This window comes from Mauremys reevesii, linkage group 5 (genome assembly GCF_016161935.1).
Source record: "Mauremys reevesii isolate NIE-2019 linkage group 5, ASM1616193v1, whole genome shotgun sequence".
Classification (NCBI taxonomy): Eukaryota; Metazoa; Chordata; order Testudines; family Geoemydidae; genus Mauremys; species Mauremys reevesii.
In genome coordinates this window covers 136,915,931-136,975,096 of record NC_052627.1, presented here as the reverse complement: position 1 = coordinate 136,975,096, position 59,166 = coordinate 136,915,931, and the positions used below count along the sequence as shown (strand labels likewise).

Sequence of the window (59,166 nt, the reverse complement as noted above, 5' to 3'; positions counted from 1 at the left end):
GACCCAGAGGGCACCACCACCTCCACTGGCTCTGGCTGAATCCCAGACACCACCTGGGATGTCAGACATTGTCAAACCCCTTCCTCTCATCTCCCAGGGGTGTTTTCCTGTTTTCCTTCTGTCTAATCAGGGTTTGGCTTAGCCGGCCAAGACTGGATGTTGCTACGTTGCTGTGAGCCTGTGACCAGAAAGGCAGTAAAAGCAGTTCCCTAACTAGCCTGATACTGATACAGGGCTCGCAGTGGCTGCTGAGACCACGGGCTGGGCCTGGTTGTGCAGGCAGTGAGCTCGCCAGTGAGTCAGCACCAGAGCCAGAAGCCGTGTTGTGTCTCGGCTGTTTTCTCCTTGGGGGCGTATTTGTCTTGTAGCAAATCGGTTTCGTCTTTAAGAACCACCACACCAGTGACCACTCCAGCGCATCTCAACGGACATCCTCTCTGCTCCCCAACGGAGGGGCAGCATCGTCTTTGGCCCCACCTAGGAGACCCTCAGACAAGGGGCTGAGGTCTCTATACGCCCCATCCCGAACCTTGTTTAAAACTTCAGTGCCAAGATCCCTTGGGCCCATTTATTCCCACTTAAAACAACAGGTCTCCGCTCCCTCCCTCTCTCCTTCGGCTGGGCCCCGCCTCCCCTTTTGCAGCACGGGAAGAGTGTGGGTGTGATTCCCTCACACCTGCTGGTGACCCCCATGTTAAGAACAGCTGCTCCGGGTTGAAGACGGCAGCTTGGTTCTTCTAGCACAGCACAAGGGCGAAAGCAGACCTGCTCTCCCCGCGGCTTTAACTCCATTCCCACCTCCAAAGCATTTCCCCCGCCCCCGGCTGCAGAAGAGTATAATCGTTTATTTTGATTTCCATCACATAGCATATTTCTCTGAAACACAGGCTAGAGGCCTCACTAGTGCCACAGATCCAGCCATAGTGCCTGGCTCTTACACCTGGGGGAGGTTACATGTAATATATAAAAATAAAAATTTGGGTTTACAAAAAAAAAAATACTTATTGAAAGGAGCCGTTGTCACCGGTCACCATTGTTTTCTCCCTAGGCATACGCCCTGCCAGTAACCTACAGATCAACTGGTATCAACTCCCTCTTCTTCTGCCCCGATGGAGTCTGTCTGTAGTCACTTGGGCTGAGCGGGGCCAGGAAAGAGGTTCCTGACCTTTAACTCCTGGGTAGGGACTAGCCGGCCAGTAGAATATTCATTAGCCAACTAAGGCAGCTCCCAGCTGCCAAACGAGCCAGCGAAGCTCGTCAGCTGGGGCCGGTGGTGTGGCGAAGTGGGAATTTTTGTAATATCTTTAGGAAGCCCCAGCGTGCCTCAGTTTCCCCTGTATGCTGCATTGTTACCTAGTTGGGGGGGGGGGCAGGTCTGTTTGCTCTTGGCAGAGGACACGGATGTGAATGGCTCCTAGCTGTCTGGGGCCTTAGGGGTATCAGTGGATTATCTGAGAAGACAATGGCAAATCCAGTCCCCGGGACTTTGAGACCTAGCAGCCAAGGACCATGGAGGGCCCACCCCTCGGCAGGAAGCCAGGCAGTGTGTGCCCAGCTGGGGAGGAGTGCAGGGGGGTAACGGGCGCCTGAACGGGGACAAGGCGAGCTCAGAGGGACAGGGCTCCGGGCTCTGAACTGACTAGGATGGAGTGTGCTAGAACGTTCGTTTCCTTACGCTAACCCAGGACGTCTTCTGCAGTGTTCCAGTCACCTAACAAACCCCACTGCACCCCCTGTTCTGCGAGTGTCCCTGCGTCGCTCCCTAAGATCAGACAAGTCCCCCTGGGGCCCCATCTCAGTGGGACTCGCTGAGCGGAGCTCACGGGGTGAAGAAGGGATGCTGCAGGCCCGGAGGTCCAGCCTAAGGAGGCGGTGAAGCATGGCTCACCCTGGAGGAAGAACAAGACCCCTTGGGGGTCTGGCACTGAAGGGTTCCTCCTGGACACTGTTCCAAAGCTGGGGGCAGAGCTCCGATCCTGCAGCTCTGTGCCCGGTGGCAAGCCCCAGTGGGGTACAGAAGTGCAGAGGCGAGCGCAGGTGAGCTGGGTGCACTCCTGGACTGAGCGTGACCCCACAGAACTGCCAGGGCAGGGCGCTCCCACGGGTTTCAGTCCCTGGAGGAGCGAGTGCCACTTGCTGCACTGCATGCAGAGCTCACCAGGAGAACAGCAGCCAGGGAGCTCTCTGAACTTCACGCCAGTAAACGGTCCTGGCAACGGAGTCTGCATCATGGAGACAGAGCCAGTTCATCACGTCGCCTCCTGCTGGCCACCAGGCTGCATTTGCTGCCAGCTGGGCTCTGTGTTTGCTTGGCCGAGACACACACGTGTGCCTGGGTGCTGGGCTGACGTTCTGCTGAAGATCCTGCTAAGGCTCCCTCTTGAGAGGCCTTTGAGACCCGAACCCGTGCCAGGGGGAACTTCCCCAAGATAAAACAAGCCAAGAACAAATCCTGTTTCTGTGTGAGAGGAAGAAGGGTTTGCAGCCGGAGGAGGCCTTCTCTCGTAGCGTTCTTCCTACAGGAGCAGAGGGCCTGTGACTCCGGGAACGCACAGGGTCCTTCTCCCTATTCAAGGAGGCTGCTGGCAACATTGCCCAGCTCGAGTGCAGTAGCTACGGGCGTAGAGCTCATGGAAACTTGGTTAGGGGCTGGATAACTCAACGATTCCCTGTTCTGTTCATTCCCTCTGAAGCACCTGGCACTGGAAGGCAGGATCCTGGGCTAGATGGACCAGTGGTCTGACCCAGTCTGGCCGTTATGTTCTTAGGGTCACCGCTGCCTTGGCGTGTCCCCGGAGGACAGATTTTCTGCATCACCCTGCTGTGGCGGAGGGTAGCCCTGTGACACAGCAATGCCCCAAGGTGAATTCAGGACTCCTCCGATGGCGCGGGTCTGGGGCAGGGACATGAAAAGCATGGCTGGAACCCTGACGCGACCCCTGCCAAAGTCCTAGTGAGGACCATGGGTTCCCCAGGGCTTGATTTAGGTTTGTGAGTCCATGAACCATTGTTCCCTGGCAGCGTAAAGCTCCTCCAAGTCCAGTATCGCTGCTGCTGAGGATGCGAAGTGACTGCGTCTCGTGGTGTGAAACCCGCATGGACGTGAGCACCGAGGCATGTGGTGTCAGGGGAGAGGGGCAGATGCCTGTAGAAGACCCCATGCCCCTGCAGCCTCTGAGCTCTCCCTTCCTTTGGGGCTCAATTGGAAAGGAAGTCGATGGCAGCCCTGACCGTCTTGGAGGTCCTGACGTCCATAGCTGCCACCTTGAGCTCCGTGTCCCCGAACTGCATGCTGGCCCGGATCTCCCGCCGCCGGCTCTTGGGGGAGCTTGGTTCGTCCACGTCATCCAGCTCCAGGCTGATGGTGCCGCACTTCCTCACCCCCGGGTCGGTGATGTAGACCACGTCGTCCGTGGCGCAGCAGTAGATGTTGATGATGATCTTCCGCTGCCCCACCCTGGCCGGGCAGTAGCTCCTCTGCACCACCTCGCCTAGGGCCACCGACTGGTCCACGGAGACAAACTTCTCAAAGATGTCTGTGCACCAGTTCTTCCCCTCCTTCACCAGCAGCTTCTCCTTGGGGTGCTTCCCCTCCACAAATTTGTTGAGTACCCCCACGCCGTAGGTCAGGGGCGAGCGCCTGACCCTGACAATGGTGGGGTCGAGGCCGAAGAGCACCGCCCCTTTGAGGATGGTCAGCCCGACGTCCTGGGGGATGATGACGCGACACAGGCTGCCGAAGGCCGCTTGGACGGCGTGCTGGAGCATCGCTGACTCGGCGAAGCCCCCTACCAGGAAGAGGAACTTGATGCCTTTGACGTCTGGCTTCTTCAGGAGGTCGTCTGGAAAAGAGGGTGAAACAGTGAACCTGGCCCTGCTGCCGCCTGGGTTTGGGTAGGCGGCCAGCGGCCATAACGTCTCATTAACCCCTGGGAAGAGCAGGGGAGCGGCCTGTGGGGGGAGAGTGACTCAAAAGGAGCGGATCCAATAGGATTTAGCTGGGGATAGTCCCAGTGAATCCATGGGGTGGGGGTCATGACCCAACCGGAAGCTACTCAGTGGGGGAGGGGGCGCTGGCTGGGTTGAAGGGAAGGACGGACTAGGGCCCTCTCCTGGGACCCAGGAGTCCAGGGTGCGATTCCCTGCTCTGACTCATAGGCCAGAAGGGACCACGGTGCACGCCGAGTTTGACCTCCTACGTAACCCCGGCCCCAGTCCTGCCCTGAATTAACGCCGGTTTGAACCGGAGCCCGTCAGTCAGAAAATCGCCCTGGCTGCAGTTAAAAATTGCCCCAAAGAAGAATCAACCACAAGCCTTGGGAAATTGTCCTGCAGGCAAGACGTTGGGCGGGTCCCTGTCTCTCTGTGCCTCAGTTTCTCCTCTGATCAGTGGGGATAAGAGCTCTGCCCTCCAGCCAAACCCATTAACGATGGTGAAGCTCTGAGTCTGTGCCCCTGGGGGCTGGATAAGCAGCTAGGCAAAGACCCAGCAAATTTAGGCAGGAATTTGCAATGAGTAGACGTCTGTGAAGCTGAGGCTCCCGTGCATGTTAGATCAGGTCCCTGGGAGGGCACAAACGCTAGTGCAATTTTGGGCTGCAGAAGTATAAGAAACAGCCAGCCTGGGTCAGACCAATGGTCCATCCAGCCCAGTCTCCTGTCTGCCAACAGTGGCCACTGCCAGGTGCTTCAGGGAATGAACAGAACAGGGCAATTAGTGAGTGATTCATCCCCTGCTGGCCAGTCCCAGCTTCTGGCAGCCTGAGTTTAGGGACACCCAGAACACGGGTTGCGTCCCTGCGCATCCTGGCTAATAGCCGTAGATGGACCTGTCCTCCAGGAACTTACCTAGTTACACTTTTGGCCTTCACAACATCCCCTGGCAGGGAGTTCCCCAGGTTGACTGTGTGTTGTGTGAAGAAATACTGCCTTTGGTTTGTTTCAAACCTGCTGCCTGGTAATGGCAGTAGGTGACCCCTAGTTCTTGTGTTATGAGAAGGAGTAAACAACACGTCCTTCTACGCTTTCTCCACCCCAGTCACGATTTTATACACCTCAGTCATATCCCCCCTTAGTCGTCTCTTTCCCAAGCCGAACGGTCCCCGTCTTATTAATCTCTCCTCATCTGGAAGCTCTTCCATGCCCCGAATCACATGTGTGCCCTTCCCGGTATAATTCTAGCAACGCTTAGCTGAGATGGGGTGATGGCACCGGCACGCAGCAGGTGTGGGCGGCCCGTGGGTTTAGCTGGGGAGCAGTTACCGGAGAGGGGCATTAGGATCTTTTCTATCTGATTAGCTGTCCCTTTCCTAATGACTCCCAACGTTCAGTTCGCTTTTCTGGCTGCCGCTGGCCAGCGAGTGGATGTTTGTGACCCAACCCTGCTGGCTCCACGAGCTCTCTCTGGAGTGGTAACCGCTCACCGGGAGCCCAGCCCTGTGTAGGGCTAGTTGGGGTTATGGGTTCCAGCGCGTCACTTTGCACTTGTCACCACTGAAAATGGTGGCACAGGGAGAGGAAAGTCCCTGTCCCGCGGTCCTGCAGCGATGGCAGGAGGAGCCCGGCCTGGTCCCTGCGTTGTCAGATACTGACGCAGTGGGGGCCAGTCAGAGATGAGCAGCGGAAACGCTCAGGGCCTGGGAGGGATCCATGGGGGAGTTTGAGCTGTAGAAGTGGTGGAGGTGGGGAACAGACCAGGTGAGTGGTAGTGGGGCACAGTCTGCCTCCCCCTGCAGTGCTGCACTGTCTCAGCAGCTCACAGACATCAGCAAATTTCACCTCAGCCCTGTGAGGTAGGTATATCACCAGCCTGTTTTATAGGTGGGGAAACTGAGGCACGGAGAGCCAAGTGAGTGGCCAAAGGTCACCCAGGGAGGCTCTGGCAGTGTTGGGATCTGAGCCCTGGTCTCCTGAGTCCCAGCTCAGCCCCTGAACGCCGGAGCCCAAATTTCCTTCCGCGGTCGCTGCTGAGAAGAAACTAAGAGAGGAGAAGCCCAGTGAGGCTCTGGCAGGGCTATTCAGCCAATCTCTGTCAGCAAGGGGGGGCTCCTTTCTCCCCAGGCTGGATCAGGCCCCACGGTAAGGGAAGTAGCAGGGCTGGGGCTCGGCCTGGGGCCGGGGAGCCACCAGGGTCCCTTCGCTCGGCCCTACCGATGTGCCGGATGATCTGGCTGACGGTCGGCTGGAAGAGGTCGTTCATGGCCTCCGGCGACATTCGCAGCATCCCCTGCGAGGACCACTTCACAACGTTCACACTGGGGGCACAAGAGCGGAGGGCAGTGACTCTCCTGGGGTCCCACACGCAGGGCCAGCCGGTGCCCAGCCCCCTCTCACGCCTGCCGCAGAGAGCAGTGGGAAGGGGGCTGTGTCCTGCGCCCTTCCCCCATCACCTTCCCCCCGCCGTGGGCAGCAAGATCAGACCATGTATTCTGCCCCCAAAAGCCCCCGTGCGGCCCATCAGCTTAATGCTGCTTGGCCCTGCCTCGGTGCACCTCCCCCTCCACCCTGGCCTCCCCCTGCCACTGCCAGCCTCCGCACCCTCTCTCTTGAGCTGGCCAGCTCTGGGCCGCCTGCCCCTGGGCCACACCTGGCCACAGCCTCTGCCTCAGGCCCGACCCCTCGCCAGCTCCTGCCCTTGTGCCTACAAGCAGCCAGGTGGGGGAGGCCAAGGAAGGTCTCCACACCCCTTCCCAACGCCCCACCACTCTGAGTAACTTCCTAGACACCGAGCCCCCAGGCTGGACCCAGAGGCATGGCCCTCTGTCGTTAAAGGGAAGGGAATGACCCCATCAGCAGGTACCAGTAGTAGGCTGTTGTCTTCCATGTGAACTAGCCACTAGAGGGGGCTGTGACACGTCATCTCACCCAGAGCTCCTGGCCCACCTCCCCCCACAGCCCGGGGGATGCGTACCAGGCACATGGCAGCCCCGGCCAGCCCCCCGAGTCACCTGCTCCGCTTGAGCGCCGTCTCCACGTTCTGGCCCCGGTGCCGGCGGTAGAAGTCGATGAAGGAGAAGGGCAGCGAGACGTTGAGGGGGTTGGAGCGGAAGGGCGCTGCCGCCCTCTTGCGGGCCTCGAAGGCGATGGTCAGGTCCACCCAGGCGGCCGGCCGCTTGGCCTTGAAGGTGGCGATGAAATCCTCCCCGAAGATCTGGCCCAGCAGCGTCTCGAAGGCCAGGTCCACCCCCACCGCCCCATAGGGGCCGCCTGCAATGCACAGCCACTGCGGAGTTATGGGGTGTGGGCAGAGCCCCCCTGGCTCTGCCCAGGGCAGGGACAGGCCCCCGGGAGTGATGGACACCCTGCTGGGAGGGGTTGGGGCTCCCCAGAGGGGGAGATGGCGGCTGAGCTTGTCTCCCCCCACCCTGAGCTCTGCTGGTGCCCCACAATCCTGACTCGCAGCCCCCACCCCCACCCGCTAGCTCAGCCCTGGGCACCCTCCCCCCTGAGCTCTGCTGGTGCCGAGCTCTGCTGGTGCCCCACAATCCTGACTCGCAGCCCCCACCCCCACCCGCTAGCTCAGCCCTGGGCACCCTCCCCCCTGAGCTCTGCTGGTGCCCCTCAACCCTGACTCGCAGCCCCCCACCCTATTATCTCAGCCCTGGGCTCTCCCCACAGGTGGGCCGGGGCCCCTCAATCCTGCCCCACAACCCCCTGCTAGCGCAGCCCTGCCCGGGCCCCTCCATCCCAACCCACAGCTCCCCACCCTGCGATTGCAGTCCTAGGGTACCCCATGCCCCAGCGCTGCTGGAACCCACAGAGCTGCCCTGCTGGCCCAGCCCTGGGCCCCCCTTGGAGCCAGGCGGCTAAGGAGCCAGACGTGGTACCTGGGGCCACCCCAGACACACAGGACCTCCACGCAGATGGGGTGGGCTCCCGGCGGGCCCCACATTCACCCAGCTCGGGGGACGCCATGGGCTGTGGGGGGGACAGCCTCAGCACCCGTCCTGGGGAAGGTGAATGGAAAACACTCCGCAAGGGGACGTCCCCCCATAGCGCAGCATCTGGGGCTGGTTTCTGTGGGAGGAGGACCTGCCCCCTGGTGAGCCAGGCTGACGAATGCTCTGCGTGTCCAGCTGGCTGGTGGTTACGTGCTGCCCCCATCGTGGCGGGAGCCGAGCCCCTTCGCCCCAGCCCTCTGCGAAGACTAACCAATTCATGAGCCTCTGCCCCCACACGCTCAGTATTATCACTCCCCATCACACACGGGGAAACTGAGGCACAGAGCAGCACCTAGCCACTGCCGTCAGAAAGCAGGGCTGGGGGCTAGACCCAGGCACTCCCCAGGCCGCATGCACAGCCTGCTGGACGCTGCCTCTCGGGGAGCCTAGCAGCCAGGGCTTCCTTTGTAATGACGGTGGTGCCGGAGGTCAGCCCTGGCGGCAGCCTCCTGGCGCGAGGTGCTGGAAATGAGCTGGAGCAGGGAGCAGCCCGGCCTGGTACACACCTGCACAGCCAAGGCTGGAACTAGCCCACGCGCCAGCACATGGTGCTGACAACTAGGCAGCATCATGTGTGGAAGTGGGAGGCCCCATCACACCTGTTCGTCTGGCGCTTTCTGGCATCACTCGGTCGCTGCTTTTGCAGGGACTCGACCAAACCCTCACAAACGGAGGTGACCTCAGAACGCAAAGCTGTTACTGACGCCTCCTGCCCCTAATCATGCTCAGGTGTGTGACAGGCCTGTATTTGGGGGGGGGGGGAGCGATCTGGTCTCTGCTCCCGGGCCCTCCCCGCTCAGTAATCTCACTGCACAGAACCCTTCTGCCATGCGGCTGGGAAACTTTACCACAGCAACCCAGCTTTGCCTCTCATGCTTCTCCTCAGGGGCTTAACGTGACTCCAGTCCACCGCAATTCAGCAGCATCGCTGCCCACCCCGGGGACCTCTGCAGGCCCCCAGCAAATCCTCCGCTTGCAAGGCTAGAGCTGGTTTCCCTCTGGACACCAGATGGTGCTACAACCCCTCGCTGCACTGAGACACGGGGCTGGGGCTGCAGGCTGCGGTGCGCTGGGGACCGGTCCCTGGGCGACGCTCCCCCCCCGCCGAACGGGTCGCTCCTGCCAGCGGGACGCAGGGTTTTAGGCCTTGTCTACACTGCACAGTTTTAGGCTGACATCATAACCCCCCCTTCCCCCACTGGAGTTAGGGCCAGGCCCTGTCTGTGTAGATGCTGTTTTCCTGGCTGTCAGTCTTGTCAATGTCATGCCGTTAAATTGACAAAAAAGCCGGCTCCGGCTTTGGATCCTGGCTGCCACCTAGGCTCCCAGCTTAGGCTGACCCCCGGGCTCCCCACAGAGAGCCCTGCTGCCCCCCGGTGTCCAGGGTCCCTGCTCCCCCCCGGGAGCATAGCAGCCGACCAGACTCCTGGGGCAGATCTCCCTGCAGGAGGCGAGAAGCCCCAGGTGGCTCCCCCTGCTCATGGCTGGGCCTGCAGCGGCGAGAAGCCCCAGGCAGCTGCCCCACCGCTCCTGGCTGGGAGTGGGGAGGAGAGAGGACGGGGCGGGGGCAGATGGAGCAGAGACCCCGGCGCTCGGGCCCCCCCCCCACGCTGCCCCTCTGCAGTGGGTGGACGTGCTCCTGGGGAGGACGCGCCCCACCAGCAGGAGGGTGGTGTGGAGATCAGCCCCCCCAGTGGTTAATGCGGTGGCTGTCAGTCGCCCTGACATGGGTCGACTTATCTTTGTGGTGGAGACAGAGAGACACGGTGGCCAGTCGCCTGCTACGGCTCGGGCACACGCCCGTCAGTGGGGACGCCCAGCGGGCAGGGGAGGGGGCGCCCAGTGGGTAGGGGAGGGGGTGCCGAGCAGGGGAGGGGGCGCCCAGCGAGCAGGACACAATCCCGCACTGGCACTAGGGGGCGGGAGTGGGATGCTCCAGAGACATCCGAATCGCCAGGGCTCCTTGGACATGTCCCGCTACCGCAATCCAGGGCTGCGCCCGAGCCCCTCCCCAGGCCTGAAATTTAGACCCAGCCTCGGCCATTGCAGCTCCAGCTAATCACACCCCCTCGGGTCCCCCTCCTCCCCCCCACACACGCTGCCTTTGCCCACGACACCGGCCTCCATCACCCACCGAGTCAGAGAGGGCGAGGCCAGAAGGGGCCACCAGTGCATCCCGCCTGCCCTGCTGTAGGGCCCGGGCCAGCGACCCTGCCCAGCCCCCACGCCCTGACCCGGCCACAGGAGCGACCCCAGGGGTGACAGCCCACAAGGCCCCCCTCCCCAGTGTGTGCCACAGGCAGAGACCGGGCGGGACCGAGCCGCACCAGAGCCCGAGGGCCCCGCTGCGGCAGGGAACTGATTAGGTGAGACATGCCCAGCCGATCCCGGCAAGTGACTCGCACCCAGCTGCAACAGAGGAAGATGATCCCCCCCCCCCCTCCGGCATCACTGCCCCCTCTGAGCTGGGGGAAATTCCTTCCCAGCCCCACGCGTGGCGAGCAGTAAGATCCCCAGCACGTGAGTACGAACCAGCCGGCCCAGCCACTGAGCGAGCAAGAGGATGTTCGGTGCCACTCAGCACCTGGCCCAGCCTAGCCCATGTCCCATCTCCGGCCATGGCCACCCCTGATGTTTCAAAGGAGATTAAAAAAAACCCTCCCGGAATATACTGGGGGGGAGGGAATCCCTTCCTGACCCCGGCCTGTGGCCAGCTGCAGCCCTGAAGCATGAGTTTTGGGAACGTAGAACGGCACCTGGACGTGAGCCCAGGGCTGCTGAGCCCTGCCCCCCACCCCCGGTCATACACTCACACTCGCATCTGTCCAGCTCTCTTAGAACTAATTCCCTCCTTTGCCTCACACCCCCGGGGGGGGAGGGGGGGAGAACGGGACTGTCCCAGCACCTCACCCCTCCGGTGGTGAGGACCCTTCTCAGACCAGGCCTGAATTTGTTCATGGCCAGTTTATCCCCATTAGCTCTTGTGCCCTTTAGCTTAAAAGCTCTTCACCCTCCCTGGTGTTCCCCCCTCCCCCCAGCTGTACTTACCGGGAACAGTCAGGTGCCCACGCGGCCCCCTTGCTGGCCAAGCTCTGCCAGGCCCCTCTCCTAAGCTAGGCCCTCCAGTCCCCAGCCGCGTCGCCCTCCCTGACCCGACCCGTACAGCCGCCACCATCCCCCCTCCAGACACACCCGCGCCCCACGGCCCATGGCAACACGCTGGCTGACGAGAGGCAGCGACAGGGCACTTTGCTCCACAGGCTTTTCCCTCAGGAGCAGTGACCGAGGGCCACTCCAATCCTGCCTGCCCAATGCAGAGGGTCAGCCGTTAGCTGGGGGCAGAGAGGGGGGAGTCTTTCCACTGGCTCCAACAGGCTCTGGATCGGGCCCTTGGCACATGGCTCCCGGGCGTCGCCATCCTACCTGAGGCTTTGTAGAGCTCTTTGAGCGTCCCTTGCGGCTGCTCGATCTGGTGGACGGTCAGATCCACCGTCCCGCCGCCACAGTCAGCCACGATGTAACGGTCCCCTGGAAAAATATAACAACAGCCTCCCCTAGCTCTCATCATCCATAGCGCTCAACCCAGGCCGGGCTCACGGCCCCCACTTTGCAGGTGGGGAAACTGAGGCACGGAGCGGGGAAGTGACTCGCCCATGGTCGCCCAGCAGACCAGTGGGAGAGCCAGGCACAGAACTCAGGTGTCCTGAGTCGCAGCCCAGTGAGGCAGGAGCACTGTGCTGGTACAGACCCTGGGCCCTGAGCGCCTGCCCCCTCCTTTCTGCCCTGATGCAGCCAAGTGCCCGTCCCCCACCCCTCACCCACGCCCCTCACTCTCTGCCTCTGCAGAGCTGGAAACGCCAGTTGCAAAGCTCGGGACTGAGGGCCAGAGCAGGGCAGGATGCAGCTGGGAGGAGACCCTAGGCCGGGGGTGGGCAAACTCCAGCCCGTGAGCCGGATCCAGCCCGTCAGGGCTTTCAGTCCGGCCCGTGGGATTGCCAGCCCCGTGGCACCGTGGGGCTAAGGCAGGCTCCCTGCCTGCCCTGGCCCCGCGCCGCTCCTGGAAGTGGCCGGCACCACGTCCCTGCGGCCCCTGAGAGGGGGAGGAGGTAGAGGGCTCCATGCGCTGCCCTCGCCTGAAGGCACCGTCGCCCGCCGCTCCCATTGGCCGGCAGCGCAGCGATAGGGGCAGCAATACCGGGACACCCCCCCCCACAACAGCCTTGCCACCCCTCCTCCCCGGAGCTCCTTTGGGGCCGGGCCCCCACGGTTACACACCGCGACACGTCCGATCTCAGTACCTGAAACCGTCACATTTAAGATTTTAAAAATCCTCTGACTGGGAAATGGGCCGTGAATTTGGCAGGGCCCTACAAGGGGGCCTTGAGCGGAGCCTGCAGGGGCCACTGTCTGAACGCGAATTACTGCTAAGAGCCACCCTGGGCCCTGGGCAACGCGCCTGCCCGGGTGGGCTGAGCAGCTGCCAGGGCGGCTCCGTCCTGTTTTGCTCCCCGCAGGCTGAGCTGTTTGCTGCATTAGAGCCTGACCCTGGGGCCCGATTCTCCCTGGCCGCAGTGAGGCGCCAATGGAACCGAAGGGGCAGGTCACACGGGGACATGGCTCATGCCTGCAGGCCCCCCCTCCCCCCCGTGTGCCACGTTCCCGCAGGCCGCGGGGGCTCCGAGCTCGCCGGTGACGTCCACCCGGCTGCTGCTTGTAGCCTGCGCTGCCGAGCCCGATGGGCTGGACACCTTTGGCGACAGCTCCCTCCAAGCCAGGGGCGCCCCCCCCCTACGCCCCTTCTCGGCCTGACCCTGCTCCTTTCCCTGCGCACAGGCCGGGCGTGTGCAGGGAGCTTGGGAGGGGCTGCAGAAACAGAGCACTGCTGCCACCAGCCAGTGACCGCTCCCCCCAGGCCCCCCGACGGTTAATCCTCACTGAATCCGGCAACCCAAAAAACAACCCCCGACGCTCCAGCACAGGGACGGCCAAAGCCTCCCTCCTGAGCGACGTCAGCGGCCTGCCAGCCGGCCAGATGCTCGGTAAGGAGCGATTTCCTGCCGGCAGCAAGCTGACCTCAGCCTTTCCTTCCGAGTTCCTCCAGACCAAGGGAAATCGCCAAGCCCCTGAGCGGGGGCTCGCCCGGCAGGAAGGCTGGTGGAGAGCGCAGGCTTCGGGGGGGCGGGGAGGGGGCTGCTCCCTTCCTGTTGGTAACTGGCATCCAGGGCTCACCTGGGGCCGTGGCCTCATTCCTCGGGCGGGGCGGGGTGCTGCCCTATGGTAGGTCTCACAATGCCTGGGAGCCCCCCAGGCCACCGGCAGCAGCTGCCGCAGCTTAAAACCTTCCAAAGCAGAACGTGAGGGTCCTGCTCTCACCGAAACCGGGTGCAGCCTAGCGCGCGCTGAGAGCTGACTATGCCCTAGGGCACGAAGGGAGAGAAGCATTGGGCGTCCGGAGACTGGGTGCTGACCCCAGCTCTGTGGGACCAAGGGCAAATCTAGCTACGGTCTTTCTATGACACCCATTACAGTAACAGCTGAACACCTCAGTCTTTGCTGGATTTAGCTCCCGACGCCCCTGGGAGGCAGGGCAGGGCTGTTATCCCCACTGTACAGATGGGGAAACTGAGGCCAAGAGCGTGAAATGATTCACAGGGGACATACACTGAGTCATCTGCAGTGCTCTCCTGGTTACCGGCGGTGTGTTCTGACCACTAGCCCGCACTGCCTTCCCGACTCTGGCAAGGCCACTGGAGGCGCTGGGCTTCAGACAGAACAGGCCCAGCAGGTCCAAGCGGGCCCCTGAACCCAGCCAGGATTGCCAGTTTGCGCCAATAGGGGCTTGGTGGGCACAGCTCAGGCAGGGAGCTTCGCAATGCAGCCAACAGGCAGCGCTGCTGCCCGGACCCCTTTCCTAAGCACCTGGGTCACAAGGACACAAGGATTCAGGGGGCATTTGGCCCTGCAGGATCAGTGCTTCTAGCCGCCCTGCTCCTGCTTCCCCAGCAGTCAGGTGGGAGCTCATGGCCTTGCGCTGCCGAGCGCCGCGGTCCCTGGCTGAGGAGCGTTAAGAATCGTTAATTACGTAGCACGGTTGAGTCGCTAGGGACGCAGGCGCTGCGGCTCGGGTCGCTTTGTGCGGCTGCCAGGATCTCCGGTCCAGCTCGTCTTCTGGGCTAGCTGTTCCCAGTGGGTAGGACACAGGCCTTAGGAAAGGGCTCTCGCCTGGGCCAGTCACGTCCCTGCTCCGTGCCTCAGTTTCCCCAGCTGTAAACTGGGGATGACACCGCCGCCCTCGCAGACACTAGCTCGTGACTGTGTATAACGAGCGCTGGTGAAGGGTGCTAGAGCAGGGGAAATGCAGTGTCGGTTTGCAGTGGAGAAGAGACAGGAGTGGGCTAATATCAAGGGGATTCTTTCTTCAGGCTGCCGGCTTCAGAGAGACCCGGTGGCTCGCTCTCCTCCAGCCTAGTGTCATCACACAGGGTAGCCCCTATATCCTGACCTGGGCTCTGCAGGCCAGGCAGGGACTGCTGACAGCATTACAGGATGGCGCAGTGTCCTGTGCGACCTGGGGCCAGTCACTTAGGGGCTCTGTGCCTCGGTTTCCCCACCTGTGCAATGGAGCTAATCACACGGCCCGGCCTCACAGAGGTGTGTGAGGGTAAGTCCAGTAAAGATTGGGAAGCGCCCAGATACTATAGCGCTGCGGGCCGGGGAAGGGCCTTAGCCAGAGAGATGGCGGTCAGTTAACAGCGGCGTTCAATCCTAAGCGGGGGCTGTGGTTGGCTCTGTGGCCAGGGCATGGAGGCTGCGCTCACGGGGGTCCTGGAAGCGGATCCCGTCCCCTGAGATGGTGGGCTCTGCTTTCGGCTCGTTACGATGGGCCCCACCCACGTCCCGTTCATGAGCAAAGGGCCCCTCCTACCTGCTTGCATTTCGGCCCACAGCTCGCCTACCCCCGACTCCACCAGGAAGGTCCTGCTGTGCCGGGAACGCCGGAGCTGCTCTCTGGCTGCGAGGAGAAAGCAAAGGGATCGGGCGTGAGAGGGACACGGGCACCGGGGGGCGGCGGTGAGCCGGACAGGCTGGGTGGAGGTCTGACCTCGACTCACACGCCTGGGACAAGGGCTCTGCCCGGCAGCACGGGAACCTCCAGCTTCTGCCAGGCGGCCCCTAGCCTCAGCGCCTCTCCGGAGGAGGCCCAGGCCTGCTCCCGATGGAGTCTGTGGTACAACGGCTGGTGACTTCCGAAGCAGGACTGGGCCCTTCCTCATGAACTCGGGGCCCAGGTGCTTGCAGCTCTTGCAGGTGCGCAGCTCAGGGGTGAGCTCGGGGGAGTCAGACCGGAAGAGCAGGCAGTGCTGCAGGGCCTGGCCGCACTGGGGGTGAACCCAGGGCTGGGCTAGCAATGGCTGAGGGGGGAACCTCGGGACTGGCCGGATGGGGGAGCGGTGGGTTGGGATTGAGGCGCACTGATGGTGCTGTGTGTGGGAACCCTAAGACTGGGCTGAGACAGAGGGGCATCAGCAGAGCTGTATGTGGGAAGGCCAGGACTGGAATAACGGGGGGCTGGAGGGTTGGGATTGAGGGGCATCACCAGAGCTGTGGCGGGGGGGGGGGGGAGGTTTCCCTATATCTTGCCTGCATCGCGTCTGCCCCAATCGGTGCTAATCGGCTTTCATTTTTATGGCCTTAAAATCACCTCGAAATTGCCAGATAAAAACCTGCCCCAAATGACCCGTTGGGCTTTCTTGGGAGAGTGAAATCAACGCTGCCCTTTGCAGGCGTCACCCAGAACTCGGAGACGCTCGAGCGCCATCAGTCAGGCCGTGGTGAAAAGGCTGCTGCCCTGCCCACACATCAGGGACCGGAGTTCCTGGCCCGTCGGGCTGGACTGGGAGACAGCTTGTGGCTAATGTCACCCCGCTGCCGAGCCCTTCAGGAGCAGGGCAGCTGGGAGGGGCAGGTCTCCAGCCCACAAGGGGCTGACAGCAGCTGGCACTGGTGTGGACGGCCGAATGCACAACGGGCTACATGGCAAATCATGGGCAAAGCTTCTGGGAGGCGCAGGGCAGCATCTTTGTAATAATGTGTGTTACGCATCCGTCCCCCATCGTGCCAAAGCCCTTAACAGACATTACACACAAAGGACGCCCATGGATCACGTCACCACCACAATGCAGCCACCTCTGGGGTGGGGCTCAGCTGCTGTTCCACAGCGCACAGCAACAATACGCGGCAGGCGAATACTGGCCGGGCGGGATGCAATGCACAGAGCTGGAGTTTGGCCAGGGCACGGGAGTTAACGCCCCTACCGATGTACACGGGGCTTCTCTTCTGATCGACTGAGCAATGTGCGGCACTGGTTTAATATCGACTCAGAGGGCAGAGCACCCCATAGCTTCTTGGTGAGGTACTGAAGGGGTCAGTACCGACAGGGGGACATAGGCCACCTACGTACCAGCCCCCGGCACTTCCCTCGGAAGGCTCCCAGCCTTCATGCTGCTCAGCTGTAAGCTCTGCCACGACCAGCACCTGAGCCAGCGTCTCTCCTCTGCTGACCTCACCTCCCTCCCCACCGCCCGGGAGCGGAGTGGCCAGGACGGCACTTTGGCTCCCATGTTGTTCCCGGGTTGATTGTCACTTTTGGGTGGAGTGGCTCCCCCCACCCCCGAATCGCTCATTACGCTGGGCGGGGAGGAAAGACAAAGATGCCAGATACAAAGCAGGGCTGGGCAAGACGTGTTTGGTCCCTGAGGCCGGGAAGGGCGGGGAGATGTTTGGAGAGGGTGGGGCTGGATCTATTTTCAGCTCACTGGGATGTGCCTTTCCCTGTTAGCTCATCAGCTTTTGCTCAAGGATGCAACAACACCCAAGCAGCATGTCGCTAAGCGCTCCCGCCCCACAAAAAATCTCGCTCTGTGACATGGAGACATGGACCATAGGGAAGAAACAGCCCTGTGGGGCTGGGCTGAGCCCACAGCTCTCTGCGGTACCTTTACTGCCATTCGTTCATTATTATTATATTCACTCTATAGCAGCCAGGTACGCTGAGAACAGACAGGGCTCTGCCTCCAAGATCTTACAGGCTAGAGGCCGATGCTCAGCGAGCGTAAACCAGCCTCAGTGGGGCAACGCCGCCAGACACCTGTCAAAGCTCTCGCTTTGTGGTCACCATTTACGTCTGCTTTGTCCCCAGTGTCCAGAGCAATGAGGCTCCAGCGGGGGTAAAGCCCAGACGGCCTGACATTAGGGGCTCTCTCTTATATATGCAACTACACCTCCCCTCGCGCCGTGAAGAAAGAAGTGTTCTGCTTTTTCACGCTTGCTACCGGGTCACCCTAAGCTAGGGCACTTCCTCGCAGGTAAATATTACAGATCCTGCAGCGGCATCTAGGGCAATGAACTGTGTTTAAGCAGCACCGCCCTCTGCTGGAGGGAATCAGAGCTGCTTAGCCGTGTGTCAGATCTTCTATACTTAGCGGAGATTCTCCTTCAGCGCAAGTAGCTTTAACCAAGGCTTTTAAATCAAGGAACCTGGGTTCTGCCCCTAGTGTTGCTACGAAGTTATCAGTGGCCCTGGTGTCAACTATGAAGCACCTAGACAGCTTGGGATTTGCTCTGATGTTTTGTGGTGTGACTGCGCCTGAAAAACAGGTTGACAGCTCAGCGGCTGTGAGTTTAGCGAGGGGAAAATGGAAGCCCAGGAACAAGAGGGGGAGGGCCTAACACAAGCATGCAGAGGGAAACCAAAGGCTTAGCTGAGACAGACAGTTTAAGCTGGAAATTTAAGGCAGGAAAGTAAGGGGTGGCTGTGGGGACCCCCGGGCCAGAGCAAGAGATGTTTTCACAGATGAGAGACCTGTAAGAAAAGAGGGTTATGACCATGGGAGACTTTAATTACTCAGCTCTTGACTAGGAAAACATCTCTTGTCTGCCCAAAGCCGACCAGGTGTCTGGAGATCTTAGAGCCAGGCAGGATATTTGCCTCTCTAATGCAGTTTGTCAAACAGCCAGTCAGAGGCTCTTTGGAGGAAATGAACCAAGCAGAAGGAAGGCAGAAGCTGGGCGAATAGATGAGCTGGAGATTGTAAAACAAGAGGGGAAAATCTTGTGGTTAAGACACAAAACCGGCCAGCTGGGGACCCTGGGCAAGTGGCACCACTGTTCTGTGCCTCGGTTTCCCCATCGGTAGGAGGAGGACAGGGCTAGCTGTTTAGATGGCCACCATGACTACAGCATCTCACAGGCATTAACAGTAGGTAAGAATGATTGTTCCCATTTTATAGCTAACACCACGACCCGGCTCTTCTCTAGCGCTATTCATCATTACAGACGAGGAACCTGAGGCCCAGAGAGATTGAGTGACTCGCCCAAGGTCATACATGGAGTCTGGGGCAGAGCCAAGAATCACATCTAGGTCTCCCAAGTCCCAGGCCAGTACCTCCACCACACGACCATCCAGCCCCAGTGAGGCTGGGCAGACGAGCACAGCAATATTCTAACCTGCTCTGAGCTCATCTGTGAGAGAGGGACATTATTACGAACTCCTGGTACGGCTGAGAAGGAGCCTGGCTGAGCTGGGCAGAAGGCGCGACGGATCGGACAGCTCTGGACAAACTCCTCCGTCACGCGATGGGCCCTGGCGCTCCCTGTCAAATGACACCTTCTAGTCAGGCCAGATGCCTGCATCTGTCTGGTTTATACTGAATCCCACAAACAGCACCTGCCTTGCAGCACAAACCCTCCCTGGGTCCAGCACAGAGACGGGGCTGACACTCAACAGCCTAGGTGGGCTAATGTCCTGTGGGCTGAGCTAGCCACGCGGGCACTCCACGCTGTTGAGACTATAGTCGTGCCGGTGGCACTCACTGAGTTTATGTGACTGGTGGCCCAGCGCCTTGGAAGGCATCAGTGCTGCTGACCCAGCCCATGTGACAGCAGAGGATGGGCTGCAGGACACAGACGGACCCTGTGGTTCAGCGCTGGATTAACACGGCCTGTGCTGCCTAGCGTCCCCAGACAGACAGGCCTGGCCTGGCCAAAGCACTCCTGGACTGGAGCGCAGCCTCCGTCGCAGCTGGCCGCAGCCTTGCTTTCTCGCAGCAAAGAGGACAGCCCTGGGTGACTCTGTTTACCCACAGAGAAGATACCACAGGCCCGTGGCAAGGCAGGGTCACTGCCTCACGTGCCGTCTTCTGCCTGATGCGGAGGGGCGGCCTCGGGGTCAGCCCAGGCCTCTCTAGTTAGTGCTGTAGACACTTGGCCCACCGGGCTGAGCCCGGCCCGCTCGTTCCAGAGCAGAGCCTGTAGCCGTGATGCACACATCCAGCTTGCACCTCTTGGCAGGTGATGAGGGAGAGGCCATGCGGGATGCAGGGCAGCAGGGGGCACCGTCCCAGATGTTCTCTGCAAGCCGCACTAGGGGAAGGAAGGGGTGGCCCAAATTGCAGAACTCCCTGCGATTAGTAACCTTAGTGTCTGGCCCTACTGCAGTGCCTGAGGACAGACCCGATTCTGTTCTCAGCTACACAGGACTGCAGTGGAGCCAGCGCTGGATTTGGTTCCCCGTTATCCTGGGGTAAATCCGGAATCACCCACTGATTGTCACAGGGTTGGAGCCAGATTCTGATCTCCGTTGCTGTAGTGTAAATCCAGACTCACCCAGTGGGTGTCTCTCTAATGCTAAACCTGACTCAGGCTCATCTCTGGGATAGCGACGTGATGGAGTGGCTGGGGATTTACACTGAGCAGATCTGGCGAGCTGGACCTGGCACACTCCAGCTTGCTAGGAGTTCAGGGTCGTGGATCTGACTTTGAACACCCAGGAAGCTGCACAGGCCGTCCAGGAATCCAAACCAGACAGTGTCACCTAAATAAAGTTCTGCGTGAAGGAGTGGGAGGGGGTCATTCCCAAACACAGCCCTGAAATCAGCCAGAACATTTGGACTTTTCTGTGACCAGCAAAGGCCAAATTCTGCTTTCCCTTCCACCAGTGTAAATCCACAACAAAGGCAGCTGAGCTGCTCTGGATTTACACACAGGAACCAGCCCAGGCAGTCAGAAAGGAACCGAGCTGTGGGATTTCTGTAAGCTGAGCAGCCGAGCACCCGTAATGCAGACCAGATGGGGCTGCCTTCCCCCGCGCACACTGAAATTATTAGGATTATTCTTTGTTTTGATACGGGAACCCTCTGACCCGGCCTCAGCGAGCTCAGGAAACAGGGCTGGTTCCGCGGCTAATTTCCCAGAGGGGCCACTCGCTGCTTTGGAGAGACACTTTCCCTGCAGCCGCAGGGGGCTCTGAAAGTTCTCGCCTTTCAAAAACACACACACACGCACACACACACACGCACACACACAGACACTCTCTCTCTCTCTCTCTCTCCCTCTCTCTCAAATGATTCCTAGCCACCACACTGCCTACCCAGGTCTCAGGTCCCAATTCCACATGGTCCTTCAGCACGAGCAGCCCCTTGGATTTCACAGGGACTAACTACACATGTTTACAGTTACACACGGGCTAAAATGTCTGACTGCACTGGGCCCAGACCTGGCCTGTTGAGCGCCACATAATCTTCTTATCAGGCCCTCCATCCCCCCCTTTCCCCCGTGTGTGGGTTCGACTCCATTGCTGTGTCTGGCCTGTGACTCTTCGGGGCAGGGAGCGAGCCTACCTCTGTGTCTGTACAGCGCCGAGCACACCTGGGTCTTGATCTCGGTTCGGGCCTGTGGTGCTAAAACCAGTGAAACTAACGACACATCTCCCAGCCCCAGAGCTCAGAGTCAGTCGGGGGGATTCTCTCTCTAGCGGGTCCCGCGCACTGTCGGGTGTAACATCCAGAACAAGCATCGCTTATGATTTGTCTGGAGCTGGCAGTTCATAGATTATAGAGAACGAATCCAGAAGGGACCATTGTGATCATCTAGTCTGATCTCCTGTCTAACACAGGCCCTGAATTAATGCCTGTTTGAACTACAACAGATCGTTCAGAAAATCATCCAATCTTGATTTTAAAATTGCCAGTGATGGAGCCCCCACCCCAACCCCTGATAAACTGTCCCAGTGGTTAATTACCCGCACTGTTAAAAACACGTGCCTTATTTACAGTCGGAATTTGTCTAACTTCAACTACTAGCCATTGGGTCGTGTTAGACCTTTGTCTGCTATTTTGAAGAGCCCCCTACATCAAATTTCTGTTTCCCATGTAGGTACCTCTAGACTGTGATCAAATCACCCCTTCACCTACTCTCTGCTAAAGGGAACAGGTTTGTTTCTCACCACAAGGCAGGTTTTCCAATCTGTTAATCATTCTCGTGGCTCTTCTTTGAACCCTTTCAAAGTTATCAACAGCCTTCCTGACTTGTGGGCACCAGACCTGGACACAGGATTCCAGCAGTGGTCACACCAGTGCCAGATACAGAGGTAAAATCATCTCTCTGCTCCTACTCACTATTCTCTGTTTATGCAGCAAATGAATGCAGGAGCCCGTTCAGCCAGAGCATCACGCTGGGAGCTCACATTCAGCTGATTATTCAGTTTGACCTCCATGTTTTTTTGAGTCACAGCTTCCAAGGATCGATCCCCCATCCTGTAAGTAAGGCCTTCCTGCTTTTTTCCCTACATCTATGACTTTACACATGGCCATATTAAAACACATATTGCTTCCTTGCTCCCAGTTTGCCAACCTAAACCAGATCTCTCTATATAACTGACCCCACCCATTCATTAGTTACCACACCCGCAATATTTATGTCATCTGCAAACGTTATCAGCGATGATTTTATGTTTTCTTTCATGTCATGGATAAAAATGTTAAATAGTGCAGGGAGAAGAACCAACCCCACTTGAAACACACCCAATCAGTGATGATTCCCTGTTTACAGTTACACATTGAGACCTATCAGTTAGGCAGTTTTTAAGCCAATTAATGTACGGCAGGTTGATTTTATATCATTCTAGTTTCTTAATCTAAATGTCCTGTGGTACCAAGTCAAACACCTTGCAGAGTCTAAGTCTATTACATCAACACTGTTACCGTCACCAACCAAACTCATAATCTCATCAAAAAGACATCGGGTTAGTTTGACAGGATCTATTTTCCATAAGCCAATATTGACTGGCATTCATTACATTACCCTCCTTTAACTCTTTATTAATCAAGTCCATATGAGACCTTCCGTCGTTTTGGCTGGAATTGATGTCAGGCTGACAGGCCTATAATTATCTGGGTTGTCCTGTTCACCCTTTTTAAATACTGGCACAACGTTAGCTCTCTTCCAGTTCCCTGGAAATTCCCCAGCGTTTCAAGACTTGTTCAAAATCAGCATTGACGGACCAGCAAGCTCCTTGGCCAGCTCTTTTAAAACTCTTGGATGCAAGTTATTTGGACCAGCTGATTTTAAAAGATCTAACTTTAGTAGTTGCTGTTCAAATTCTTACTGGGTTACTGTTAGAATGGAAAGAATTTCATAGAATCATAGAGTATCAGGGTTGGAAGGGACCTCAGGAGGTATCTAGCCCAACCCCCTGCTCAAAGCAGGACCAATTCCCAACTAAATCATCCCAGCCAGGGCTTTTCATCATCATCATGTGGTATGATAAGAACGGCCATACTGGATCTGACCAAAGATCCATCTAGCCCAGTATCCTGTCTTCTGACAGTGGCTAGTGCCAGGTGCCCCAGAGGGAATGAACAGAACAGGTAATCATCAAGTGATCCATCCCCTAGCACCCATTCCCAGCTTCTGGCAAACAGAGGCTGGGGACACCATCCCTGCCCATCCTGGCTAATAGCCATTGATGGACCCATCCTCCATGAATGTATCTAGTTCTTTTTCACCCTGTTATAGTCTTGGCCTTCACAACATCCCCTGGCAATGAGTTCCACAGGTTGACTGTGTGTTGTGTGAAGAAATACTTCCTTTTGTTTATTTTAAACCTGCTGCATATTAATTTCATTTGGTGACCCCTAGTTCTTGTGTTATGAGGAGTAAACACCACTTCCTTATTTACTTTCTCCACCCCAGTCACGGTTTTATAGACCTCAGTCATATCCCCCCTTAGTTGTCTCTTTTCCAAGCTGAAAAATCTCAGTCTTATTAAGCTCGCCTCATACGGAAGCTGTTCCATACCCCTAACCATTTTTGTTGCCCTTTTCCGAACCTTTTCCAATTCCAATATATCTTTTTTGAGATGGGGCGACCACATCTGCATGCAGTGTTCAAGATGTGGGCATACCGTGGATTTATATAGAGGCAACATTATATTTTCTGTCTTATTATCTATCCCTTTCCTAATAGTTCCCAATATTCTGTTCGCTTTTTTGACTGCCACTTGCACACTGAGTGGATGTTCTCAGAGAACTATCCACAATGACTCCACGGTCTCTTTCTTGAGTGGAAACAGCTAATTCAGGCCCCATCGTGTTATAAGTATAGTTGGGATGATGTTTTCCAATGTGCGTTACTTTGCATTGATCAACACTGAATCCCATCTGCCATTTTGTTGCCCAGTCACCCAGTTTTGTGAGATCCTTTGTAGCTCTTTGCAGTCTGCCTGGGACTTAGCTATCTTGAGTAGTTTTGTATCATCTGCCAATTTTGCCACCTCCCTGTTTACCCTTTTTTCAGATCATTCATGATGTATCTGGCATTGTACAAGCCACAGAATGAGCCAGTGGAAAGAGCTGGCAGTCTACCAGCTGGGCACAGAGGAGAGGAGAGCCTTGGGCAAGCCCAGGGTGGAGGGGACTCAGATCTCCCCTGGTGGCAGAAGTGAGTCTTAGCAAGGATTTGAAGGGGGAAAGGGTCCTGGGTTGGCAATCTGCAGCAGCAGGGAGACGGGACTGAGAGAAGAGAAGAACAGACGGGCACAGCTGGCGATGCTGATGGGGCTCCATTAAGTGGAGAGATGCAGGCTGGGAAAGCCTAGGGGTGTTTTCGGAGAAAGAGAGACCAGTTCTGCCCCGAGTCCCAAACCAGCCCCTGCCAAGCAGCCCCCAGCAGGCTGGCCTGGGACAAGCTCCGTCCTAGCCCTGCTCAACACCGCAGAGGAAACAGCCCAGGAGGCGGCAGCGGCTTCTGACAGCTCCCCAAAGCCCCCTGGAGTAACTGCTCTTTCACCAGCTGTTCCATCAACACACCCAAATGAAAGGCACATGTGGGAATTTCAACCACTGCTCCCTGCCACAGCCCGGCCTGAGAACTGGCTGGGAGCCGTCGGGTCCGCGATCCAGCCAGGCAGTGTAGCTGGTGTCCCCGGCGACGCAGCAAGTGCCTCAGACTGCTCCATCGGCACCCCATCTCCTGACCTGTAGCACCCCGTGTTACGCCCGCGGTGCTCCCCCACCCCTCCCCCCGGACAGCCGAGATCCCTGCTGGTCCAGTCCGGGGACCCCTCCGCTGCTCTGCGATCACATCGCAGCCTGGAGCTGCAGGCCCACCTGCTGTTCCCCACCCTCCATCACCCTCCGCCGGGACCGGCAGCACCCTGTCAGGGGGCTTTCTTGAGCCGAGACGGCCAGTGGCGCTGAATTGTACAACACAGACGCAGTCTGTCGGGGTCGGGCTGGGGCCAGCGAGCTCATTCCGCTTGTGGCCCACCCCATGGGCCATGGCACAGCTGTCCCCGGATCCCCAGACGAGGTGCCCATAGTACAGCAGTCGCTTACCCTGCCTGAAGCTGGAGTCGATGGAGAGCTCTGGGGCCAGGCCATTGGCTAGAGGTTTGCAGCTCAGGTCAATCAGCTGATTGAGGCGGAGCTTCCTGCAATAGATGGAGGCGGCTTCTGGCTCCAGCGCGATCAACAGCTGCTCCGGGTTTGCGGGGGAAACCAAGCCGGCCTGTGGAGCACGGGAAGGCAAGGGACAGAGTCGGCACGAGGCGGTTACAAGGGCAGGCGAAGGGAAAGCGGCTGCATAAGGAGATCACGCTGCCGGCTCCGTGTGACGGCGGAGATGATCGGCTTGGTTATCTGACCCACGGGGGTTCCATGTGGGTGCATGCTCCCCGCAGGGCCCCGCCTTGTGGCACCAGCGTGGTGAACCACTGAGCCGATCTGAAGGCTTCTGGGCTCAGGTTATGAATCAAAGAACCTTCCTTCTTTTCTAGGGTTTCCCCTGCTTTTCCTGCCCCTTTCCCTCCCTGCCCCTGTGGGCCCCAGGGCAGCTAAAGTCTCCCGTCTCACTGTGGGTTTCATAGCCTATCGCTGACCTGCGGAACTCACTGCTGCAGGACAGGCTTGGGGACAAAGCAAATTAAGTTGGTACATTTTCTAAACACAAGGGTTAGCTGTTGCCAGGAATAAGATCTACATCTAGAACGGTGCTATTCAGAATACAGCAAACCAAGGCCTCAGGCGTGCAGCTGCAGCCAGGCGTTAACATCCCCACAGGACAGTATTGTGCAGCCACCATTTCAGTATGCGTGTTAATGTTCCCCCCAGTAGCTGGTCTGCCAAAGAGGGTAAGAGCCCACTGCTGCTGCCAGCGAATGGAGTTACCCCTTTACCTCAAACAGGAGAGGCCCATGCTGTGAAGAACATGGAAATCACCAGCCTAGACCAGCCCAGGATCCATCCCTCCCAGTCCCCTGTCTCTCATGGGCAGCACGAGCTGCTTCAGAGGAAGGAGCACGAACCCCGCAGCAGGCAGATGTGGGGGACTCTGCCCCCAGGAGGGGCTCAGTCTAACTCCTAATGCCCAGACACAGGCTTAAGCCCTGAAGCTGGAGGTTTTACACCCTTCTAGCTCTATCTATCCCCTTGGTGCTGCCGGTCCCCGGCTCAGCCCGGGCTGGCCTGTGGTGCAGGGGCTACAACGCTCCTTGCACTGTGGGGATTTGCACCGTCTTTGGCAGCACCGGCCACTGGCTGCTTGAGGAGACGGGATTCTGGGCTCCAGGAGTGGCTGGGGGTTTGCCAGGTGACGGGCCCTGTGGACAGGCTGCTGTGGGGTGGAGGGGGGGCTATGACCAGCGGCTGGGGAGGCCCCGGGGATGAGCTGCTAGAGGGTTGCTGTTGGGTTGGCCCCATGACCAGCCGCTGGGGAAGTGCTGTGGGGCAGGTCCCGGGGATGGGCTGCTGGGGGAGAGCCGTGGGGTAGGTCCCGGGGATGGGCTGCGGGGGGAGAGCCGTGGGGCAGGCCCCGGGGATGGGCTGCGGGGGGAGAGCCGTGGGGCCGGCCCCGGGGATGGGCGGCGGGGGGAGATCCGTGGGGCAGCCCCCGGGGATGGGCCGCGGGGGGAGATCCGTGGGGCAGGGCCCGGGGATGGGCCGCGGGGGGAGAGCCCTCGGGCAGGCCCCGGGGATGGGCCGCGGGGGGAGATCCGTGGGGCAGCTCCCGGGGATGGGCCGCAGGGGGAGAGCCGTGGGGCAGGCCCCGGGGATGGGCCACCGGGGGAGAGCCATAGGGCAGGCCCCGGGGATGGGCCGCGGGGGGAGATCCGTGGGGCAGCTCCCGGGGATGGGCCGCGGGGGGAGAGCCGTGGGGCAGGCCCCGGGGATGGGCCGCGGGGGGAGAGCCATAGGGCAGGCCCCGGGGATGGGCCGCGGGGGGAGATCCGTGGGGCAGCTCCCGGGGATGGGCCGCGGGGGGAGATCCGTGGGGCAGCTCCCGGGGATGGGCCGCGGGGGGAGAGCCGTGGGGCAGGCCCCGGGGATGGGCCACGGGGGGAGATCCGTGGGGCAGGCCCCGGGGATGGGCCGCGGGGGGAGAGCCGTGGGGCAGGCCCCGGGGATGGGCAGCGGGGGCAGACCCGTGGGGCCGGTCCCGGGGAGGGGCCGCGGGGGGAGATCCGTGGGGCCGGCCCCGGGGGGAGATCCGTGGGGCAGGCCCCGGGGATGGGCAGCGGGGGGAGAGCCGTGGGGCAGGCCCCGGGGATGGGCCGCGGGGGTAGAGCCGTGGGGCAGGCCCCGGGGATGGGCCGCGGGGGGAGAGCCGTGGGGCAGGCCCCGGGGATGGGCCGCGGGGGGAGAGCCGTGGGGCAGGCCCCGGGGATGGGCCGCGGGGGGAGAGCCGTGGGGCAGGCCCCGGGGATGGGCCGCTGGGGGAGAGCCGTGGGGCAGGTCCCGGGGATGGGCCGCGGGGGGAGAGCCGTGGGGCAGGACCCGGGGATGGGCCGCTGGGGAGAGCCGTGGGGCAGGCCCGGGATGGGCCGCGGGGGAGAGCCGTGGGGCAGGCCCGGGGATGGGCTGCGGGGGAGAGCCGTGGGGCAGCTCCGGGGATGGGCTGCGGGGAGAGCCGTGGGGCAGGCCCGGGGATGGGCTGCGGGAGAGCCGTGGGGCAGGCCCCGGGGATGGGCTGCGGGGGGAGAGCCGTGGGGCAGGCCCCGGGGATGGGCTGCGGGGAGAGCCGTGGGGCAGGCCCCGGGGATGGGCCGCTGGGGGGAGAGCCGTGGGGCAGGCCCCGGGATGGGCTGCGGGAGAGCCGTGGGGCAGGCCCGGGGATGGGCTGCGGGGAGAGCCGTGGGGCAGGCCCGGGGATGGGCCGCGGGAGGAGAGCCGTGGGGCAGGCCCCGGGGATGGGCTGCGGGGGGAGAGCCGTGGGGCAGGCCCCGGGGATGGGCTGCGGGGGGAGAGCCGTGGGGCAGCCCCCGGGGATGGGCTGCGGGGGGAGAGCCGTGGGGCAGGCCCCGGGTATGGGCTGTGGGGGGAGAGCCGTGGGGCAGCCCCCTGGGATGGGCTGTGAGGGGAGAGCCGTGGGGCAGGCCCCGGGGATGGGCTGCGGGGGGAGAGCCGTGGGGCAGGCCCCAGGGATAAGCTGCTGGTCTGAGAGCAGGCGTCGTCCCTCCTGACCCCGCTGTGTTCTGATGCCAGCCTGGCGGAGTCCGATGCTGCTTTATTCAGCCTCAATTACACCCTGCGGTAGCCAGCTAATAACCCCAGGGACGCCCAACCCCTAACCCCCGCGGTCTGTCGCTCTCTCCTTCCCCCAGCTCCCCTTCCCCCAGCTCCCCTTCCCCCTGGCTCTCCCTGAGAGCAGATCTCCCCGTCCCCACCTCCGGCCTTCACTTCCTCTGCTGATGTGGCTGTGAAACAACACCGCGAGGGGCGGGGCAGAACCGATCTGCGGCGAGGGGACTGCTCTGGCCCCGGCACAGACCCGTGTTCTCATCCGCTCGCCGGGAGCCAAGACCCAGTCAGCTGAAGCAGCAGTTTGGAGCGAGCCACAAGCAGCTTGGCAGGCCCTGGGATCAAATCCTCCATGAGCCCCTGAAGGGTCATTATCTTCTCCGGGGGAAGGAACCGCAGGAGGATGTGCTGGAATGGCCCTGGGAAGTGCAACCCCTGGCTCTGCGGGTCAGTACCAAACCAATGGCCGAGGACCAGCCAGAGGGCGCTGGGCTCTTTCTCAAGAGCTGGGGAATCAAAGTCTTGGTCACTGGAAGTCCCTTGGCCCTGGTCCATTCTGCCTCCCTAGATTACTCCAGCGGTTTCGACCGGCATCCTTCATCCACTGGACTAAACTGTCGTGCAGCCTTGCGGCGCATTGCTACGTTCCACCCTAGAAGTGGCTGCATGAGCCCTCCGGAGAGCCTGTCGACCAGCCTGCGCGGTGACCAGAGAGCCAGCAGAACCAGAATACCTGATCCGATTTACTCAGTGACGGGTTCTCTGCGAGGGATCGATTGCTGGGAGGGGAGCGTTAATGGGACGCCGGTTCTAGTTTTACAGAACAGAAGAGTGGCCACACTGGGTCTGACCAATGGTCCATCTGGCCCCGTATCCTGTCTTCTGACAATGGCCAATGCCTGGTGCCCCAGAGGGAACGAACAGAACGGGACAATTATTGAGTGGTCCATCCCCTGGCGCCCACTCCCGGCTTCTGGCAAACAGAGGCTGGGGACACCCAGGGCATGGTGTTTCGGCCCAGCTCCAGCAGAAATGCCCATGTGTTCACCAGCGGGAGCTTGCTCCCCCACTCTGCTGCACAGCAGGGTCCCCGAAAAGCACTCCTGGAGCAGCCCAGGGCCCAGGGCAGAAAATGTTTTTGGTGCCTCCCAAGAAGATGAGCAAAAAAAAAAAAACAACTCCTAGCTGAGCAATGTGGCACCTCTGACAATTGGTGCCCCAGGCAACCATCCTGCCTGGGCAGCATCTAGAGACACAGGACTTCAGAAAGAAGCGACAAACTCCATCACGGATTGGCGGGGAAGGCAAGATTGTAACTGTCTCGCTGGGTCGAGCGATGACTAACGGGAGGGTGATAATAGCCTACAGGTGTCTGGACAGGGCAAGTGACACGTTCCTGCCTGGCTCATTGAACCCGGGGGCTACACCACTAAAAGCATGAACGCCACTGCTTGAGGTAAAGGAGTAACTCCCCTGGCTGGAAGCTGTAGTAGACTGTTATCCCCTAGATGCTAGAGGCATCAAAGACTCCACTCCGCTCACATGAGAGGCAGCTCGTCCCAAGTATCTGCGAGCAGGCTTTCAAGTTCCACTCCAGGTGCTACTTTTGCAACCTTCCCCCAGGGGCCATCAGGAGGGTTTGACCCTTGAATCTTCAGCACTACAAACACCAGCTGCTCCTTCTTCAAGTACAGGACTAACTCCATTAACGTGAGCTAGGTTGGACAAAGGCTTGGAGAATGGACTGCACGCTACTTATGGCTTTAGTCCCTGCCACTTGGGTCATTAAAACCCAACGCGAACAGCACTCTGGAGAACATAACCTTTAAAAATACCCAGACGGGTTAGAGGAGATTGGTCATTGCAAAGAAACACCTGCCCTGGCCCAGGAGTGGGAGACAGGACAAGGTGGGACCTAATAAATCTCTGGCTACAAGGATCCTACAAATCCTTGGAAACCCCAACAAAGCCAGGAAGGGAACCGACACGAGACACCTCACCTTGTATGCAGCTTCCCTCATGAACTGCTTGGCTGGCTGTTTCCAGATGGCAGGCACTGTAATCACCCAGCGGATGGCATCTTTCTCTTGCAAAGACGGACACTGGTCCTTCAGCTCCTGTTGTAAAAGAAGCAGAAACTGATAGCCAAACCCCATGCTTCAGGGCATACAATGATGGCCTATGGGCAGGTCAGGAAGGAATTCCCCCATGGATGCCATTGTGCCACTGGATGGGTCAGGGCCAGCTCCAGGGTTTTTGCCGCCCCAAGTGGCAGGAAAAAAAAAAGCCGCGATCGTGGGTGGCAGCTCCACTGCGCCGCTTTCTTCTTCGGCGGCACTTCAGCGGCAGGTCCTCCCTCCGAGAGGGACCGAGGGACCCACCGTCGAATTGCCGTCGAAGAGCCCGATGTGCCGCCCCTTCCCCTTGGCCGCCCCAAGCACCTGCTTGCTGCGCTGGTGCCTGGAGCCGGCCCTGGGATGGGTGCAGTATTGGGAGACAGGCGAGTTCTTGGCCCAGGAAAGCAGCATTCCTAGTCAGGCAGGAAGGCTAATGGAATGAATGGGTCATGGAAAGAACTCCCTGCTGAGTTCGGGAGCTCCGGGGGAAAGCGGTGTTGGGTGGGGGATGCTTGCCCTGACACTGGGTCTGTTGCATCTCCTCCACGGGCTGGCGCCTTTCACCCACACTAAGTTCACACAAAAGAGGGCAAAGCAGCCCCTTTGGGCAAAGTCCTGCCACCCTGACGTCGGCGTTAGCAGCTATTGCTCATCTCTTGATTAGTTCTGTCTGGCACGTCCCCTGGGACCCCTCGGAGCTTGCAGCCAAATCCACAGGAGGGTGATTTCCCTGGCCCATGCCAGCTCTGCTGGGGTTTATCCCCAACCGGCAGGGATTCCACTGGGATTTGCAGCTGGCTCCCCCCTCCCGGGGAGCTGCCCTACCTGCACGGCGTGCTGCTTGAAGAAGCGAAGGGCGTGTGCAAACACCTCCAGCGCCTGGACCTTCTTCCCATTCACGGCTTCTAATTCGGTTTTCATGGTGAGGTCCTAGCCAAGCAAGACAAACAGCCGGAGATGGTCAAGGCCTGCCCCTAGGAGCACGCCCAGCACAGAGCAGTTAGCAGGCAGCTGGTTTCTCTGAGGGAGGGTGACAGATGTGCAAATTTCCTGCAACGTCCTTGGAAAAACATTATTGAATGAAGTGAAGTATCCTTGGAGGCCACTGTATGAAATGCAAAGGTTCTGTGTTACTGGGGCCCGGGCGACCAAAGGACTGTACTGAACCATGTGGCAGACGTGAATGGTCTTTTGGGACAGTGGATGTGAAGAGCATTTCCTGGGAAACATCGGGGGGCAGGGTGTGAATGCAGACTCCTCCCTGCCCCTGTATGGAGCCCCCAGCCTTCTGAAGCTGAGGAAGGGACCAATGTTTATGGATTACTGTTCCCTGACTCTGAAGATCAATGGCCCAGGCTGGGTAAAGGAAAGACTCACCTAGCAGAGGGGTGTTTTTTGTGGGCTGAGGTTGTTATGAACTTGTGCCCACAGAAAACCCCCTTGGTGGGGTCTGAAGGGCTGACTCCTGCTGCAGTGCTGCCAGGAGTTGGGGTGATCACTGGGAAGCTTATGAGCATGTACATCGGGGCTTTTAAGGCGTTTCGTATGGTTTCTCCGTGATGCTTTTACCATCAGAATAAATGTGCTTGCTCAGAAAGAGCTGGGTGGTGACCTCTAGCTGTGGGCAATGACACTGTCTGTAGCCTCTGGAGAGATAGCAGAGCACAGGCACTGGCCTGGTTAGGCTTGCTGAGAATAGCACAGTGGAGGCAGAGAACTCTGCAGCCTGGAAATACCCCAGGCAGGAGGGAGAGAGATGTGGGTCTCCGCCCAAGAGAGGTGATGGCTGGGGGACCAGCTGCCTTATCAAGGCAATGGAGGGGAAATGCAGGTGCAGTTGCCCTGAACTGTGACCGAGGGACTGTGCCAAATCCAGCACCTGGAGCGCTGACAAGGAGCTGGGCACTGTGATCTCATGAGCTGCTGCTAGAGGTTCTCATCCTCTGGGGGCGACAGTCACTTAGGCCTCCCAATTGACCTCAGCAAGAGCAGGATCGAGCCCAGTGTTTGGCCACGTGGCTAACTTCTCCGCCTGCTCGTAGCCGGAGCAAACGGAACAGCGAGCCCGCCCAGTCGGCAGAGAGGAAACCAAACGCCCATTACCTGGAAGGTGCCGAGGTGCCCAACCCACTGGTGCTTCCCCTGCAAGGACGAGGGGGGAGAGCTACACGGAATTACCACCCCGTGTGAAGGGGAGGCGGGGCGAAAGGCTGGGGAGTGCAGGCAGGAATGAGGAGGGCTGGAGATCCACCCATAGGAGGCGCTACAGGAGTTGGTGCAAAAAAATTCCATGAGGCCACATGGCTGCACTCAGAAGTGTTTGAATTTGGCATCATGGGGAAGAGCAGGTTGATATCCCTGCTCAGTGATAAATCTACACTTGTGGGGGCTAGAACCTAGCTCCTCCTGCTCCAAAACCCACAGGTCCCGAGTACTTGAGCTAAAGGGGGATCCGAGAGCTACAGAGGGTCTATGACACTGACTTGGTCAGTTCTGCTCCCACCCAGCAGAGGGCAGTGGGGCACATACTCCTGTCAACAGCCCCCACTGGACTCAGTCAACATTTGATCAGTTATAAAAGTTGGACCTCAAAAAAATCATGAAATTTTGTTGAATTTTCCACTTCCCCATAATTAATTATTATTATACAAACTAGAGAGCTGGGTGAATTTGTTACTGAATTTTGACATTTTGAATTTTAATGAAAAAAAAACAGCCAAAAGAGAACTTTGAAAACACTCCCTCTTCCCGCCCCCTTGTTTTTCAACCAACGTTAGCCCTGAGGGTTATTTAACTCCCCTTTCCCTTCCCTTTGCATCATAAACTGGTTACCGAATTTGCTAAACAACTCTGCAAATTCACAGCCCCCCAAAACGACAGCAAATTTGTTAAATTTAATTTTTAAAAAAATCAGTGAAATTTCACACTGGGAAAAAAGTAAAAATATTGACAATCTGACTGCACTACATACATTTTTACTTTAACACTGGAACGTTTTTTAAAGCGAAAGTGAGTTATCCCACCCCACCCCACCCCATCTCATCTGCCCCCAGCCCCTCCCCTGTGTTCAGGGTGACTGGGACAGAAAGGGTTAACTTACACTAGTGCTGTGAATCTTCATCTTAAACTTCTCAAAGTAGAGCCAGTCCCGGGCTTCCTCCGGATCGAGATCGTGGTAATAATCCCTTGCCGTGTATCCGAAACTGTGAAAGGCGCCCTCTGGGGTCAGCAAGAGGCTGGTGGGGGTTTTCTGATTGGCCACTCCAGGATCACCCCCCTCCCATTTCCTGCAATGAGGACCCAGATCAGATTTAATGTCCCGCCTCTTAAAGGTGACAGGCACCATTTATACCGTAATAGCTAAGACTTCCTCTGAACTCCTGGTGGGAGTGGCTAGAAAACCCAGCCAGAGGCTCCAGGAGGGAGTGGTTGGTAATAGGGTACAGAGCCTCGCTATTATTATTATTTATTTATATTACCATTGTATTACTAGGCTCGGACCAGGATCCCACTGCGCTAGGGGCTGCACAAATACAGAACAAAAAGACAATCCCTGCCAGAGACGACTGCTACCTGCTGATAGTTGGGGGGTGAAGGGGAGGGACACAATTTAAAGTTTCACCTCCCCTGAACAGCTTGAGTCATGCCCCCCTCAGTAGCCCCCACCCCCTGCCCTCCGTGGCCCCTTCCGGCAGCTCCCAGCTGTTTTCTGCTGCCTCTTCCCGCGGCTGCGGCTCGCACCTTGCCAGCTCCAGGAGCTGCCACACAACCCGGCTGGAAAACCCTGACAGAAATGGGGGGGGGGGGCACGTGACCCCACGTGCCACCTCCACACGTGGCCTCTAGTCCCTGCCCCAAAGAGCTTACAGTCTATATATATATGAAAAGCGACAATGGGGGGAGTATGAGGAAACTATGGGACAATATTGGTCAGCTTAACCGTTGTGTAGGCCTCAAGGCAAAGGAGAGTTTGGAGGAGGGATCTGAGGGAGCTTTGTGGAAGTTTATGGGGAGCTCCTCCCAAGCATGAGGGGCAGCCAGGGCGAACGCACAAGGGGGCTTGTTTAAGAATTTAACAAGTAGGTGATGGCGGCTGGCACCATGGGCCGGTCGGAGGCAAGCCTCGATAGTGAAGGAGAGACGATGGGTGGGTGGGGATAGGTCATAGGGCCCCAAACGTGACGACAAGGAGTGTATGTCTGATATAATAGGGAACAGGGAGTGGTTCAGATCTGGCCCAGGTTGGAAGACGGCCAAAAGCCAGGGCTGCCTGACAGCTGTTCAGTGGCCCGGGCCTCAAATCAGTCAGAGACTCCTCGGGACAGGTGCCCCCTGGCACTAATCTGGCACTAATTAGTCTCAGCAGAACAGGCCAAAGACGGAATGAGCTGGACATGTTAGGACAGGGCAGCATGGAAGAGTCTTGCCTTATCACTGCCTGTCCTGGGGATAAAGAGAAGGACTTTGAGATTATCACCTGGCCTCATTCACCAACATTATTTTGCCTACCTACATAAGAACATAAGAACGGCCAGACTGGGTCAGACCAAAGGTCCATCCAGCCCAGTATCCTGTCTGCCAACAGTGGCCAGTGCCAGGTGTCCCAGAGGTAGTGAACAGACCAGGTAATGACTGAGTGATCTCTCTCCTGCCATCCATCTCCATCCTCTGACAGACAGAGGCTAGGGGCACCATTCCTTACCCAGCCTGGCTAATAGCAATGTATGGACTTAACCTCCATGAATGTATCCAGTCCCCTTTTAAACATTGTTCTAGTCCTAGCCTTCACAACCTCCCCAGGTAAGGAGTTCCACAAGTTGACTGTGCGCTGCGTGAAGAAGAACTTCCTTTTATTTGTTTTAAACCTGCTGCCTATTAATTTCATTTGGTGACCCCTAGTTCACAAAAGCCACCGCCTGGCCAAGACGGGGTCCTCACCAAGCACCAGGATTAGAACCCAGGCTCCTTTGCTCAAATTTCTAGACTCTACTTAAATGGTCCCCGCTGGCTCTTTTCGACTGCTAGGCTCAATAATTGTGAGCAAAGTGCTCTGTCATTTGGGATGCCACTGAGCCCAGCCAGAACTCTACTGATTTGAAAAAGCTCCTTAGTAAGTAACCAGCGAGAGACCCAGCGGGGTCCAGCTGGCGGCCAGAGGCAAGAAGGTGGCAGGGTGGGAGATGGCTGGGTTGCGAGGGGAGCTGCTGGGTGAACTATCAGCCAGCTGGAGGGAGGAAATGAGCAGTAACCCCACGCAACGTCAGACCTCAATGAATGGAGTCTCTGCTGCCACAACAGCCCGCCCCCTCCCTGTCTGGAGCTAGCTGGGCTGCGAGCCGTCGGCAGGAAGGATTAGGGGCAGGGACAGGAGTCTTAAAACGCGCCAGTCAGTTTATTTATTACTTGCTAGTCCCTGGGGCACCAGCCCGGCGCTCCGGCCAAGCGTCTGTGTTCCCACCCGCGCAGAGTGCTGGAGGGAGACCTCTCCCATCCCAGCCCCCTCCTCTAGCCTCTGCCACGCTGACTGCCCCTCCTTTAGCCTCTTCCACCCTGCTCACACGTCCGTGCGCCATCTCCTGCCCCCCCAACCCCTGTTACAACCTCTCTGGGTACGTCTACGCCACAATTAAAACCCCGTGGCACCCGGTCATGGAGCCTGGGTCGTAATGCAGACGTCCCCTCTGGCTCCTTTCCCTCAGCCTTGCAGCACCCAACTGTCTCCCTGCCCTGCCTCTGCATCCACCGTACCCCTCTTCCCCTCCTCTGCGCCCCCGGAGCCTGCTGCCTCTGCTTCCTCGCCTCCAAATCCTCTGGCTTCCACTCACTCCACCCAGCTCGTTCTCACTAATGGCCCAGCCCCAGGGCCTCGTCTGTCTGGCCATTGCCTTCAGCTCCGCCACGCCCGTCTCCGGGAGTCTCTCCCCTCAGGGTTTTGTGGTGGCGTCACAGTGGCTCCCGTCCTGCCTCCGAGACAGCTCCCTCAGCAGCTCCCGCTCTTCCACTCCCGCTCTCCGTGGGTGTCCCTCAGGGCCGCCCTCCCAAGCCAAGCTCATCTGCTCTCTGGCTTCAATTAACAATGATAATAGGCCATGGAAAACTCCCCCTAAACAAGGAGCCAATGCTTCTGGCTCCCGGTGGTCCTGTCCTCTGCCACGGATGGCCCCATGGTCCCAGGTGACTCTATCTGGCCAACCTGTAAGCCTGGCCCATTGTTGAAGACTGCCCCGCTGTGCATACCTGGAGGTTGGCTGCCCTCAGACCAGGGGCCTGACCTGCTCTGTCAAAGCAGTCGATGTTTGGGAATAGGCACCTCTGGTGAGACGCAGAAAAGTCCCCTATTTGTCCACCCTGGTTGCTATTGCACAACTGAAAGGATCTCACACACCATCTGCCTCTCTGGGGGTCAGGGGCTTCTGCTGCTGCTGCTGTCAGGACTTCTTGGATCGTTTAAAGCAAGAAGCCCTAATTGCTTAGAAACCTGAGCTAGGATCTAGCTCCCGAAGGATGGATGGTCTGGCGGTTGAAGCACTGTACGGTGACTCAAGAGATCTGGGTCCCAGTTCTGTCACAGACCGTCACTGAATCTCCCTGCGCCTCGGTTTTCCCATCTAGTCAGCCCGATGGTGGTAAGGGCCATGCAAGTGGATAGATAAGGTGGTGTCTCTGTGTAGCAGCGTTGTTTTGGCCAGAGTCCTGTTGTTTGTTTTTGGCAACTAGCTGAAGAAGATATTGATAAATACATGGGCAGAGGACATCCGGGGATGGCCGGGTTGGGGAGTACAAGAAAAAAAATATATGGAGATCTACTGATCTCCTAGAACTGGAAGGGACCCCAAAAGGTCACAGAGTCCAGCCCTCTGCCTTCACTAGCAGGACCAAGTATTGATTTTGCCCCAGATCCCCAAGTGGCCCCCTCAAGGGCTGATTTCACAACCCTGGGTTTAGCAGGCCAATACTCAAACCACTGAGCCATCCCTCCACTTGTAAACCAGCTGCTGAGTCTTAACTGAGTTGTCCTGAATAAATAAATTATTCTGTGGGGGTGGGGGGGAGCCCATCATCACAGGGCCTGCTGACTAGCCACACTGGGGCTAGCCTGCTCTGGGTCAGTTCATAAACAGATGTTCGGAGCTCTCGCGCAGTGACTGCACCCCCCACCCTCCGTCCCGCAGCCTCTAACGCTCACTTCACTCATTGGGCCCAACGTGCACCTTCCTGAGCTCGGCCTACCCCCTCCAGGAGCTCAGAAGATGGCGAAACCCGGCAGAGAGAGGCGGAAATGGCGTGTCGGCTAGAGACGGGCCCAAGCCATAATGTGGGGCCTTGGAACCCCAGAGTCAGGGGTTGTTGGGGTCTGCCCATTAGGGCTCATTATTAAATTAGGGTCCAGCTTCCAAAGCCTCTGGGACTCGTGGGGAATTCAGAGCTAGTGGCTTTCGGTCTCTAATATTGGCAGGGGGTAGGAAGCAGAGAGAGGAAGGTTTGTCCTAGGGTGACCAGACAGCAAGTGTGAAAAATAGGGACGGGGTGGGGGGTAATAGGAGCCTATATAAGAAAAAGACCCAAAAATCTGGACTGTCTCTATAAAATTGGGACATCTGGTCACCTTAGTTTGCCCAGCGGTTGGAGCCCTAATCTGGGATCAGGAAACCTCTCTGCTTTGCGATAGGCTTCCTATGGGACCCGGGACAAGCCTCTTAGACTCCAGCCGTCCGCTAGGGAAGACAGCACTGCCCTGTCTCGGGGGGGTTGGGAGGTGCCCGGATACTGCGGTGAGGGCCAGGGAAGGGCGTAAGCTGGAATGAAGCTGGGACTGAAAGCACCACCCCGTTAGAGCCCTGATCGTACATCTGTCCTGGCAGGACGCTGGCAGCCCAGGACAAGCTAGCCATGGTGCTTGGCTCCTCAATAAAATATGCAGAAAGCAAGAGACGATTCCCCCCATCGAGATGAATAAGGCACATGAGGGACCATCCTCCGTGGCCAGTCCAAGCTTGATCCCCAACGCTTATTCTGCAGGGCGCTGACTCCCACACTGGTGCTGATCCCAGCCTTACACACACCTCAGCTAGCAGGTATTTTCCTTTGCTTAATGTTGTCCCATTATTCCCAGTTATCCCCATCCTGGTCCCAGATTCTCTCCGGTCCCCGGGATGCTGTGGGAGGACGCACAGCACTGGGTCTGAGGGAGGGACGACTCAGTGATCGAGAGAAGGGGAAACCATCCAACGGGACAGGGTTAACAGAGCAATCCTATTCCCCAGCTGCTTTGGCGACCCTGCTAAAGCCAGTGGGTGCAGAGAAAGGCCGACATCCACCCACTGTAGCCCCCAAGCCATCCTCCCGCAGAGCGACAAGTTACCTCATCATGTGAATGGCCTCGGGGTCGTTGGAGAAGCTGAAGGCATAGCCGCTGGAGGTCGTGCCAAAGTCAATGGCCACCACCACGGAGAAGGAAGTGGGTCGCTGCGCCCGGGCTTCGTTCCTCTGAAACACCACAAGGATCATTAGGAGCAGCCAGACCGGATCAGCACAGGGTCCATCGAATCCCAGCTCTCGTCATGAGCACTGGCCAGTGCCAGCTGCTTCAGAGGAAAGTGCAAGAAATCCCACAGTACGTGGTTACGGGGTAACCTACCCATGGGGAAAGTTTCCTACTGAGTCCCAATAGTTGCAGGTCAGTTTATGCCCTGAACTATGGGGGCTTATATCCTGTCACAACCTTTGGGGTTGTCACTCCTCACAAATGTAACTCTGGATGTTCTCATTAGCCATACAAATGTCCAACCCCCACCCCCCCTTTTAAAAAAATCTAACTAAGATCTGGGTTTCACTGGGATCTTGTGGCAATGAGTTCCACAGGTTAACTTTGGAAGGTAAACAGAGGATTGGGGCTAGGGCTGGAGAAAGAGGAACTGTCAACACTCCCTATCTCTCTGCACCTCCTGTTGGAGCTGACTAGAGGGTCTGTCATGTTTATTATCAGAGAAAGGCCTGAGCCAAGCCACCATAAAATGGATCCCTCCCAAACTTTGGAAGAGTTTGGACCCAGATGTGAACGTTGTTGGTCAGACTCATCTTCAGTGACCTCAGGTACATAAAGACGTCTCTCCCCTGCGGGACGCCTACCGCAACTGAGCCTTTCTCCCGTTGAATAACGGAAGATATTGTTGATGTCGTTATGTGGCTATTGAAGCTTCATAAACAATTAGGATTTGCCTGACTGGTGCACCTGAACAGACCATCTTGTACAGTATTCTGTCTCCAACAAGAGCCAATGCCAGGTGCTTCAGGGGAAGGCATAAGACCCCCAATGCAGGCAACTGCCAGACTGTCCCATGCAGGAAAAGTTCCTTCCAGATGCCAGCTAATGACCACTTTATGCCCTGAGGATGAGGATTGGTAGCCCTCGTATCAGGTGTCTGACCTATTCTGTCAAAGCAGTCAGTGTTTGCTGATAGGCACCTATGGGGAGATACTGAAGGGGCCTTTCTGTCCACCCCTCACCCTGCCCCACACCTCCAGGATCTTTGCCAGGCTCAGGAGATTTCACTGCTGCTGACGTGACCTCCCGCCCATTCTCTGACACTGGGCCACTTCATCAGAGAACTGGCCCACAGTGTGCAGTGGGGCCGACCAGACCATGCCCTACGGCCAGTAATTTGGTAGCTGGACCAATTCAACAAGGCCATGGATGGTGGCAGAACATGGCCGGAGAAGGAGTGGAGCAAAGAACAATTCGATGGCCACGATCCAGGAGCTGCACCCCAGGGGTACCCCAGATGACCCGGCGGTGGCGTTAAAGGGGTTCTGTGGCTTACAGGTGACTGGGAGGGCGTGAGCGGCGCGATGCTGAAGCTTTCATGGTGCATTCCTGGGGAACTGGGTGGGGACGGCGTCTGAGAGCTCTCGCCGTTTGTACCTGGCAAACAAACAGAATAAGGATTAGAACAGCACTGGATCCATTCCTGCGAACCGCCAGCACCGTGGCGAAGGCACCGGGCCCTGCCAGTGACTCATGTGACATTAGGCCCGTTTACTGCTCCGTCTCCCCACCTGCGCCGGGGAGAACAATGGGCCTTGTAATGCTCTCTATCCCCTGCTAGTCCCCTGACTGCATTCAGGGTATGTCTTCACTGCACGGTTAGCCCAGGTGATTGGCACCGGGTCTGGGCACCACGTTAGCCTTGCCTGGGTGTGCGCATGCACGCTACAAAATCCTACCCATGTTACCGTACCCTCACCATTTCTGCGCTTGCCCGTGCGTGTCTGGGGGCATATCCCACAATTCTTTGTGCTCAGACGCTCTAGGGTTCTTTCCCAGTCAACAGCAGAAGAACTTGTCTCTCCTTTCGGGGGGTGTTGTGGGAAGTCAATGGAGGACTATCAGCACTCCAGTGATTTTTGCATTTGTGCTGCAAAGCAGGCAGGTTCCAGATTGAGTTAAAGCAGGGCCTGGGCTCTAACCTCAATGGGACCAGAGAAATCGACTGGGAGGAAAAATTCAGACAGATGAAAACCGGGAGTCCTTTAAGAAGAGTTTACTAGATGGCCAAAAAAACAGGATTCCATAACTTTGGGTAAAATCCAATCTTGGTTAAGAGGGGAAGTGAAGACAGCAATTAGAAATAATAATAAATGGAAAAAAGGGGAAGTATATAGTAATTAATATATAAATTAAAGACTACAAAGTGTATAAAATTGATAAGGGAAGCTAAAGACATCAGGAAAAAAATCCATGGTAGGCAGGGCTAAGGACAATAAGAAAGGGGGAGGGATAGCTCAGTGGTTTGAGCATTGGCCTGCTAAACCCAGGGTTGTGAGCTCACTCCTTGAGGGGGCCATTTAGGGATCTGGGGCAAAAATTGGTCCTGCTAGTGAAGGCAGGGGGCTGGACTCAATGACCTTTCAAGGTCCTTTGCAGTTCTAGGAGATTGGTATCTCTCCTATTATTATAAAGGTTTTTTAAAGTATATCAGGAAAAAAAGGAATCTCAGTAATGGTACACGCCCATTACTAGATGGGAATGGTAAAGTTAACACTGAAACAGAAGAGGCAGAGGTGTTCAATAAGTATTTCCATTCTCTATTTAGCAAGAAGCAGGATGGTGTACTCGTATTATATTAGGATAAAATACTTTCCAGTCCATTAGTAACTAAGGAGGATGTTAAACAGCATCTACTACGGATGAATGTTTAAAAATCAGCAGGCCCAGCTAACTTTCACCCAAGAGTCTGATAAGAGTGGGCCAAGGAGATCTCTGACCCATTTCTGCTAATTTCTAATAAATCTTGGCATACTGGGGCAGTTCCATAAGCCCGCAAGAGTGTTCAAAAAGGACAAGTGGGATGACTCAGGTAATTAAAGGCCAGTTAGCCTGACATCAGTCCCAGAAAAAATAATGGACAGTTGATACACTAAAAACGAAAGGATGGCAATACAATTAATGCCAGTCAAAATGGCTTTAGGGAACCTAGGCCTTGTCAAACAAAGTTGATCTCATTTTTGGTGAGATAAGTTTTATTGATAAAGGTAACTGCTCAGATGTAATACACCTAAACTTCTGTAAGGCCTTTCACTTAGTACCACACAACATTCTGAGTAAACAATTAGCACTATACAACATCAGCAAAGCACATGTTCAAATAGATTAACGTCCTGCTTTGAGCAGGGGATTGGGCTGACGTCCTGCTTTCAGCAGGGGATTGGACTAGCTGACCTCCTGAGGTCTCTTCCAACCCTAATCTATGGTTCTATGATCTGGCTAATGGATAGGTGTCAAAAAGTAATTGGCTAATGAGGAAGCATCATTGAATGGGGGTGTTTCTTGTAGGGTTCCAGAGAGATTGATGCTAGGCCCAATGCTGTTCAACGTTTTTATCAATGACCTGGACGTAAATAGAAAGTCACTGCTGATAAAATTTGCAGGTGACGCAAAGATTAGAGGAGTGGTAATTAACGATGAGGACAGGGCAGACATACAAAGCGATCTGGATCATTTGGTAACCTAGGCTCATTCAAACAAAATGTGTTTTAATATAGCGAAATGCAAGGTCATACATCTAGAAATAAAGGATGCAGGCCCACCCCTCCAGCATGGGGGACTGTGTTCTGGACAGCAGCGACTCTGAGAGGGAGCACGGGTCAGAGTGGACAGTGGAATATTGCATCCCAAAGGGCTAATGTGATCCTTGCATGGATACACAGGGCAGTGGGCAGCAGGAGCAGGGAGGTGATTTTTCCTCTGCATATGGCATTGTGGAGACTGATACTGGAATACTGCATCCAGTTCTGGTGTCCACATTTGGAAAAGGGGCGTTGAAAGTTGCAGAGGGTGCAGAAAAGAGCCAGAAAAACAATGCAAGGGCTGGAGAAAATGCCGTAGAGTGAGTGACTTCAATTGATCAACCTGCTTAGCTTATTAAAAACAAGAAGATTGAGAGGTGACTTGATTACAGTCTATAAGGACGTTCTTTGGGGAGAAAATACCAGGTAAAGGGCTCTTGACTCTAGCGCAGGAAGGCAGAACAAGAACACGGGCACAGGTTTTTAACAGTGTGGGTGATTAACCATTGGAACAAACATGGGCGGTACATGAAACCCCCGTTCGGGGAGGCGAGCCCCTGCCCTTTCTGCCTGAGGCCCCACCAGCTCCCGATGGTGGACGGCGGACCCCCGCCCCAGCCGCCCCAAGTCCCGGCCTGCTGCCTGCGCCCCCCTCCCCCAAGCTACTCTGACCAGCCCGAGCCCCAGCCCCAGTCCCCACTGGCTTTGGGGGAGAGGCTGAGTGAGGGTAGGAAGAGGAGCAGTGTGGGCAGGGCCCTGAGGGACGAGTGGGACGCAGAAGTGGGGCGTCGAGGCGGAGCGTGGACGAGGCCACGCCTGGTTGTGTGGGGAGGCTTAGCCGCCCCTGGCCAACAACTCCCACCATTTAGGGTGACCAGATGTTCCGATTTGATACGGACAGTCCCCAGTTTCTTTCTTTTTTTCTTATATAGGCACCTATTACCCCCCAACCCCTGTCCCGATTGTTCACACTTGCTATCTGGTCACCCTACCGCCACCCCTGGGAACAAACTACTAAGGGAAGTGCTGGGTTCTCCATCTTTTGGAGCCAGACTGAATGTCTTTCTGGAAGAAGCTTTAGTTCTTAGTCTCAATGCAGGGTACCTGGAGGAACCTCACTGGCCTGTGCGATACAGATGGCCAGATCAGATGATCTAATGGCGACTTCTGATCTTAAAATCTGCGACAGTAAAACCGCGATTCACGAGCACCCGTCCGACGAACGACCAGTTCGTCGAGTCGCGTTTCCAGACGGAAAAGAAAAAAAACCACGCAACAAAGGTGACGTCGCTGCAGGACAAGCTGACACCCCTTCGCGTGCCGATGCCGTCGGTGCACTGAAATGGCTTGGCGGTGGGTTGAGGGCCAAGAAGAAAGCGATGTGGTGTGCCGTACGGCAGTGTATGCACTCAGCCCTCTGTGACTGGAGATGTTCGGCTTTATGAGCTGCCAATGTTGTGAATTCCTCAAGCCCCACCGGGTTTGTAAAACAGGAGCTCTGGTGTGATTAAAATTGATGCAACTCTCCCCTCCCTCCACACACACCCAAAATTTGGAAGTATTTGGATCCCGATGGAGATTTGGCAGCTTGAAGCCGTCTCTGGTTATTATGACCCCCCCGTTTTCATGCTCTAAGGTATCTAGCTCACCAGCTACCCGCTAGTAGCTAACGTTTGTCTCCAGCAACGCCGGAGTTGATGCTTAAAGAAAGAATAACGACTGGTCCCTGCAGAACTGCCTGGTCTGTTTGTCCACCATCAACTCCAAGCCACCCGTCTCAGCACGGAGTCTGCACAGATGGACGGTGCCAGCCCTAGGGGGGTTTTGCTGCCATTTCTGCCCCCTGCCCTTCGGCCCGTCCCTTACGCATTCTGATCCCCCACTAGGCGGAGGTAGGCGATGGGATACGGCTGACCCCCAGCACAGCGAGATCCAGGGATGGCGGGAGCCCCAGTAAGCTCTGTATGCTGGAACTGCAGAGTGACCAGCCACGCTCCGCCCCCGCCTGCCCCGCCGCACTGCTCTGGGCGCATGGTTCCAATTAGGAGCGAGAGTTAATCACCCTGCCTGGGAGAGCACTCGCTGGCTGACAATCTCCAGCTGTTGGCCCGAGGAGACCGGGGAGGGGGCGGGGCTGCCTTGGCACTTGGCAGCCGCCCCTGCCAACGGGGTCTGGGGCTGCACTCAGCAAAGAGCCGTAACAGCCCCAGGCTTTGTCTGGCCACGGGCCCGGGCGGCAGAGCTCACAGCTGGATCTGGACTCGGCTGCGGCTGGGCTGGGGAAAGGCAGCCGCAGAGCGTGGAGCCAAACGGCTATAAAACGGGGCGGTTGGCACCCTGGGTATCAGGTTGGGCCCAGCCTCAGTGTCTACGACCCTGAAGTGTGATCGCAAATCGGAGCCAGAAGATGGGCCCCGGTCTGATTCCCACCCTGCCAGGTGAAGAGTATCCCGTCCCATGGCTCTCCTGATCCAACGAGGCCGAGAGTGTTTGTAGCTCTGGTTCTGCCCCGTTGCTGGCTGGCTCCACCGAGGGTTGCCAACTTTCCAATCACACAAAACCGAACATCCCTGCCCCGCCCCTTCTCTGAGGCCCCGCCCCTTCTCCGAGGCCCCGCCTCCTGCTTGCTCCATCCCCCACTCCCTCCATCGCTCACTCTTCCCCACCCTCACTCACTTTCACCAGGCTGGGGCAGAGGGGTGAGGTGCAGGAGGGGGTGAGGGCTCTGGGCTGGGGGTGCAGGCTCTGGGGTGGGGCTGGGGATGAGAGGTTTGGGGTGAGGAGGGGGCTGCAGGCTGGGGCAGTCAGGCAGCTCTGCGCGGTGCCTTCACGCCTGCAGGCACCCCCCACCCCCCCACAGCTCCATTGGTCACAGTTCCCGGCCAATGGGAGCTGCAGAGCCGGTACTGGGGCGGGGGCAGCATGTGAAGCCTCCCAGTCTCTGGCCATCCCAGCGCCTAAGGGCCACAGGGACCTGGCGGCTGCTTCCAGGAGCTGCCCAGAGCTAGGGCAAGGAGGGAGTCTGCCTTAGCCCCAGATCCCCGCTATGCCACTGACGACTTTTAACAGCCAGTCAGCGGTGCCAACCAGAGCTGCCAGGGTCCCTTTTCAACTGGGCGTTCTGGTCGAAAACTGGACACCGGGCAACCCTAGCTCCACCTAGCGACAGGGGGATTGTCAAAGATCTGCAGACCAGGCCGTATACAAAACAAGACCAACATCCGGATGTGTTAGGGTTGCCAACCCTCCAGGATTGTACTGGACTCTCCGGGAATTAAAGATTAATCTTTAATTAAAGATTATGTCATGTGATAAAACCTCCGGGAATATATCCAACCAAAACTGGCAAGCCTAGGATGTGTCTCCGACTGCTCCCACCCTGCTGGGGGAAGGGAACCGTTCTGGCTATGCCCATCTCAGCATCGCTAGGCCTGGCTGCAGATCAGAATGTAGGAAGCTTATCTGGGATTCAGGACGGCAAAAACGTCAAACTCCAGGAGCTTAGAACCCATCCAACCAGTGACGCCAGCTTAGGATCAGCAGAGGTTTTGGCTCAGAGGAAAGAAAGACTTATTTTTTCCTCACTGAACCACACAAGCTTAGCTCCACCTCCTTCCACTGACCAGAGTGAGGCAGTTCTAGTCCAGGGCAGGGCAGTATGGCCTAGCGGGTAGAACTGCAGGCTGCAGTCTTCTGCGCTCTCATCCTCGCTCTGCGACACCGATTCAGTGAGTGCAAGTCACACCCCTGCTATGTGCCTCAGTTTCCCCACCTGTAATACAACCTCCGTGGCGAGGCTCAACACATTCAAGTTCGGGAAAGTTCTTCAAGCCTTGTCAGAGGCTGCCCATGAGCCGGGTGTCCCTGGGGAAGATACTGACACCCTTTCCCTGCCCCTGAAACCAGATCCGACTCTAGCGTCCCCGGGCAGAAATAAGCGAACGACAAATAAAAGTGCCAGGGAAAACTGCGAGCCTTTGGGAGCTGCCTGCCGCAGTCAGACACAAACAGCGCTGGCATTTCGGGGAAGCGTTGCATCTATTGTACTTCTGTGGCCACCCATCGCCATAGGACGAGTGCTTGAACAACCTGTGATGTATAACACCTCTATAACGCAGGGCAGTCCCGGCGTCCTTCTACAGATGGGGAATTGTGGCCCAAGGAGACTAAATGCCTCGCCCAAGAGCAGGGCACTGAATCGAGCTTTGCCAAGTTTTAGGTTAGCGCCCTGCTCTCTGGACCGTCTCCCCCTCTCTGTAACGGCTGCTGGCTGAGTGCTGAGCTCGTGGCATGTATCTGGATCGCTAGCTGACAGGTGCCATGCCTCTCCCAGGTTAATCAGCAGAGCGGCTGCAGAAGCAGAGTTTGTACTTTTCTGAACATTGCTCTCCGAGTCCTTCTGGGATTCGTTACAGACGCTCGCTACCGCCTGGGCCTGGAATCACTGCTTGAGAAGACACGGCTTCATTCCATTTGTGCCTGTTTTCTAAGTGGGTTTCACTGTCGCCCGTGTCCGGGGCATTAATATTTGATTTTAAACAAAAAGGAAAGTCACTCAGGACTTTTTAATTTAACGGGAAGAGACCAGCCCAGTGGGCACCATGCGGGGCGTCAGGGATGAATTAGGAAATGCTTTAATAAACCGTTGCTTTGAGAGCTAGAGATTCCATGAAACAATTTTGTCTGGGGCGGTGTCTCCTCAAACAAACTGCATCGCAAAGTGCTGTGCGGGGTTCTGGTAAATAATCTAATTGCCGAGCTAAATAATAAATAATATCAAACCAACTGCATTGCAAAGCGCTGTGCGGTGTTCTTGTAAATAATCCAATCGCCGAGCTAAGTAAGAAATCATACCGGAGAAATTTCAAAGGGGCGCAGTGAGCTTTTCAGCAGAGTGTCTGCAGTGAGATGGGACTCGGTAAAGGGCCTGGAGGTTGCGGGAGCTGCAGAGAAGAGGGGATGAGATTGTGTGATGGGGACGGAAAAAAGGTTGGTTCTGGCCTAGAGAGCAGGGAAGGAAGGACAAAGAGGACGGTGGAGCAGGATGGAGCAGGTGGGCAGCTTCCTGTTCGATTCTGAAAGGAGGAGGCAGCCAGCTAAGGTGGTAAGGACAGGAGTCTGGAACTCCTGCTTCTCTGTGCATGGGAGAAGGCGGGCTGGACACTGGAGAATGTCTGACTGGATCACAGTAGCACAGAGAGGGCACAACTGAGATTGGGGCTGCACCATGCTGAGCTCTGCACAGGTCCATCGTGGGAGACAGTCTCTTCCCCAAGCAGCTCGCAATCTAAAGAGGCAAGGGAAAGGTGATCGCCCCTATTTTACAAATGGAGGGGAAGGCACAGAAAGAATAAGGCCACGGTTACAGAGAGTATCTATGCCCGAGCCAGGATTTGAACCCAACTTTCCAGAGTCCTATGCTAGCACTTTAGCCACAAAACTCCCTTTCCTTTTATTGCTGCCAAGTACCTGCAGCTCCCGCTAGCTTCAATTGACGTGGCAGGCTTTGGGGCTCAGAGCCCAACACACCAACAATTGCAGCCAGCAAGGGATGTGAAGGGTAACAAGAAGGGTTTCTACAGGTATGTTAGCAACCAGAAGAAGGTCAGGGAAAGTGTGGGCCCCTTACTGAATGGGGGAGGCAACCTAGTGACAGAGGATGTGGAAAAAGCTGAAGTGCTCAGTGCTTGTTTTGCCTCTGTCTTCACAGACAAGTTCAGCTCCCAGACGGCTGCACTGGGCAGCACAGTGTGGGGAGGAGGTTAGCAGCCCTCAGTGGTGAAAGAACAGGTTAAGGACCATTTAGAAAAGCTGGACATGCACAAGTCCATGGGGCCGGATGCGCTGCAACCGAGGGTGCCAGGAGCGCCGCCAGCTTTTTTGCCGCCCTAGGCAGCGGAAGGTCCCGCCCCCGAAATGCCGCCCCTGACAGAGGTGGCGGAAGGTCCAGCCGCTGCAGTCGCCGCTCCCCAAATGTTAGCATCCTCGGTGACTGTCTAGGTCACCTAATGGGTCGCGCTGACCCTGGATGATGCTGAGGGAATTGGCGGATGTGACTGCAGAGCCATTGGCCATTATCTTTGAAAACTCGTGGCAATTAGGAGAGGTCCAGGACAATTGGAAAAAGGCTAATGTAGTGCCCATCTTTAAAAAAGGGAAGAAAGAGAATCCGGGGAACTACAGACCGGTCAGTCTCACCTCAGTCCCTGGAAAAATCATGGAGCAGGTCCTCAAGGAATCAATTCTGAAGCACGTGGAGGAGAGGAAGGTGATAAGGAACAGTCAGCATGGATTCACCAAGGGCAAGTTATGCCTGACTCACCTAATTGCCTTCTATGACAATATAACTGGGTCTGTGGATATGGGGAAAGTGGTAGATGTGATATATCTTGACTTTAGCAAAGCTTTTGATATGGTCTCCCACCGTATTCTTGCAGCAAGTTAAAGAAATATGGATTGGATGAATGGACTATAAGGTGGATAGAAAGCTGGCTAGATCGTCGGGCTCAATGGGTAGTGATCAACGGCTCCATGTCTAGTTGGCAGCCAGTATCAAGCGGGGTGCCTCAGGGGTCTGTCCTGGGGCCAGTTTTGTTCAACATCTTCATTAATGATCTGTATGATGGAAAGGATTGCACCCTCAGCAAGTTTGTGGCTGATACTAAGCTGGGGAGAGAGGTATATATGCTGGAGGCTAGGGATAGGGTCCAGAGTGACCTAGACAAATGGGAGGATTGGGCCAAAAGAAATCTGATGAGATTCAACGAGGACAAGTGCAGAGTCCTGCACTTAGGATGGAAGAATCGCATGCACCGCTACAGGCTGGGGACTGACTGGCTAAGCGGCAGTTCTGCAGAAAAGGACCTAGGGGTTACAGTGGACGAGAAGCTGGATATGAGTCAGCAGTGCACCCTTGTTGCCAAGAAGGCTAACGGCATTTTGGGCTGCATTAGTAGGAGCACTGCCAGCAGATCGAGGGAAGTGATTATTCCCCTCTATTCAGCACTGGTGAGGCTACACCTGGAGTATTGCGTCCAGTTTTGGGCCCCCCACTACAGAAAGGATGTGGACAAATTGGAGAGAGTCTAGCGGAGGGCAATGAAAATGATTAGGGGGCTGGAGCACATGACTTATGAGGAGAGGCTGAGGGAACTGGGCTTATTAAGTCTGCAGAAGAGAAGAGTGAGGGGGGATTTGACAGCAGCCTTCAAATACCTGAAGGGGGTTTAAAAGAGGATGGAGCTCAGCTGTTCTCAGTGGTGGCAGATGACAGAACAAGGAGCAATGGTCTCAAGTTGCAGCGGGGGAGGTCTAGGTTGGATATTAGGAAACACTATTTCACTCGGAGGGTGGTGAAGCACTGGAATGGGTTACCTAGGGAGGTGGTGATATCTCCATCCTTAGAGGTTTTTAAGGTCAGGCTTGACAAAGCCCTGGCTGGGATGATTTAGTTGGGGTTGGTCCTGCTTTGAGCAGGGGGTTGGACTAGATACCTCCTGAGGTCCCTTCCAACCCTGAGATTCTATGATTGACTGGCCCACAAGACAGTAGTGATGCATCCCAAGCATGTGCTACATTACAGAAGGCAAGTAGCTGTCAAGCTCTTTCACTCTGCTGATCCCTCTCCTGGGCCATTTTCTCTGCATATCTCCCCCGCACGCACGCACGCACACACACCCTGCTGGGTTCTCAAAATATTCCATCCAGGCAGGATTCTGCAGGGCATGGCTGATCCACAAGCCAGGTGCTGCTGTAGAATATTTCCTATGGTAACATTTCTTATGGTGGCTACAGGCTCTTCCGGCTCATCTTCAGGCTGGTTATTAACTAGAGACTAAGCCAGCACTGTGAAACTTGGCACAAAAGTTTGAACCCCACCGAAATGTAAAGTCGTCAGCAGCCAGGACTTGGGTATGGCCAGGTCTGGAAAGTGAGGCTAGCTGCAAAATGTGAGTGTGCATAAAACCCCCCTTGCAGGATATTGGGTTGGTTTGGCTCAGCCCTATCTTCAGAGTCCTCAGTCTCTGGCTTTCTCTTTCGAACCGCACCCCGCTCTGACGGCAGTGGCTTTGTAACAGAAGGAGGCTGGGAGCGGGAGACACTGTAATAAAGTGAATGTGTGAAGCTCCGCCTACATCCTTGCACCAGTGATGTCAAAGAATCTTAGACATAAACTCAATCTGTTTAGTTTAACCAAGAGAAGCTACATCCAGGCAGTAAATACCTCCATGGGGAACAGAAATTTGAGAACAGAGCTTTTCAGGCTAGCAGACATTGGTACCACGAGATCTAATGGCTGGAGGTTGAAGCTAGACAAACTCAGACTGGAAATAAGGTTTAACAGTGAGGGTAATTAACCACTGGAACAAGTTGCGGTGGATTCTCCATCACGGGTCATTTTCACATCAAGGGTGGATGTTTCCCTAACTCGAACATGAATTAATCGAGGGCAGTTCTATGATGTGTGTCATATGGGAGGTCACACTAGATGATCACATTGGTCCCGGCTGGTGGTATGATCTATGAGGTGCTGGCAAAGAACTACTAGATCACAGCATATTTCAATGCTCTGACCAGGCTTGTGGGAAGAGCCTTGAGCTCTGAAGCATCCACCCCTTCCTGTGGGTGACGATTCCACAGCCCAGCAGAACAGCTCGCTGTCAGGAGGGTTTTCCTGATGTCAAGCCTAAATTTTCCTTTTCTTAATTTTGTCTCATTGCTGCAGGTTTCTTTCCATGGACCACATCCAATAATTCCTCTAATTAAGAGCATGCCAGCTATAATCCACTAATGCTTGTCTCTACCATATCTAACTACCTAGAAACCTACAGAGTGTTAGACGGGACCGTCAAGGTCATCTAGTCTAACCCCCTGCCAAGATGCAGGATTTGTTGTATCTAAACCTTCCAAGACAGATGGTACCCAGCCTAGGTACTTACATGGCCCTGCCCACCAGCACATCTGAGTACCAAAGTATCCAACCCATGAATAAGTCTTACCTATCTGAAGAGTGTGCATCCCAGGATCTAGGAAGGTCGACATCTTCACATACCTTCCTGGCTGCAAATTCAGAAGAACACAGAGGTAAGCATTGTGTCCTGTGTGCATCATGCTCCTGAGATGCCCTTGAGAAGTGTTCACTGCATCCCTCGCTAGTGGCTGTTCCACAAAGAGGACAACAGACTACTACCACTGCTAGCTAACGGAGTTCCTCCTTTAGCTCAGCTGGATGTGGTTTGTGCTTTGGTGCTGAAAGTCCTGCATTCAAGTCCTACCTGAGGATGAGGGTTGTTACAATCGCACTGACTAGTGATGGGCCAGTCACCACAGGGGCAGAGAACCTCTAGTGATCAGAAGGGAACGCTCAGGACATTCTGGGTTTGGCTTGGCATCTGGACCAGTCTAGGGGCGTGTTGGGGCCTGTGTTTCTGAAGCACAGACACTTAGAAAAGTTGCACTGGTTTGACTACATCAAGATGAGCGCTAGTGAGAGTGATCTAAGGGTGACACTGCTTCACGGGCGCTCGCAGTGGGGCTTCGCACAGGTTTGACTTGGTCCCTTTGGTAACACAGGTGCAACTCCCCTAGTCTAGAGAAGGCTACAGCAACTCACAGACAGACGGGCATGCGGTGCTTATGCCCTGCTACAACCTGTTCTGCAGACCCAAACCCCGCTCCTGCCTTGTTCTTCCCCACCCCACCCATGGCCTAGGGGCTGATGAGGACAGCAATCACCCTGGGTGCCAACCACCAGGGGGCACCGTACCACTGTGCTTTTTTTTTTTTTTTACTCTGCTCTGATTGGCCGGCACTTTTAAAACAATTAACGTTTTTTTCTCGACTGATTGGCTGGCTGTGGGGGATTCTGGCTCGGCCACTACGGTGGGTGGCTCTGCTGCATTGTGTCTCCTGGCCAGGCTGCTGCAGCTGTGTGGATCTTGCCTGGGCTCCTGGCCTGGCACTTTTCCTGCCTTGCTAACCTCTCGCCCTCCATTTCCAGCTCAGAGCTGGGCCCCACGGCTGCTCAGGACCCCTCGCCGCAGCTGCGCTCTTCCTACCACCTCCCTCCAGCTGCCGTTTGTCACCCCCTCACCCCAGGGACGTCTGCGAACGTTCGCTCTGGAGCCGGGTCAGGATTTCTGACCGCCCCGAGCTGTTCAGACCAGGGGGTTTGCTTTGAGCCCATCCCAACGGGCTGGCGATCTGTCCAGCAGTCGAGCCCCATCCCAGCAAACTCCCATGATGCCTGGGCTGGGTTCCTCGTGGGCCACCTCTCTTCAGCGGTTTCAAAGTGCCGGCCACGGACAAAGAAGAGATTCTCCCGGGAGGAACGGGTGAGGCTGAGGAGCGTAGCACAGGGCCGTCCTGGAGCACCAGTGCTCAGCTGAGGCCAGCTTCCCCCAACAGCCAGTTCCAGTCCCGGTTCATGGAGCCCACAGCCGTCCTGCCAGCCTGCGTTCCTCCTACAGGCCACCTGCTCTCTCTCCTCCGGGCCTTTTTAGAGGCTTCCCTCTTATGTACTCTCCAGGCCTGATCTGGCCACATGACCTGCCTATCATGTGACTGTGCTGCCTGGGGAGGGAAGCTGAAGGAGTCACAGGTGGGGCTGGACCCAGAATCTCTTAAAGGGGCCGGTCTCCCTGGGACAAGGTGCACTGGACTCCTGAGTGGAGCTAGAGAGGGAAATGGAAAAGTGTCTGGCCTGAAAAGATTTTGATTGTCAGGTTTGGGGCACAAACTTGCACGTTTTCTCTTTAAACGTTTTCACATTTTTGTCCGAAATAAAATCAAACATTTGTGGGCCAAAAACTCAGTTTTCAGGTTTTGGAAAAAGCTATTTTTCACGCAAAGAGTATTTTGCACAAAAAATATTGATCAGCTGAATTCCTTCATTTTCCTGGCTAACAATGAGGCTCAGCAGATTAGAACAAATCATGCTGGATGTCTCAGGGGCTACTGGGCCTTCAGATTGGCACGTATGCATGCTCCTGAAACCCTGGCCCTGGGCATGAGAACCGGGATTAGCTAATCTGGGAAGAGGCCTTGTCCGAAGCCAAACCCACCCACACACTGATAGTCAGGCAGCCAATTTCCAAGTCCCTGCAGCCCCATGAGAAAAAAGCTTGTGCTAAAAATGGCAGGTACCAAGCCGTTCCCTAAACAGATGCGTTTCCCTTCTGGCAGCCCCTGTTGCCTTGTAAATAAAACAGTCGATGCAGCAGGAGGGGAAGGCGTGAGCCCCATGTGACCCAGGGATCTAAATCTGCCACCGGGAATAAAACGTTAGCCGTAAAAGAGGGTCTGTCTGCTGCAAGCTTACAGGAGGAGTCTCAACAGGCTGGAGGCTGATGCTTAGAGAAAGCTGGGCTGCAAACTGCAGGCCGCTCTGGTGAAAAGATTGTTTCCCAGGAGCTGATTAGCTCCTTTCCAACAGGCTGGCCCGTGAATCGCATCCTGAAAGCTCAGCGCGAGGTTCCTCTGGGAAGATACGGCTCGTCCAGACTTGGCAAGTAGCAATACTCTCGCTGCAGCTTATCACGAATTATCGATGGATGTTTGTTCTGGCAACCCCTGCATCACACGTCCGTGGAGAGCATGCAAGGTGACAGGCTGCAGAGAGCTTGTCTAACACGCACCGTGCTGGTGGGAGGTGTTAAAACGATAGCTCCTCGTGGCTTTAGCCACACCCACAATCCCCCCATGCAGAAGGGACAAGCACAGAGAAGATCAGGACAGCAATACATTTTAGAGGGGTCATGGAGAAGTCCTCTGAGCCCACCTTCCCCACACCGCTGCTGGCCATTAACGTTCTCTCATTGGCCGAGCACGAAGCAGTTCTTTCTGGAGCTCGCTGCTGCTGCTTCGGGGTCGGCCAGCAGGGGTCGCTCAGGGTGCAAGCCCGGGAGCTAAGGGTGCTATTTTCACAAGGTTCCCAACTCCTGCTGATTTCTTTCTCCTGCGTTTTTTCCCCCCCACGTGAAGCTTTTAATTTGGATGGTAGGGAAACACTTTGTATTTACTCCTGTGCATTGGAGCGTGACAGGACGGGCTAGCGAGGCGGGGAGCTCTCCCACGCCGCTGGGGCAGAGGCCTAGCATAGGCAGGGAAGTGACCAGTTAACTCCAGCGGGACTGACTGTCAGTATCCCGAGGTCTCTTCACACAGCTCTGGCAGGAGCCGCAAAGGGAGAGAACCCAGCCCCCTGGGAAGAGCGCCCTGGCCAGTGCAGAACTGGCAGAATGGTCCTGCTCCCAGCCTCCGAGCGACGGTGGGACATAGTTCTCCGCACGCTGGATATTTTCTGCTTCCTAGGCCGTAAGGCTCCACCTGCTTGAGACTGCGTCCCCTGCCACAGGGCTGCTCTAAGGAGGTTTAAAGTCCCCTTTCCTCCTTCCCCTTTATTTCTCGAGCTGGGTGCAGGAACATGGTGAGAGTTGGTGCTGCTAGGCAGCAGTCGTGCCAGGCTGGCCATCTGAAGGAAGCAGGGGCTCCAAGCTCGTGCCTGGGGTGGCAAGCCACGGGGGGTGACCTGCCAGTCTCTGTGAGGGCAGCAGTCAGGCTGCCTTCGGTGGCATGCCTGTGGGAGGTCCGCCGGTCCCGCGGCTTCGGCAGCAATTCGGCGGTGGGTACGCCGAAGGTGCAAGACCGGCGGACCTCCCGCAGGCGCGCCGCCGAATCCACGTTACCAGCGGACCTCCGCAGCGCGCCCGCAGGCGCCGCCGAATCGCGGACCTCGCGCAGGCGCGCGCCGCGTTACCGCGGACCTCCGCAGGCGCCGCCGAATCCACGTTACCCGCGGACCTCCCGCAGGCGCGCCGCCGAATCCGCGTTACCGGCGGACCTCCCGCAGGCGCGCCGCCGAATCCGCGTTACCGGCGGACCTCCCGCAGGCGCGCCGCCGAATCCGCGTTACCGGCGGACCTAGCGCAGGCGCGCCGCCGAATCCGCGTTACCGGCAGACCTCCCGCAGGCGTGCTGCTGAAAGCCTCCTGACTGCTGTGCTTGGGGTGGCAAAATACATAGAGCCACCCCTGGAAGGAAGGGCCTAAACCGCAGACAGACCACGTGGGCTGTGAGCCTCTCGGATCTCGTGAAATACACCCACAGGGTCAGGGCTAGTTTGCACCGGGCCATGAGGGTGTTGCAAGAAGCGATGCTGAGTTTTCATCAGGGCAGGTGCTTTCCCCTGAGGCAGTAGCAGACGCAACACCTTAGCAAGGTGCTGGGAGGTGAGAGCTAAAACCGAGGTCCTGGCCTCTCGTGTCCAATAACAATCTCACGGCCTGCCCCGCCCCGCTTGCTGGGGTACCTCAATCCAGACCTCCCGCCCCCTGCGACCCCAACCCTGCTCCCCTTTGCTACAGCTCATCGGATGCACCTGGGCATGGACCATGCAGCACCAACTCCAGCCCTGGGCTCCCACGCATCTCCCTGGGCCCCGTGGCCCTCCCCTCTCTCCCACCACCGAATTCCTCTTGGGCAGAGAGCGCCCAGTGGCTAAGCCTCGGAGGAGACCCGCAAACTCAGGTTCCCTGGGAGCAAAGGCAACCCGGGAAGCCGGGCCTTGTGAGGTAGCGGGCGCAGCCTGTAACCCATTGTGGTTGTTACCGCACTGTGAGTACCCACAGGAGGGTACAGCTGCAGCACCACGTCCTGGCCCTAGGCCGGGAACTACGCGGCGTCTTTGGACTCGGCATGGTCGCTCCTGGATCTGCTACCCTCCCTCCAGCCAGGGCTTGGTTTGTGTCTCTGGCGGAGGCTGACTTGCTTATTGGAGCAGAGCCCCGAGGAGGCTGTGGGGTCAGGGACCAGAGGGAGAGACTGCAACAAACTAGGAGCCGCTCCCACTTTCCAGCAGCTTTGGATGGAAGCGTGGCCTGTTCCTGGGCCCACGTAGCTACCACTAGCGCTGCCAGTCAGTACAGTCGTCCCTCGTGCGCCCAGCGACAAGGGGGGCCCGTGGCAGGAGCCTCACAAGGGGAAGAGTGAAGTGTTGTCTCAAGGGCTGTCTGGGGGGTAAATGAGGGTTTTCTCTCTGTCCTCTACTGAGCGCCTTACTGGGGTGGGTTCCCTTGTCTGCCATACAACATGCATCCGTGAACACACGAACCCCCCCATCACACCTGTGCACAAGCACGCTGTCCCCTCCCGCACAATCAGCCACACACAGACACCTCCGTGCACAGTCCTCACCACGCACCCACCATCTATCTGCACCCACGCACACACCCACCGACACGCACGCACCTACCCCACCCACGATCACCTCCACACAGCCCGCAGCTCTACCACCCTCCGCCAAGTCACGCCACCTCCTAGACGCACCTGCCCGGCCCGGCGCACACACAGACACACGTGTGCCCGCACACACAGACACGTTCTCTCACAGAGTGTCTCAGCTCTCCCCAGAACGAAGCACCGGGGGATACGCCCCCAAAAGTCCAATCGACACACGGGGGTGCACAGAACCAGGGAGGGCACGGTCACTCGGGTCGGGCTTTGCCGTGCGGTTAACCTGAGATGTGATAACTCTGCAGGGAAGACATCCCCTTCCCTGAATGAGCCCAGCCCCTCGGCTCTGGAAATCTCAGATAAAGGGGATCCTCAGAAGATCATCCCCTCCCCACCCCAGCACTTACTGCTTTGGATCAAGTTGCAAATAGTTAAGAAGCAACGTTTTTTAGAGCTTTATAGTATTTCTGCTTCCATGAAAACTAGCAAGGGAAATAAATTAGCTGCAGCTCAGGGAAGTCAGAGCTGGGTGGGGCAGAAGGGTGAGGGCAGCTCCCGTATAAAGCGGGGAATTAGGGCCCATCTCCCTGGCAGGGGAGGCATCGTAAGGTGCAGTTAATCAGTGCGTGATCGTCGCTCTCACTCTGGAATTACAAAGTGTTCCTCGTGGAGAAGCTCCTTGGGGCCTACAGAAGTTCGGATGCAGCTGTAAAGTTTGCCTGTCTGAAGTCCCAATCAGCAAGAATGTCTATGGCCCGGCAGGGACAGAAAAGCCTCAAATCCACGACATGAAATGAACCAGGGAACTGGGGTTTTCATCGGCCATTTGTCTGAAAACATGTCGCGTTCCTGCTGGCAATGACTTTATCCAGCGGAGACAAGCGAGCAGGACGGCAGTGCACCCCGCCTTGGGGTGGGGACAGACTGCGGGCCTCTCGGCACGAACAATTCCCAATCCTTAGGGCTGGCTGCATACGGTGCTTGGCATCGGCAGAACCCAACATGCTTTGCGGGGGCAGGTAATCGGTGGGGTTCCCGTATCGCTACGGCCCAGGCCAGCAGAGCCAGGACTAAACCCCAGAAATGCAGATTCCTTGTTTGCGGGCCACTCTCCCTGCCAGAGGTGGGAGTTGAACCCACAAGTCCTGACTCCCACTCTGGGCTCGCTCCAGCAGTAGAAGCCAGGAATCCTGAGTTCCAGCCCACTCGAGCACGCTCCCCTCCCCACATTACAGACCCTCCTCTGCCCCCCTCCCCAGTGCTCCCCTGCGTCTAATGCACATTTCACGCTGGCGGGCAACCGAGCCCCTTCCCAGCTCCAGCTCAGGTGACTGCCAGCTGCCCTGTCCCAGGTCGCCCCAGCAGCATCACCCCCCAGCCCAGGGTCTCCCAAAGGGCCCAGCGTAGGCTCACCTCTGAGGTGCGGCACAGAGCTTTGATCCCGCCCGTCTGAGCCGATGGTGCCTTTAGCTCCAGCTGTGCAGCTCCTCCATGCTCAGCTTGTTCCCTGTCAGCCCAGAGACCCTCCGAGCCGCCCTCAGCCCCCACCCAAGGATTTTCCTCTCGGTCTCCTGATCCCCCCTTTCTCGCAGCAGACGGTCATGCCAAGGACGGCAGCTCCTGGACTCGGTGTGTTCTCCTCCGACAGCCCACCCCGGCTGCACTCCGGCTTCCTCCAGCTTCCCAAAGTGCTTTCCTCCCACCCCCGAGCCCTGGCCCAGCCCAGGCAGTGGTTCAAATTGCAATCCCAGCTGCAGATGTGAGAGGGGAGGAGGCAGGGCTGCCCTCCGCAGGGACTGAAACCTAAACTCCCAGCTTGGCTCGCGCCAGGGCCTCCCCGCAGCCCCTGTGCTGGAGGCCAGCGGCGGGCGGTGGGGGCTCACTGCTCCCTGCCCAGCCCTTTTCCTTCTCCAGTTGAAGGATCTGCTGGGTGCTGCTCCCTGCTCAGACTGCGGCGGGGAGAGATCCGCCGGTGAGAAGAGGCTCCTAACACATCCAGTGGGGCCTGGGCAGCACGGAGACGGGTGTACTGGAAATCGAGGGAGGGATAAAGAGGCTGAGGATCCAAAGTATCCATCCAACCCCATGCACCTCGATCCATCCCTCCATCCATCTCTATCCCTTCATCCCCATGCACCTCGATCCATCCCTCCATCCCTTCATCCCCATGCACCTCGATCCATCCCTCCCTCCATCCCTCTATCCCTTCATCCCTGTGCACCTCGATCCATCTCTCCATCCCTCTCTCTATCCCTTCATCCCCGTGCACCTCGATCCCCATCCCTCCCTCCATCCCTCTATCCTTTCATCCTCATGCACCTCGATCCATCCCTCCATCCCTCTATCCCTTCATCCCCATGCACCTCGATCCCTCCCTCCATCCCTCTATCCCTTCATCCCCGTGCACCTCGATCCATCCCTCCATGCATCTCTATCCCTTCATCCCTCCATCCCTCTCTCTATCCCTTCATCCCCACACACCTTGATCCATCCCTCCATCCCTCCCTCTATCCCTTCATCCCCATGCACCTCTATCCCCATCCCTCCCTCCATCCCTCTATCCCTTCATCCCCATGCACCTCGATCCATCCCTCCATTCATCTCTATCCCTTCATCCCCATGCACCTCGATCCATCCCTCCATCCCTCTCTCTATCCCTTCATCCCCATGCACCTCTATCCCCATCCCTCCATCCCTCTCTATCCCTTTATCCCCATGCACCTCTATCCATCCCTCCATCCCTCTCTCTATCCCTTCATCCCCATGCACCTCTATCCCCATCCCTCCATCCCTCTCTCTATCCCTTCATCCCCATGCATCTCGATCCATCCCTCCATTCATCTCTATCCCTTCATCCCCATGCACCTCTATCCATCCATCCCTCTCTCTATCCCTTCATCCCCACACACCTTGATCCATCCCTCCAACCCTCTCTCTATCCCTTCATCCCCATGCACC

General features: G+C 57.1%; 1 protein-coding gene across 2 annotated transcripts; it reads right to left on the bottom strand.

Annotated features, from left to right (window-relative positions):
• Positions 1 to 840: 840 nt before the first annotated feature.
• On the bottom strand, positions 841 to 57,929 carry HSPA12B (heat shock protein family A (Hsp70) member 12B). Of its 2 annotated transcripts, none has more exons than XM_039541909.1 (13): positions 57,622 to 57,926; positions 50,976 to 51,036; positions 39,732 to 39,832; positions 38,273 to 38,397; positions 33,011 to 33,197; positions 30,736 to 30,840; positions 29,794 to 29,910; positions 24,614 to 24,785; positions 14,866 to 14,952; positions 11,364 to 11,468; positions 6,948 to 7,206; positions 6,151 to 6,254; positions 841 to 3,842 (listed from the first exon to the last, which is right to left on the bottom strand). In XM_039541909.1, the coding sequence occupies exons 2-13, from the start codon at positions 51,016 to 51,018 to the stop codon at positions 3,199 to 3,201; spliced, it is 2,049 nt and encodes a 682-aa protein (XP_039397843.1). In that variant the 5' UTR covers positions 51,019 to 51,036; positions 57,622 to 57,926; the 3' UTR covers positions 841 to 3,198. The 2 variants fall into 2 exon arrangements, with proteins under 2 accessions (XP_039397843.1, XP_039397844.1); XM_039541910.1 differs by having other exon boundaries at positions 3,199 to 3,842; positions 33,011 to 33,113; positions 57,622 to 57,929.
• Between the last annotated feature and the right edge of the window lie 1,237 nt (positions 57,930 to 59,166).

Excerpts from the sequence above, each read along its gene's own strand:
- HSPA12B (XM_039541909.1), bottom strand. The coding sequence starts at position 51,018 with ATGTCGACCTTCCTAGATCCTGGGATGCACACTCTTCAGATAG. Across the intron at positions 33,198-38,272 it reads GAGGCCATTCACATGATGAG|GAAATGGGAGGGGGGTGATC; the intron begins GTAACTTGTCGC and ends TCCTCATTGCAG. Across the intron at positions 14,953-24,613 it reads CGACTCCAGCTTCAGGCAGG|CCAGAGAGCAGCTCCGGCGT; the intron begins GTAAGCGACTGC and ends TTCTCCTCGCAG.